Source organism: Bombyx mandarina, chromosome 07 (assembly GCF_030267445.1).
Source record: "Bombyx mandarina strain Sakado chromosome 07, ASM3026744v2".
NCBI classification, from domain to species: Eukaryota; Metazoa; Arthropoda; class Insecta; order Lepidoptera; family Bombycidae; genus Bombyx; species Bombyx mandarina.
The window spans coordinates 722073-784880 of NC_143214.1; the positions used below are offsets into that span (position 1 = coordinate 722073).

General features: G+C 38.1%; 5 protein-coding genes across 6 annotated transcripts; 2 read left to right on the plus strand and 3 right to left on the minus strand.

The window, feature by feature from the left end:
• The first annotated feature begins 299 nt into the window (after positions 1-299).
• Positions 300-9282, plus strand: LOC114250756 (hematopoietically-expressed homeobox protein HHEX homolog). The gene is made up of 3 exons (XM_028184751.2): positions 300-832; positions 7303-7478; positions 8501-9282. The coding sequence occupies exons 1-3, from the start codon at positions 397-399 to the stop codon at positions 8627-8629; spliced, it is 741 nt and encodes a 246-aa protein (XP_028040552.2). The 5' UTR covers positions 300-396; the 3' UTR covers positions 8630-9282.
• Positions 9283-9899: 617 nt separating this feature from the next.
• jagn (jagunal) lies at positions 9900-13760 on the minus strand. The gene is made up of 4 exons (XM_028184734.2): positions 13502-13760; positions 12918-13059; positions 11887-12117; positions 9900-11337 (listed from the first exon to the last, which is right to left on the minus strand). Exons 1-4 carry the CDS (start codon positions 13588-13590, stop codon positions 11206-11208), a joined length of 594 nt encoding a protein of 197 aa, XP_028040535.1. The 5' UTR covers positions 13591-13760; the 3' UTR covers positions 9900-11205.
• A 5562-nt stretch (positions 13761-19322) lies between these two features.
• LOC114250734 (uncharacterized) lies at positions 19323-26727 on the minus strand. The gene is made up of 8 exons (XM_028184721.2): positions 26031-26727; positions 25294-25419; positions 24666-24785; positions 23950-24113; positions 23222-23340; positions 22014-22131; positions 21137-21279; positions 19323-19453 (listed from the first exon to the last, which is right to left on the minus strand). Exons 1-8 carry the CDS (start codon positions 26141-26143, stop codon positions 19349-19351), a joined length of 1008 nt encoding a protein of 335 aa, XP_028040522.2. The 5' UTR covers positions 26144-26727; the 3' UTR covers positions 19323-19348.
• Positions 26728-29825: 3098 nt separating this feature from the next.
• Positions 29826-43081, minus strand: LOC114247042 (uncharacterized). 2 transcript variants are annotated; one of them, XM_028179846.2, is made up of 3 exons: positions 42937-43081; positions 31824-32009; positions 29826-31246 (listed from the first exon to the last, which is right to left on the minus strand). In XM_028179846.2, the coding sequence occupies exons 2-3, from the start codon at positions 31990-31992 to the stop codon at positions 31020-31022; spliced, it is 396 nt and encodes a 131-aa protein (XP_028035647.2). In that variant the 5' UTR covers positions 31993-32009; positions 42937-43081; the 3' UTR covers positions 29826-31019. The 2 variants fall into 2 exon arrangements, with proteins under 2 accessions (XP_028035647.2, XP_089584728.1); XM_089728602.1 differs by lacking the exon at positions 42937-43081 and adding an exon at positions 36778-36940.
• A 2317-nt stretch (positions 43082-45398) lies between these two features.
• LOC114247045 (beta-taxilin) lies at positions 45399-54238 on the plus strand. The gene is made up of 8 exons (XM_028179852.2): positions 45399-45883; positions 46629-46961; positions 47667-47864; positions 49428-49605; positions 50353-50459; positions 50777-50941; positions 51779-51910; positions 52989-54238. Exons 1-8 carry the CDS (start codon positions 45809-45811, stop codon positions 53517-53519), a joined length of 1719 nt encoding a protein of 572 aa, XP_028035653.2. The 5' UTR covers positions 45399-45808; the 3' UTR covers positions 53520-54238.
• The last annotated feature ends 8570 nt before the right edge of the window (positions 54239-62808 follow it).

The window sequence follows — 62808 nt, forward strand, 5'->3', positions numbered from 1 at the left end:
TGTGGAGAGTATTAAGCGGTAGGCAGCGGCTTGGCTCTGTCCCTGGCATTGCTGAAGTCTATGGGCGACGGTAATCACTCACCATCAGGTGGGCCATGTACTCGTCTGCCTACAAGGGCAATAAAAAAAATCGACTGACGAACACAGAAGAAAATCTACAGGTGAAAAGAATCTTATTTTCTCAACAACAACAAAAAAAAACTTGATGTTCGCCCTTCGCACGATCATAAACTCGCTTCGTCGCCAGTCAATCCTAAGTACACATCAGCAGCGTTTTAATCAGCACACAGATTATACATGTCCATTAAATAAGTAGCTATCAATTACCGAGCTTGTACTGATAATTTTTAACACATCGATAACGAACGATTCGGCAGTACACGTACGGCGGGCATCATGTGCGCTTGTAAGCAAAGGAAATCCTTTCTCATCGACGACATCCTTCAGGACGTGAGAACAAAGCCCTACGCGCCATTCAGAAACGAACCCACGAAGCCTTTGACGTGCACGAAGACGCAACCCAGCGAAAACAAAACTAAACCGAATCACGAAAACGCGGCCCGTCTCAACGCGGCTTGTGAGGTTCGAAATGAAATGGAAATCGACAGAATAGCCTTCGAGCAGAGGAGAAACTCGTATCCGTTACACCCTACGCCGATCAAACCGAACTTGACGTGGCCGCATCGGAAGGACCCGCTGTATTTGGAACCCCGTTTGGCATACTACAGTGACGCGGTGCTAAACAACAACCATTTAATAAGGAATCAATTGGCTGCGAATAGATTTTTTTCACACCCGTACACGTTACGACAAGCATACGGCTTCGACAGAGGTAATTATGGACGAATTTCATTTAGCTATGGAAACAAACGTTAAGAAAAAAATATGTAGTAGATACGTAAAGAACTTTCCAAAGATAAATCTCGCGAATTTTTTGTGTTCATATTTTAATTCATTTTATCTTTGTTTGTTTACACTAGTAATTTTGTCACTTCGTACTTAACAAAACTTTGATCTGATTGTCTTTGTATACTAAAATTGTATTGTTTAAATATAACTGCATTATGAGAAACTAAACGAACATCAAAACAATTGAAACAACTAACGCCATCTGGCGTCCTTCGTTAGAAGCAAATGAACGTTTATTTTTTTAAAGTAAAAAGAATGCATTCATATAAACTAGTATATTATTATATATACTTATTTATTGAAGGATTTATTAATCTATCTAACCCTATCATCTATCTAATAATCTATCTAACCCTGTGATCGTGGCCGCTGGTAACAACTACATTCCCGATCCTGCGGACCGAATGGAAAGCAGTCGACGTCACCCAAAACACGCCATATCGGAACCTCCCGATCCACTAACGGTGCTTTTAGGTACCCCAAGCACCGGTCATCGTTCTCGTCGAACCCGTCGCTTGCATCGAAGGGCTCGGCGAATAGGTTAACCTATAGACACTGCCCACTGTGATTTTCGCCGGATCTTCTCAGTGGGTCGCGTTTCCGATGCGGTGGTAGATTCTCTGAAGAACTGCTCTCGTTAGGGCCAGTGTTAGCAACGATATCAGGTTTGAGCCTTTTGAGCTCACCTACTAGTTAAGGCTACGCTGAAATGGTATAGGTAGGAAAAAAAATCAATGATCTAATAACTTTTTTCATAATCCCGTGAGCTTTGTATACCAAGTGAACCCAAGGACCTATGCGTTAACAACATAATGAGTTCTCTCTACATGGACGGTGAAGTCGAATGTTAAGTGCTTACCGAAGACATCAGATTGTCTTTTTTTTATTACTTAGATGGGTGGACGAGCTCACAGCCCACCTGGTGTTAATTGGTTACTGGAGCTCATAGAGAACGTAAATGCGCCACCCACCTTGACATACAAGTTCTAAGGTCTCAGTATAGTTACAACGGCTGCCCCACCCTTCAAACCGAAACGTCTTACTGCTTCACGGCAGAAATAGGCGGAGTGGTGGTACCTACCTGTGCGGACTCACAAGAAGTCCTAGTGTCGTTTTCAATTTCGCGGCCAAAAAAGTAACGATTTCATGAATTTAAAATTTCTCTAATTTTCCATTTTTTTATATTTAGGCGTGCTCAGAATAAAAAAATGCTTCATCACAAGCAAGCCAATCACTCATTTATTGATAATATTATATAATATTCATTTATATAATTTTCATTTTACGCATTTGATAACGCCAACACGGATGACAATTTCAATAGGAACTTGTTTAAAAAGCTTAGAAATCGTGCTTCTTTTGTTTTTAATAATGTTCTAATATCCAGCTAGTTTTCCTATATTATTGCATTATTGAAAATAGCAAACAAGTTAGAGTTTGAATTTTGAACCAGTGATACGAATGAGATTTGAGGTAGTTTTTAAAGTATAACTCCTAATTTAACAGTGTTCACGAATATATCGTTATAGGACCACGTGCCTGTTGTCATGACAACAAATTTACTGTACAATACAATTACGGTAACAGGCTATGAGAATTAAATCAAATAACTCACCTTTGGCCCCAAATTTGAAAACGAACCCCTACCACCAGTAATTCCGCACACACCGTTGCATCGCTAGATACGAATGCACCGGACGACTTATCCTTTAGGCCACGACGACTTTAATGCCCGCTCTGTTAGGCTGTATACAGGGTGGCCTTCGGAAGGGTCAGATCCTCCAATCGTATTTTCAGAGTACCGAGACTAATAGCTTCACTATCGGCTGCTGTCCAGTGTCAACTCTAAAATACAATAACGTCGAAATTGGAGGCTTTCCAACCGATGCCCATTTCGACTTTATTTTACTATAGAACGATAAGCATCATCCATTTACTCGAAAAACTAGAGTTATCAGAAAGTTGTGTCATTGATATCTTGAGTACACAGGATATCCGGTAACATGATTCGCGATACAATTTACAATTAGAGTAGATAGAGTAAGCTTTATAACACGTTAGGGCATTGTTCGGCGCATAAAAAGCAGACTGATTTCTGATTGAAAAAAAACCTATAATAATTCTCAGTATTTCCCTCAAAACCAATGTCTTCCAGAAAACTAAGAATTTTAGGATTTTCTCTAACCCAATTACATATTTACTTATCTCACTACAGCTATTTAGCTTGCGTATCGACTATTATCTAGTATCAAAACCTAATTTTTTTTATTGCTTAATTTGGTGGACGAACTCACAGCCCACCTAGTGTTAAGTGGTTACTGGAGCCCATAGACATCTACAGCGTAAATGCGCCACCCACCTTGAGATATAAGTTCTAAGGTCTCAAGTATAGTTACAACGGCTGCCCCACCCTTCAAACCGAAACGCATTACTGCTTTACGGCAGAAATAGGCAGGGTGGTTGTACCTACCCGGGCGGACTCACAAGAGGTATGACCAGTATGACAGTAAATCCGTTTTTCTTTCTAAAGTGAAAAATCAATGATGGTATCCCGCATTGTTTTGAATGATACTTCTTGAAATGTGTTATTGAGGTACACGGGTAGATGAAATCACAGCCATAATCTTACGTTATTAGAGCTGGACTATAATACAGCTGTTCCTGCCCACATCGAGAGACGAATTCAAAGTCCCAGGTCTGTTATACCAACGGCTATCTCACCTACAGACCAGAATGTGCACTCCAAATATAGATAAATGTCTTTTAATTGTGGACTTTATCGAACAAGCGTTAGTCCTTAGTCCTTCAGCCTAACCCATGCATCAGCTGAGTTTCTCGCCGGATCTTCTGAGCGGGTCGCGATTCCGATTCGGTAGTAGATTCATTCGCGAAGCAGCTGCTCTTGAGTTGTTAGGTCTCTTTCGAAGGCGCTCGGGCAGCTGTTACCAAATCCCACCCCTCCTGGCTGTGCCTTTGCTTGCTCACCTGACTTGACTGACCAGTAATATTTGAATCACAAAAAAAGTTTTTAGCGCGGCCTTTCTGCCACTTTCAGTTAATCTTCCCTCTTTAGCAAATACAAAGTCATCTAGTTCCGTAGCGAGTGATGCACTGTCTTTGTAGGTATTGGTATTGCCAGCTGTAGTTGTCAACATCGAGATAATAAATCACGTGGAAGTAAACTCATAAAGGATTATATAACATAATTGACTGGTGATTCGAAAATTTTATTTATGGTTCAGATTAAAACAATATTACTCATATACTAATAAAATAGGATAATACATATAATTGTGATCGCTAAACTAAAAATGTAAGTAATCGTATTTATCGTGAGTTGTAAATGCGTACAAGTATGACTTGTTTTTGACAATAAGTATTTCACAATAAAAACGGATGCGTGTGCCACTTAAATAATTGCACCCATTTTCATAAATTAAATTGCACATTGCTTAATTCAAACAAAACATTTTTCTAATTTTGAAAAAAATAAGCATAATATGTAAGTAAAAAAAAGGAAACTAAAATTTGATAAAAAACTTTGTTTTTTACTTAATCACGTAACACATAGTAAAATAAAAACCAGTGCGTTGTGGGTGGTTTTAGAACTTGATTAGTTTCCACAAATGTTATCTGCCCTCTAATTACCATCCATGTTGTCACGCGGCACTCCAATAACCCCTTTGCACCAGGCATGCCATGGCCTCGGTCTCATCGAAGAAATAAGAGTCTCAAGTGACAAATCTAAGTGACATCACACACACACGACGCTAGTTTAATTGTTGCAAAGTGAATTCGTGGTACTCCTCTTGTTTCCCATGGGTTATGACGTGTCTTTCTTCAAACGCGGCTTGAAAACATTCCTCACTCGTAGGCAGCTCGTTAACGGTACCTCTGGCATAAGTGATAACTAAGTATTTCATACCTTGGAGAGCTATAAAAAAGATTTTCAGGAGGTCTACGACCATTCTGACTCGGAATACTTTCTGCGAAGTACCAATGAAACTCTGATCTTTTAATGAGTGAAAATTAACCGAAACTAAATGCGGAATTACATAATTCCGCTCAATGATTCTAAATAAATCAAAGAAGAAATATCTTCAAAATCGCGTGTTAATGAAAAATATTCTTGCGTTTTGTTACATATTTTGTTCAAAAAAAGTTAAATCTCAATGTTACTTTTTTTTTAAATCGTGTAACTATTTTTTATAAGCTCCGTAAGAATCTAATCCATGAACAGATAATATTTTATCATTTTAAATACACATACAATATAGAAACGAATACATATCAATTATTGCTATCGATTGGTGCGATAATTTTTTTTGAAATATGTAACGATTTTTATGCTGTCAACTATGTTATTACGATAACGAAAAATTTCGTGTACTCAATTGCTTTTATATAATAAGTACATCTAAATCACACGTTAGGTAATTTTCGGGTGATTATAAATCACTTCATTAAATCCGATCCGGTGTTTTCCGAGCGCTATGACATGTCCTTCTTCAAACGAGGCTTGCGGAGAGTACTTTATGGTAGGCAGCGGCTTGGCTCTGCCCCTGGCATTGCTGATGACCATGAGCGACGGCGACCACTTACCATCAGGTGGGCCGTATGCTCGTCTGACAACAAAGGCAATAAAAAAAAATTGTTCCGCGCTTCTCGTGCATCTGAAGTATTAGAACTATAAAAATATTATAATCTATGGCATTATTATAGATCTTTAAGTCATCCGTAGAATTAGGTACACTTAGGGGTGATGTGTCAACTAAAGGGAAACTTTAATTAAACGTAATTAGGTATATTTTTTACGTTTTATTTTTATTTACGATATCAGTACTAAGCATCTGATGACCCACCCAGTGTTTACTGATTATTTATATAATACTATTATTTAACGGAATCTAAGTATACTTTTCACCAACTTCGAGATTTATAGTTAACTTGAATATTTGCACACATTTAAATGGAAATAATAATATGTATTATTACTTTGAACCAAAGTCGTTATAAAGGGATCAAGATAAAAAAGAAATGACTATTTTAATTTTTAGTTCGTCTTGCTATAAGAGCTAGCATTTTTAGTTTAAAAAAAATTAACTTGGAGATTACTTTTTTCCTGACTATTCGCTGGTAATCTTAAGGGCTATTCCAATTTCCAGCTAATTACTTAAAACTAGCTATTCAAATATCTCCGCTGCCGAGTTTTTTCAAACGTAGCGTAGTTTGAAGAGAACTTTGATTCAGGTTCCAACTTTTTCTACAAAATTTAATGTAATGTAGATTGCTTATATAGCTTAGCTACGATATCGATTGATATATTTTAGGACTCGGAGCAAAATAATCGGTTGCCAATGGCAGCTTCTGAAAATTTAAAATACAAAGAAAATTTAAAAAAAAAGTTCTTTTTCGTTTACATAAGAACGGCACGATAACTTTTTAGGCCAAAAACTCACAGATAATGTAAAAATATAACGAAAACAAGCCATATTGTTTGTATTGTCGATAAGATTAATTGATACGAAAAAAACACAGTTTTTTAATAAAGATTTCCTTTTATCGATCGTTGTCTTCCGTTACCACAATTTCTTTGTACGTAATGAGTAATGTAATTTATATCAGGCTTCTTACTGTTGCTGTACACACATGTGTTGTATCGCATATCTATTTTATTTCATCTATGCCATAGTAATAAAACTCTGAAAAATATTGTCTATGGATATTCGTTAAGAAAATACCAATTACTTCATAATCCTTGCAAACATAATTCTCTGACGTAGATAGACCTCATAATAACCTAATACTAATTAGGTATAACTTGATGTCTGTAACCATCCCTGAGCAAAACAGTCGTAAGCTTCGAACAGACAAATAAACAGATAACAAAACGAACTCACATGAGCTTAGTTTTTTTTCTTTGGATTCCAAACTTTTTTTATTGCTTATATCGCGGACGATCGCACTGCCCACCTGGTGTTAACTGGTTACTGGAGTCCATAGACATCTAGAACGTAAATGTCGGCACACAACTTGAGATATGAGTTCTAAGGCCTCCGTTTTTACAGTGCAAAGGCTGCTTCGAACCGAAAAGTAACCTGCTTTAACAGCAGAAATAGGCAGGGTGGTGGTACCTACCCGCGCGGACTCACAAGAGGTCCTACCACCAGTAATTACGCAAATTATAATTTTGCGAGTTTGATTTTTATTACACGATGTTATTCCTTCATCGTGGAAGTCTTTCGTGAACATTTCATTGAAAAAATTGGTAGCTGCTGCGGGATTCGAACATCGGTATTGTCACATCGCTCTATACGAATGCACCAAACGTCTTGTGCTTTAGGCCACGACGAATTCGTAGGGAAACTTTAATAAATTCCATTTGTATTCCAGTGCCCTCGAATTGCTGTAATCCGTGGTGGGGTTTGGGGGGGCGGAGGAAAGGTGGCCAAGTTCGGTTCACGGCCGCTCAGACAGGCGCCTTGGAGCGTCGCTTCAACGCCAGCAAGTATCTCAGTCCAGACGAGAGACGAGCTCTGGCCACAACCTTGCGGCTTAGTGACAGACAGGTGAATGTTGCGATCATTATCGAGATGAGACGGTGTGAAAAAACACAGGCAGACATTTTGAGTTCTTTGTAGTTCGTTATATGTTGGTTTACTCAACCCTGGTTGGTTACTATGAAGTCGTCGTGGCCTAAAGGATAAGACGCCAGGCGCATTCGTACGTAGCGATGCACCGGTGTTCGAATCCCGCAGGCGGATACCCATTTTTCTAATGCAATACTTGCTCAACGAATGTTCACGATTGACTTCCACGGTGAAGGAATAACATAGTGTAATAAAAATCAAAGTCGCAAAATTATAATTTGCGTAATCATTGGTCGTAGGACCTCTTGTGAGTCCACACGGGTAGGTACGCACGGGTAGGTATCACCACCCCACCTATTTATACCGTGAAGCAGTAATGCGTTTCTGTTTGAAGGGCAAGGCAGTCTTTGTACTATAAAAACTGAGACTTAGAACTCATATCTCAAGGCGGGTGGCGGCAATTATGTTGATGATGTCGGGTTAAGGTAACCACTTAACCCCGGGCGGGCCGGGAGCTCCTCCATCTACCTAAACAACAAAAAAAACCGTTATCATAAATCATGAATAAAATCAATATTTGGTGCACAACTTGATAACTTACTATATCGATTGATTACAATCGAAACAAAATCATTCGCAATACCTATCGAAAACAATCATATTAATATGTTTTGAAATTGGTTATGTTCTTTTTAAGATTAGTTCGTCCGTCTTCGAACAAGCTTATCTTAGCTTTTTACTAATGGTAGGACCTCTTATGAGTCCGCAAGGGTAGGTACCACCACCCTTTACCAAATTATTACTAATGCGTTTCGGTTTGAAGGGTGGGGCAGCCGTTGTAACTGTACTGAGACCTTAGAACTCATATCTCAAGGTGGGCGGCGGCATTTACGTTGTAGATGTCTGGGCTCCTGCAATGCTCCGGCTATGCAATAAATAAATAGATATAGATACATTTTAAAAATGCCTGTAAAATTTCAATAGCAAAATTTATTTTTCAGGTAAAGACGTGGTTTCAAAACAGGCGCGCCAAGTGGCGTCGCACCACGCCGGACGCGGCTGACGCCGGCAGCCCGCCCACCGCAGACGAGGGTTCCGATGACGAGGTCCACATCGCTGATGACGAATGACTACGAATGACAGACCGACGGGATACCCCCCTCGGGACCGGGCACGTAGACACGTGACGTCACAAAGGGTGCAGTCGTTCCCGGCATGGCAATCAACATCGCTACTGTAACCCAAGCCGAATACAACATTACCTGTCGCGATTCCGATCCGGTGGTAGATTCATTCGCGAAGCAGTTGCTCTTGAGTTGTCAGGTCTCCTTCTGGCTGAGCCTTTGCTCGCCCACTTGTCCTGGTGAAACTGGAAAGGCCTCTGAGCCACCAGTAATCACTCATCCATAAAAAAAAAATACTTGACAAAGCCACGTATAAAATAGTGGTTGAAGGATACTGTATAGGGAGTAATGTGACGCGAAACTACCCTGGGGACGTCCCTGACGTTTCCTTGACACCGTGGGGCAGATGCTGTATCAAATAACTTTTATTAGAAGGGCGGGCGGCAGGCTTACGATACAAACGAGACTGCGACCTCATGTTTAATGATGGGCGCTGACATCCACGTCGGGAGTCTGCGGATTCCTGTGGACCACGTGGACCGTTAGCCTATTCACCCAATGTAAAAAACACACCCTGTATGTATGCAGTGAGATTGCCCGAGTGAAGCCGCCTTCTCGCTTGTGCCCCCTCGGGTAGTTAAACATGTTAAGTATTTAGAAGTAAGAATTAATTATAATAAAATATTATAATAGATTTTGGTTTATTTTTTTAATGAATTTGATTAATGATTGACGTCGTGACGGTCACATTGTGTCAACATGTGATACGTTGGCCTAACATTCTGAGGGTACCACTAAAAAAAAGATGTCAATTGCATTTCGGCTAACCCATTATGCGTTTTTTTTTTTATTATAAAACATTTGAACGCGCTAATCTCAGGAACTACTGGTCCGATTTGAATTATTTCAGTGTTAGATATCCCATTTATCGAGAAAGGCTATAACATCACGCTAAGACCAATACAAGCGGAGCACCAATAAAGAATGTTTCAAAATCGGGGCTTTTTTTCCCTTTTGAGAGCCTCCGCTGCGTGCGCTGTGTAAACGGTTAAAGTTTCGTTAAAATAATGTATGACAGAATTGTTCCCCTTTAAAAGATCTAAAGAAAAGTCCGCGACAGCATATGTCTATATGTTAAGGTTGGCTCACTATAACGTTTTTTATGCTACCCAAATTTGTTCTAAAATAAATCATTATTTGTGAACTATTGCACGCGGACGAAGTCAAAAGCTAGTAAATAAATATATTTAAATTATTTGAAATTAAAACGCATCACTACAAACAGTACACAATATATTAATTACAGTATTTATAAACTCGTTTCGGGTCACGTTTTTACAAAAGAAAACTTAACAAATAAAAATCATCTTTTATATTATATGAAATCTTTTCACTCGGAGTTCTACAGGACGGCGAACGCGCTGCGAGAGATTTGAATCATTGTTTGTGTCGAGTTCTTTAACTGAAGACATGAGTGGATGGAGGGGATATGATACAATTACTTAATTTGGAGAAAACGGACAACAAACTATTGTTACTTTTACTTTTTCTTCATATCGACGCTTGAAAGGCAAACGTATCTAAGCGACAATGCGTGAACTTTACAGTAGACAATTTAAAGTTGAAACACCTGAAAACAAATAATATTTTAACGAATTTAGCTGTAGGATTGAAATGACTTTAATAAATAGACCTAGAAATATTTTTTTTGTTTTTGCGCATCGAATATGGTTATTGCCTATCATCTATGTACAAAGCTGTTATTGTCGCTTAGTCACGTTTGCCTTTCAAGCGTCGATATATAGCTTTCTAAAAGTAGCCTTTACGCCCGGAGTTTTAAGGTCTAATATTGTTTATAGGCACATAACACCTTCATTCAACGTAAAAACTCAAAAATCTTAAATATGGTACTTAACCACTTCATCCGCTCATGCCTTCAAATGATAATCACTTCCTATTCCTACGATTCAAACAGGAACGATTTATAACAAATGTGTAGGAAAGCTGAGTCAACTTTATCTATCTCTAATTAATAACACTATCAATATGTATAACAGTCAGATCATATAATTACCTGGCTTAAAATGATAATACGTGTAATCAGATAAAACATTACGTTGAATGTTACCAAACATTGGATACATATCATAAAATACATTTTTGTTGTAATTTTATATATATCATTCTTAACTTGATATATATTTTATTTTACATATATTGTACAAAACAAATACAGATTGCTTCTACTACTTCATCACTAGTCAAGCCTTAACTAGTTTCTTTAATAAAATTCAAATTTAGGCCTTTTACCAATTCTTATTCAATCTATCTAAGTCACATTGATGTGAGATAGGCAAGTGGCTCTACAACCGGGTAAACTTATTTTTATTTCTCTGTTAGTATAATCCGACCGCCCACATCGAGACATAAAGTTCGAAGTCTCAATTAATTTTTATAACAATTGTTGAATGGTGAATATTATATAAGTTCTATCACAAACAATAATTCAATCCCCACATAAGAACACTTTTACACTGGCAGTGTGCTAGACACAAACAATATTGCTTTAACCAGATACAGTTCTAATCTGATTTCCTGAGGGCTCCTCGAGCTCGCCAAGCTTTTAGTAAATTAAACGAGAAGTACAGTTGGAAAAAATGTACTTGTGATGCTAATAGCACGAAGGCATACCATAATAGGCCATAGGGGTAACCCTGAAAAATAAAAAAAGGTTATTGTAGTCTTACTGAGTGAGTTATCCAACAAAAACAAGCTTGATGTCAAATTGTTTGTTTATTTTTATAAGTTAAAAAAGTCGTCACGGCCTAAAGGATAAGACGTCTGATGCATTAATATTTGGTAATGCAGCGTTAGTGTTCAAATCCTGCAGTACCAAATTTTGTAATGAAATACATACTTAAGAAATGTTCACCATTGACTTCCATAGTGAAGGAATAACATAGTGTAATAAAAATCCGTAAAATAATAATTTACGTAATAACTAGAGGTAGGACATCTCGTGAGTCTGCACGCGTAGGTACCTCCACCCTGCCTATGGGTTTCGGTTTGAAGGGTGAGGCAGCTGTTGTACTTAGAACTCATATTTCAAGGTGGATGGCGACATTTACATTGTAGATGTCTATGGACTCTAGTAACTACTTAACACCAGATGAGCCATCAGCTCATCCACTCTAAGCAATAAAAAATAATAATATAGGTACTATTTTTTAATTTCATCATGCGGTTGTGTATTCAGAACTCACCTGCCACAGTTCTATATCCACCTCAGAACTATCATCTTCATCATCATGTGACAAATATCTCCAAACATCCCCACAGTAGTACAATACGCAGTACAATAACGGACAGAATCCCAGTGCCACTATGCCATAAACATACTGCCGGAGGTGACGTATGTTGTTACGTTTGATTGCTGATAGACCAAGAAACGAGAGTAGCAATGACAAGCACCAGATGTATTCCCACCAGAGGGGCTGAAATAATTAAATTTAACAAATGTGTTTTGTGATACCACTATGTTGTTGTTGCATACCGTTTGCATAATGAAGGAATAATATGTGAAACAAATGCACAAAACCTTATAGAGTTGCTTAATTACTGGTGGTAGGTTCACCATTCTGTTTATTTCACTGCAAAGCAGTCTATCATTGCAGTTTGAAGGGTAAGACAACTCTTATACAATAGAATTGAAGCTTCAACTAAATTAATTTTGAAGTCGTCGTGGCCTAAGGGATAAGACGTCCGGTGCATTCGAATCTAGTGATGCACCGGTGTTCGAATCCCGCAGGCGGGTACCAATTTTTCTAATGAAATACGTACTTAACAAATGTTCACGATTGACTTCCACTGTGAAGGAATAACATCGTGTAATAGAAATGAAACCCGCAAAATTATAATTTGCGTAATTACTGGTGGTAGGACCTCTATGAGTCTGCACGGGTAGGTACCACCGCCCTGCCTATTTCTGCCGTGAAGCAATAATGCGTTTCGATTTGAAGGGTAGGGCAGCCGTTGTAACTATACTGAGATCTTAGAACTTATATCTCAAGGTGGGTGGCGCATTTACGTTGTAAATGTCTATGGGCTCCAGTAACCACTTAACACCAGGTGGGCTGTGAGCTCGTCCACCCATCTAAGCAATAAAAAAATAAAAAAATTATTACTAAAGGTTGGTAAAGACATTCACCTTCTGAAGTCTATGGACTTCTGTAGCCACTAAGCACAAGGTGAGCCATAGAAAGCATCTACCTGTTTAAAGCATAAATCAACATACCGGTGGAATTTGCAACTCTTCAACTTCAAGTATAAATATGTCAAGTTTGTCAAGTACATCTGCAGAGAGCTTTGCCATCATCCCGAGGAACAGTATGTGGTGGAAGAACACACAGTACTTGAGGCGAGATTTGTTAAGTGCACTGAAAATATTTTTATACAAATTATCAATAATCATTTATTGCTTCAACAACAATATTTGTTGAAATTGACCTTTAGTACATGTGACAATTTTTTAAAAATTTATATTACTGAATCTGCTATGGGTACAATAAGTGAAGAGCAGAAATTGCAGAATTTTTGGAGAACTATAATCTTTAGTGACAGTGGACAGTAGAACACAATTTAAAAAAGTACAACGTATTTAGATTTATTTATCAACACATTGTAACCTCGACCATGAATTCCATATTCAAATAATTGGCGCGCAACCATAATTCGCTATCGACTGCTTTCAGCTAAAAATAAGTTGACAAGAACTGCTTACCAACTAAAAGTAACAATTACCATTATATTTTAATTTAAGTAATGGTTTAGTTAAGATTTCAGCTCTAATTTGAGTCATGAATATTATGTTATTCTCACCTTATGTGATACTGTATGGCTACTTTTTCACGATGTTCAAAATCAGCCCCATTTGTCCCCGTCACCATAACACCACCGCGGGAAGCCATTTTCTGACTAAAAATAAGTACAAAACAACAAAAAACTATCCCGTTGTATAGTGCAGCCACACACTGCGTCTCATTCAAGTAATCCTGGCTAGGGTTCTTTAATTTCGCTTTTATTTTCGGATTTTTCTACCCATCTTGTTCAAATCTGTCAACTAGAAAGGAAATGTCAAAACGTGTGCCAAGTTGTCATTTCTCAATATTATCAAAACGTTCCATAAGACGCAAAATCTCTAGAAAAAATTAACTTTATACTCTAAATCATAATAATTTTAAGAAAAGCTTACACACTTAGAGTGTTACTTACTCTAAGTAAGTATACTTAGAATATTGCTATTTATATCATCGAATGTTAGTTTAAAAAATTATTTACGGTGTTTGGCATCTTTATTTCGATATCGTTCATAAAAACAAAGATAATATGTATTATTTGCTTTTAGGTAATTGGTGTTACGCTAACTCAAAAGTGTAGCGTGTTTTTTAATCTAAAGCATTTATGCCGGAAATGATAAAAATCACTAGATGCGTGAAGACTCGTGTGTCATAAAGCAGGCTCGGCCTAAAGCGCGAGTTCACAAAATTTGTCCTATATATATAGCTTATGAAATAAAGTGATGAGTATCTTTTCACCGTATCCCTTTGGGAAATTCTTCCCTAACAGGGTGCTACACTTGAACGGATGTGAATGCGTTGCACCCAGTCTGTGAGTAGTTGGAATAGCCCCTTAAGTTATAGAGGGGGAAATGCACAAACCTGCAAAATAAGATTTCCTAATTTATGCATAGTAAAAACCGTGGTGGATGATAAATTTGGTCCTCTAAATTCAGATATTATGTATTAAAATACACCATAGAAATAGTACATTACTTACTTTTATTATTACACATTAGAGAAAGATCAATGCCAACACACAATATTCAATATGTATCTACGAACGACTTCAGCACTATTTTCTGAAAATGTAGATATACCTACCTACTAAATTGCAAGTTACTCATCTATTAAGTGGTTGGTGTTAAGTGGTTACTGGAACCCATAGACATCTACAACGTAAATGCGCCACACACCTTGAGATATAAGTTCTAAGGTCTCAGTATATGTAGTTACAACGGCTGCCCCATCTTTCAAACCGAAACGCATTACTGCTTCACGGCAGAAATAGGCGGGGCGGTGGTAACTACCCGTGCGGACTCACATGAGGTCCTACTACCAGTAATTACGCAAATTATAATTTTGCGGGTTTGATTTTTATTACACGATGTTATTCCTTCACCGTGGAAGTCAATCGTGAACAATAAAATTGTTAAGTACGTATTTCATTAAAAAAATTGGTACCCGCCTGCGGGATTCGAACACCATTGCATCGCTATATACGAATGCACCGGCCGTCTTATCCTTTAGGCTTTAGGCCTTAGCCTTTAGGTCTTAGCCTTTAGGCTTAACGCTGAATTCATCCATAATTACTAGTGGGAAGACGACTTATAATTCCGCACTACATCAAAACTTGAAATGCCGCCACCCAACTCGAGACATTTTTTTATATACTGAGAACAAATCACGCACGGTAAACCGGCCCCAATTTAGAATTCCGTGTTATGGGCACTAGAGACCGACAAACATACTCATATACGTTTATATATACATATATAGAAAATAAGCATCCAGGCAAAGAAACCTGTTCATCACATGAATGTTTGCTCAATGTGGGAACGAATCCACGACCCTCGGCTCAACTAAAGACTTTGTGACCGAAGGAAAGTCAATGTACCTTGACAGTTTTATACATATACATGTTTCATTAGTTTATTCATGTTGTTTTTTTTTTTTTGAATGAGTGATTACTGCTGGCCTAGAGGCCTTTCCAGTTTCACCAGGACAGGTAGGCGAGTAAAGGCTCAGCCAGGAGGGGTGGAATTTGCTAACAGCTGCCCGAGCGCCTCCGAAGGAGAACTAACAACTCAAGAGCAGCTGCTTCATGAATTCATCTTCTACCGGATCAGAATCGCGACCCGCTGGGAGATTCCGACGAGAAACTCTGCGAAAATTAGGTTGCACGTCGAACTCTTTGCCGAGTTCGACCAGTACGATTATCAGAATCCCTAAGCCTGCTCCTAGTGTTAGAGCTGCAGGCGTCTAATGCAGGAGTTATTGGATCTGATGGATCCGTAAGGACGCGTCTAGAGTATAATAATACCCCCAACAATCACTCATTATAAGTAGTATGTAGATAATGGAACGGCATTTTTCACGACACCCTAAAGTTCGACAACGATTTCATCTAAACAGGGCCACTACACGAAATTCAAGGGTTCCTTCTATAAATAATCCAGCTGTACAACTCAAAAAGAGAGTATATAATTATGTTACGCTACACGCCAAGAGTCATTTTTTTATTGCCCTTGTAGGCAGACAAGCATATGGCCCACCTGATGGTGAGTGGTTACCGTCGCCCATTGACTTCAGCAATGCCAGGGGCAGAGCCAAGCCGCTGCCTACCGCTTAATACTCTCCACAAGCCTCTTTTAAAGAAGGACATGTCATAGCGCTCGGGAAACACCGTTATTAATACACGTGATATTAATTATAAATTGAAATGTGCCTACTCTCATAAAGTATCGTTGATTTCCGTCAATTCGCAACGCATAACCAATTAGTCATCGTCATATCGATAATTTCAAAACAATCAACATAAAAGAAAAAAGATTTTTTAATTGTTCGTGCTGTGTTTTATAAACACTAATTAAAAGAACCAATTTTATTTTGCTTCCGCCATCACGAACGTTAGGGCGATTATAAATAAGACGAGTGATCCGTGAAATTTTTTAATCTGTCTCGAAAGTACTTAAAAATGAAACTGTTGATTTTTTTCGGTGTTCTAGCTTTCGTGGCTATTGAGGTAATAACTTTAAACTTCAATTTTAAGTAAATAATGCTAAAACTAAATAAGTAAATAATACTAAGACTGAATTAATTAATTTTTGTGGTAAGCATTGATTTGAAACGTGCATGAGATCCGTTCTTTAAGCCGAGAAGTTACTATTATTTAATTTCCCGCCTGCGATCTCAGGGAAGGGCAAAAATCTCCAGCACTAGATTTTGCAAACGACTCTTACATCCAAATTATAAAACAAAAGTTAGATAGGCCGCTAAGTTTCGTCTTTATGTTGCTAATCTCGTGTTTATTTAATACTCTCTATGCTTTGATCAAATAATAATTAGATAGAATAATAATTAGACCTGCTTACAATTAGAAACCTCTGTAGCTGTTGGATAAATTTAATACATTAATTTGACTATTTAGCTAATCCATTCCAAACCCGTTGCCGAAGAAACTAAGAAGGATGAAACAACACCACCTGTGACAGCTACAGAGGGGGCCGCAAGAGCTGCCGGAGTAGCATCCGTAAGTATACTTAAGACCTTAGAAATTATATCTCAAGGTGGGTGGCGCATTTACGTTGTGGATGTCTATGGGCTCCAGTAACCACTTAACACCAGGTGGGCTGTAAGCTCGTCCACCCAACTAAGCAATAAAACAAAAATAAAAAAAGTGTAGCTTACATTGTAAACTCCGTTGTATAGATATGAAAAAAATACTGGTAACATCGATCATATTTCCATATTTTTTTACCACAGTTAAAATCAAAACAGGTTAAGAGACTTTTTGGCGGGAACGCGAGAGGTAAAGTTGTTTGATTTGTTTTATTTTGTATAATTGAGTCGTCTATTATCAAAGGTGGCAATCTGTGCATTTGGACAAAAAAATGTTAATGATATGTCAATACAGATTGATTTGAATATAATCGTCTCCTTCAAAGAATACGGTTCAAAACCTGCATTAAATAAAGGTTAATAGTTAACCTGTTATTATCTAAGATGTCGTTCTGAAGAGTTTTGTGACTGCCAATGGAATACAAAGTCAATAATTCGTTTTTCTGATTTACCAATAATTGTCCAAAAGTCAGATTGCCGGCTTTGATAATAGTCGACTCAATTAGTGTTTCTTTAGGTTTAAATGCGTAATAACGGTGGTTTATTAACTGTTTAATAACTGTGAAATTGCACAAATGTGGGAAAATGAAACAAAGCCACTCGACGTAACTTCTCAGGATCCTCCAAAAAGTCCACTGAAAGAATCTCAGTAGATGTCCACCATTATACTGAGATTATGTTTCATCCCATATCATCTCATTTCATTTCATTTCACTTCATATTATCATTTTTCATAAAAATAAGAATATAAATTAAAGTAAGACTTGACCTAAAGGTGTTAGTTACCAGGTCATAAAATCCCTTAAAAAAACAGGTTATGGCGGGAATCGTGTAAAATAGCGTACCGTAATATCAAAGCAAACGTTCAGTCGACATTAATAAATTCAAAAATAATTACACATTGTACATGATTTCAGGATAAAGCTACTTCAGCGAGTACGAGCGCGTCTCAAACGGTTGCCACGGTGAAGGACGCCGCTGTCAAATCTGCAGCTAAATAATTTTAAGCAGAAACTAATTAGGGTAAAATGAACTGGTTTTAAATTTGTCAAATTGCATAGTAAAATTCAATAAATAAAATAAAATGGGACCCATATGATAAATAGTTTTCTTTCTATAAATGATTTTTTTTTTGGCGGACCTAAGAATTGATTTAATACATTTTGTTATAATACTTAAAAAAAATTGGGTGTTAAATCAGGTCTACATGCTATATGTACATAATTCCTTTTATTTTTTTAACCTTTTATTACCCAGTAACGACATTTTTAAAGTAAGAATAAAATGAAATGTCTGCTTCGATCAATATTGTTGATCGAAGTATGTTTGTGACGACAAATTAATTAGTCGTTACGATCGATGACATTAAATTCACGGTAGCTTATTAGGTTCACATCATTATTTTAAAATTTATTTATAATTTATAAGATAACTTGCACATTCCTTTTTCTAACACTAGGAGTAGGCTTAGGGACCCCGGCAACCGTACACGTCGAACTCGACTAAGAGTTCGTCATGTAACTGAATCCAAACATCAGTCCGCTGAGTTTCTCGCCGGATCTTCTCAGCGGGTCGCGATTCCGATCCGGTAGTAGAGTCATTCGCGAAGCAGCTGCTCTTGAGCTATTAGGTCTCCTTCGGAGGCGCTCGGGCAGCTGTTAGCAAATCCCACTCCTTCCAGCTGAGCCTTTGCTCGCCCACCTGTCCTGGTGAAACTGAAAAGGACTCAAGGCAAATTGTAATCCTTTCTTAAAAAAAAAACATAAATAAACGGACGAAACATGAATAAAACTGTCAAGGTATATTAACTTCCCTTTGATCACAAAGTCTTTAGTTTTGTAATGGACTATAGTTAACGTCGGCTCACCGACGTTGCAGTGTAGGACGCGTGTCAAAATCATATGATCATAATACGCGCGGGTATTTTTTTTAGTAGGTACGACCACCTTGCCTATTTCTGCCGTGAAGCAGTAATGCGTTTCGGTTTGAGGGGTGGGGCAGCCGTTGTAACTATACTTGAGACCTTAGAACTTACATCTCAAGGTGGGTAGCGCATTTACGTTATAGATGTGTATGGTATCCAGTAACCACTTTAGACTAGGTGTGCTGTGAAATCGTCCACCCAAAAAAAAACCTTGTTCTGGCTGTTAACAAAAAAGTTTTACTATAATATACCTACTCTAAGAAATTTTATGTTTACTAAATTACGCTTTCAGAGTTATCAAACTACAAAGTAATAAAAGTTTAATGCATGACTCGTTTATTTTAACTATGTCGTTGTGAAGAACAGTATATCCCTAACGCTCCCGGCTGTCGACAGCTCGGCGGCGGCGCGACCTGCCGAGCTCTCCGCGCCCTGAATCAACAGCGTCACCTGCCAAACAGACCTCAAACCTCAATGTGAAACTTAGTTTCTGGTGACATATTTTTTTCCTACCTAAGCTGAGAGCCTTGAGAGGCTATTTCAGCGTAACATTAGCTAGTAGGTGATATAGATGCCTGCTAAGATCTCAACATTAGTACTATGGTAGGTATAATTATATCGAGTGACCACATAACGAGTGCACACGAAAGGCCGCGGTATGCTAGGAATGGTGACGTCTTGTGAAGAGCACCACAACTCGGACTGATGACCACGACCACTTTGCCAAGAGAGCAAATGACAGAGAAGAAGAATCTTTAACTAGGCCGCTTCAGCAGTCCACTACGAGACTGCGACGAAACTGATCGACGCATCTGCCAGGTTAGGGGAAAGGGGAAGAACTAAATCACGATTTTTCTTTCCTACCTAAGCTTGAGAGGCTATTTTAGCGTAAACTTAACTAGTAAGTGAGCTCACGGGGCTCAAACCGGAGTGATACTAACACTGACCCTAGCAAGAGCAGTGCTTCGCAGATTCTGCCACTGGCTAGAAACTCAGTGGGCTGTGTCTGAGGGTTAATTTACTCGTGGAGCCCTTCGTCGCAAGCGACGGGTTCGACGAGGACGGTGACCGGTGCTTGTGGTTTTTAAAAACACCGTTAATGGATCGGGAGGATCCGTAATGACGTGTTTTGGGCGACGTCGATTGTTTACCATTCGGTCTACAGGATCGGGTATGTAGTTTCCAGCGGCCACGACAAGAGGGTTCTCATGTCTTGCCGCCTTCTCAAAGTGGCGCAATGATGGCGATTGTAGATACTTACTGACTGTTCTTACGATAACATTATTAACCTATCTGTGGAACTCAAATTTTTTTATTGTTGATCCAATTTGTTGTAGATTTTAAATATGTAATAGCAAGTACATACATTCTATAACCATTTTTCGAAAGTCTATCTATCACTGCTGCCATGATGGACCTTCGTTTTCTCGGTCGAATTTTTACTGTTTATTAATACGCTTTTATTAGCTTCAGACGTACCTATGTCTGTTAGTACCTATGTTAGTATATAACGGAATCTTTGAACATGATTTTGACCCCCTTCAAAAAGTTGGATTAACTCGAAATTTGGTATACTTATTAAGGACCGATGACAATTCAATATTTCAGAAAAAAATGGAAAATATTTTTTTTTAAAAATTGAAATTCAACTGAAAAATTAAAAATAAATAATAGTTTAAAAAAAACTAACAAAATACGCTTTTATAGAAAATCCAACTAAAAAATAGAAAATAAATTTTAATAAATTTGAATTAATAATAGTGTAAGAAAAATGATTTTATTGTAAAAAAAAGCGTGGGGTACATGGTATCAGTAGATATGAGTAGAAGGGTTATTTTGATAATATCCTGAAAAGCACCCCACGCTTTTTTACAATAAAATCGTTTTTTCTTACACTACTTTTAATTCAAATTTATTTTCAATTTTTTAGTTGGATTTTCTATAAAAGCGTATTTTGTTAGTTTTTTTAAACTATCATTTATATTATTACGAAAACCATAGCAGAGGGAGTGGCTCCCGCAATGAGGACGGTCCGTGGTCTGTTCCCTATTGTTGATAATATCCGGTTTGAGCCCCGTGGCTATCAGCATAGGTAGGAAAAAAAAAGTTTATATAGGCATATCTATGTCTCACCTGAGGCATAGGTCCATGCCGACTTGTTTCGCTAGACAGTGGAACGGATCGCGGTTCTCTGTTATTCTCCTTTCTCCTTCTCTTGTAGTTCGATTTTCTAGTGCCGCTGTCGTGGCGCTTGCGACCGTATGTTGTGCACGAATCTGTTCATATAGATCGCATCTATTGTTTTTAAATACTAATTTGAATTACAATAAGTCAATAGAAACAAACGTCAATGTCGTCGCAGTTCAAACCTTTGTATTGGTGGTAGCAGAAGTTTGCAATAGAAGACATAGTGGTAGGAGTTTGTAATCAAGGATCACTTAGCCGGGTAGGTACCACCACCCCAGGCTTAATGGGCGGGGCAGCCGTTGTTCTGTTACAACTGAGACCTTAGAACTCATGTCTCAAGGTGGGTAGCGGCATTTACGTTGTAGATGTCTATGGGCTCCGGTAACCACTCAAAACCAGTTGGGCCGTGAGTTCGTCCACCCATATAAGCAAAAAGAGAAAGTAATTGAGAGTTTACTACTAGAACGGATAAGTTAAGGGAGTGTTGTCAGAACCCCTAAAGGCAGGTCGTGTACCTGCAGCCCTTGATAAGCTGCTGGATATACCAAAATCAATATTCCTATCCGACCGAATTATTAGTTAGTACCAAAGCAACATATAATATTAAGCTGAAATAATATTAAAACTAAATCTTTAATCTCGATCGACATATTGTAATTTAAGTTGCTTAGTCTTGAATATATGACTTAGAAATTGATCTTGAACATATGAAAATATCGAATTCAAATTGGGTTAACACAACTGAAGTGCAGGTAGACCCTGAGATCGTTTATCCCTCTACAGCAATTACAACAAAAAAGAGCCATTTTACGTATACGTTTACCGTCATTGTCACGAGGTTCAAGCGGTGGTAGGGAGTGCAACGGTATGGGAATCCTGGCGAGCTTCGAACGACGAGACTCAATCAAACGCACAAGACAGTCGAGCGCGGTCTGCCTGTTCTGTGTGCAAAGAATAAACAACAACCACTAAAAATTATACTGGTATCATGCTGGTAGTCATAATACTGGGCGTATTATGAACCCGCACGCGTAAATACCTCACGTTATTACGGATCCTCCGATCCATTAACGGTGCTTTTAGGTACCTCTATATCACTGGTGGTAGAACCTCTTGTGAGTCCGCACGGGTAGGTACCACCACCCTGCCTATTTCTGCCGTGAAGCAGTAATGCGTTTCGGTTTGAAGGCTGGGGCAGCCGTTGTAACTATACTGAGACCTTAGAACTTATATCTCAAGGTGGGTGGCGCATTTACATTGTAGATGTCTATGGGCTCCAGTAACCACTTAACACCAGGTGGGCTGTGATCTCGTCCACCCATCTAAGCAATAAATAAAAAAAAAAACCTCAAGCACCGGTCACCGTCCTCGTCGAACCCGTCGCTTGCGACGAAGGGCTCCGCGAGTAAATTAACCCATAGACACAGCCCATTGAGTTTCTCGCCGGATCTTCTCAGTGGGTCGCGTTTCCGATCCGGTGGTAGATTCTGCGAAGCACTGCTCTTGCTTGAGCAATAGCCTCTCAAGGCTATCAGCATAGGTAGGAAAAAAAACACCACCATCTAATCAATATCTGGCGCGAAGCAGTCATGCGTTAAAAATGGTGCGTGTTGTAAACTCGCGGCGTTTCTACCTATAGATAAACGTCCTAAATGTATGTTATGATAAAATGAATACATGTTCTATTACTGGTGGTAGGACCTCTTATGAGTCCGCGCGGGTAGGTACCACCACCCTGCCTATTTCTGCCGTGAAGCAGTAATGCGTTTCGGTTTGAAGGGTGGGGCAGCCGTCGTTACTATACTTGAGACCTTAGAACTTGTAGCTTAAGGTGGGTGGCGCATTTACGTTGTGGATGTCTATGGGCTCCAATAACCACTTAACACCAGGTGGGCTGTGAGCTCGTACACCCATCTAATCAATAAAAAAAAAAAAAATGTTCACAAGTGCTGTTGATCTCTAAGCATTACGAGTACTGTCAAATTACGAGTACCGACCACTTGTCGTAAATATTTGTATGGTTTACCCTACCTTGATTTCCTCAAGCAATGGTTCGAAGACAGTAGGATCTGTGGAGTCTTTGAGCGCCTCCCAACTCTTGTACAGCTTTCGGTCCGAAAGTCGAACGGTGCTTTCTAGTTCACGAACCTCTTTGGAAATAATATAATCCTTTAAATCAACGCTGTTTCGTGAGATCATGCTCGTGGAACACACAGACACAGGTGAGAAAATCTCCGTTTTCGATTTTAAGACCTAAAGTCGATCGCTGTGTCTGAAGAGTTCTAAAATTGATCAGGACATGCTTTATTTTGAAAAGGAAAACAAACCAGTTCCCTTTACATCAACAAATGATGACAATCTATAAAACAGTGACGGGATTTACAAAGTTTGGATCAGTCTATTTGTTCTCGGTCCACGAAATACTGCAGAATGCGGCGCCATATTAACAATATGGAGTTTTCCGTACAAAAGGCAAGACGGAATAAAGCTACTGCATATTCTAACTCTACACGAGTCGTATCCTCAAGTGCCATATTCTGAAGCGAAGTAGGCGGGACAGTCGAAATCAATTGCAATTGGGACGTTGATCTTATGTCTGAAGGTAGATTGCAGAATTCAGGCTCTAATGCATCTACATGGGTAATTTCATAAATCAGTCGAGTCAGTTCTCGTCTGCCGATCTTCGCTAATCCACAACAGGTAAATTTGCGGTGGCCGTCGCAAAAGAATACGATAAAAGGAAAACAAGAGCAGCACACCTGTCTCCCGCAAGTTATTGAGTTGAGCAAGAACTTGCTTCTTCTGTGCGCGCACAGCTTTCCTTTGTGTCCGTGTGCGCGATACGACGTCCCGTGCGTTCCGTGCTTCCGCGGCCAGTGATGCCACTTCTCGGGCCTCTTGCTCTAACCGACGTTCTAGTTCGCTACGAGTTTATTTAACTATTTACTGGTGGTAGGACCTCTTGTGAGTCCGCGCGGGTAGGTACCACCACCCTGCCTATTTCTGCCGCGAAGCAGTAATGCGTTTCGGTTTGAAGGGTGGGGCAGCCGTTGTAACTATACTGAGATCTTAGAACTTACATCTCAAGGTGGGTGGCGCATTTACGTTGTAGATGTCCATGGGCTCCAGTAACCTCTTAACACCAGGTGGGCTGTGAGCTCGTCCACCCATCTAAGCAATAAAAAAATATATAAAAACCTATAGCCCCAAAATATAATAGCAATCGGCTGTTCTTAATGGGATGTTTTTTTAATTTTAATCCACAATTTCGGTAAGTAGCATAGCTAATTGAAGATATTTGTTGACGCCAAACAGGAAATAGGTGGTATGCCAAGACATAATAATTATCAAAAAAAAAACTAACTGATGTATGTTTAAAATTTTTTTGGTTCAAAAAATAAACTTCATGCTGGTTTTTTAACTCTCCAATACCAGAAAGCACCAATCGTATTTTCAAGCAAAATTAGCATTTCACCTGGGGTATTCTCCAGTGACCTTCGCATAAGACTGGATATTCCTGATTACTTCCACTAAATGATGAAGCTGAGCGCAGAATTCCGGCAGCTGATCTGGAGTAAGGTATTGTCCGCCATACCTTCAGGGCGGGAATAATTTTCATAATAGGATTTTAGCAAAATATGCTACATCATTAAGTAACTTACAACCTAAAGGATATAGGTGATTGGCCTAAAACACCTATTAATTTAAGTTAAAATGTAAACGTGCATTTACGTTCTGATCTAGAGACAGCGAAGGGTTCCATAAAGGTTCCGCTCCTACTTTTATTATCAGGTGGAAAATTTCCCAAAGAACATTCATCTATTCAATTAATTAGAACAACTGGTTAGATTTTTACAAATATGTAACAACATTATAGGTACTTTAACAAGTTAACATTTTCTTGTTTTAAAAAGATAGGTAGGTGCCTAACTCAGACTGCGCGTAGACATAACTATTATCATAGTTATAATTTCGGTTCATCAAATTGAAGAATAATCATAGTAAGTAGAAGAAAACAAACAATTACTCAAAGATTTACATATACATAATCACTCCGTTCTTGTAAATATCGAATATTTATTTAGGTTAAAAACTATTATTACCTTTGATCGATTTTAGTGGCGAATTGTCCTGGATCAACAGAATTGACGTTAGAAGTAGCATTGCCTACAGGATCTATTTCTTCTTCATCGGTAGTCATACTACCGCAGCCGATATTTTCACTCACACTAAAAATTGACATTTAAGTTATCGCAACAGTACCTACTGGTACCTTTGAAGCCATTCAGACGGACGCCGACGTGATCATTATAATTTGATCGTCACGTTAGTTTTTTTGTGAAGAAAGGATTACTGGTGGCCCGGAGGCCTTTCCAGTTTCACCAGGACAGATGGGCGAGCAAGGGCTCAGCTAGGAGGGGTTAGATTTGCTAACAGCTACCCGAGCGCCTGCGGAGGAGACCCAAAAACTCAAGGGCAGCTACTTCGCGAAAGAATCTGCCACGTTAGTCTGTTAGTATTCGAGAAAAATGACTGTAATGCAGGGTTCCACCCGGCGACAGTTTCTTTTTTGGTAGTCAAGGTTCGCATGTGAAACATAGTTTGGTGACATATTCTCGACTGGCTTTCTACCCTCAGCTAAAACCACATGGCGCAGCAGAGCACCAAGCTCAACTGTCGTATGAAACGGTAGCTCATATTGTTTATCAGGATTTCACAAATTATTAACACGGATACAGAATGTTGTCAAAATTGGTTCAGTCGTTTTGGACGTTAAAATGTAACAGAGATACGTTATAATTACGTAATATCCATTAGTATGTATTTCTAGTATACTTACCCTGAAGATGTAACTGAAAAAGGTTTATCGAGCAAGTTGTACTTGTGATGGTCACCTCGGAGTCTACCGAGAAGCCTGCTGAGGAGACGGGACTGCCTCCCACCGCCCTCCATTATTCCACCCCAATTTTTATAAGCTAAACTAAATAATATTGCCGGAATGGTTACATTTTTTTTGTTAAATTTATTTATATTGTTTTAAAGTTTTTTTTTCTTTAACTTTATTGAAATCACAATGACGGAACGTCAATTACTGGCTATTCAACCTCCGTGGTATTTTTAAAGAGAACGTTTGAGTGTAATAGGTCACTGCGCATTTTTTATTTATTTCTTATTGCTTAGATGGGTGAACGAGCTCACAGCCCACGTGGTGTTAAGTGGTTACTGGAGCCCATAGACATCTACAACGTAAATGCGCCATCCACCTTGAGATATAAGTTCTAAGGTTTCAATATAGTTACAACGGCTGCCCCACCCTTCAAACCGAAACGCATTACTGCTTCACGGCAGAAACAGGCAGGGTGGTGCTACCTATCCGCGCGGCCTCGCAAGATGTCCTACCACCAGAATAAACGCATGCAAGCCGTGCAGAATTAAACTTTCAGTTCATTGGTATTGAAATACGTAGTTCTCAAACACGTGTCACTAATAACTTATATTATCATCATCATAGCAGTCCACTTGGCCCAAGAGCCCACGACAGTCAGAACTTCGTTATTTTATAAAATCTAAAAGTTTTCTTGTGTATGTCTCCAACACAGGTAAGAACGACCCGCGATTATAGAGTTCCGATTGTGGTTCCTTGGGCAGGTAACAGGCAGTAAAGGCATATAAAATAGTACCTTAAATTCGTTAAAGTATAAAGTTTTTTTTTTTTATTAATTACTCCAGAATATCTTTAGAAATCACGATATCCATTGCCGGACACTTTTTACAGTTCCTACCCCCTGCCGGACACCCCTAAACTTTAATTATACTTTCGTTATACTATAAAAGCTGAATTTTATATATGTTACTTAGGGACTTATAAAAATATGTTACCCCAATAGCCGGACAGTTTTAATGGTTCTTACATCTTGCCAGACACATTGAGAGCCCGCTGTAGGTGCGAGCGCGAAGTAGCAACTGTTCAAGCGGGTGAGATAGAGTGTTTAGTCTATTGCGATATTTTACTGCACATCAGCTGTCATTTATGGGATTTATCGTATTGCGTACCTACGTATTGCGGACTGATGGGTCGGACGTCATGATAATCGCCTTATCGTTGCCGCCGCTGACTACTCCCCGAATCCTGATCATGCAGGAGCCAGTCACCATCGACGCCCTAGACAGGTCCTTAAGGATCCCTCAGACCTTTTGCCTTAGACGCCTTCAGCTCTAACACTAGGAGCAGGCTCAGGGACCTCGGTAACCGTACCTACTCGTCGAAATCGACAAAAAGTTCGACGTGCAACCTAACCCATGCATCAGCTCGCTGAGCTTCTCGCCAGATCTTCTCAGCGGGTCGCGATTCCGATCCGGTAGTAGATTCATTCGCGAAGCAGTTACTCTTGAGTTGTTCGGTCTCCTTCGGAGGCGGTCGGGCAGCTGTTAGCAAATCCCACCCCTTTTGGCTGAGCCTTTGCTCGCCCACCTGTCGTGGTGAAACTGGAAAGGCCTCCGGGCCATAAATAATTCTTCAACCCTAAAAAAAAACCCAGACGGATAGGTAGAGCGATCCTGTCCAGTTCTACCATGAAGCGGTTATGCTTTGAGGCTTTAAGGGAACATCTATTATACAATCGCACTGAGGCGTCGAGCTTCTGTTCCTGTTACCAAGATACCAGGTAGACGCTCCTGGGTGACAGTGGACAGGCGGCTCCTGACCCTCGGGCAGATGTCGCTCTTCGTATTCAGTAGCAGTACCCTCACCATCTTTCAAGTTTTGACGTAGATACTATATAATATGATTAGGTAGTGTATTTAAGCCCGACAATATAATAATGTTATCGTTTCAAAAATTATGGACACACCTTCAACTCGTGTGCAGTTTAGTTTCAAAATATATTGAGAAATCACTCACCGTAAACTACATTAATTAATTTAAAAAAACCAATACCCCGAACATACATTAATATTATACACACGCAAAGTGCACTTACATATTTTATAAGATAACGCTACTCATATGGTTTCTCAACTCAGCTTGTGACATCCATAGATAATGGGCCGAGTCACACCGGAATGGCAGTAATGCGTTTCGGTTTGAAGGGTGGGACAGCCGTTGTAACTATACTTGAGACCTTAGAACTTATATCTCAAGGTGGGTGGCGCATTTACGTTGTGGATGTCTATGGGCTCCAGTAACCACTTAATACCAGGTGGGCTGTGAGCTCGTCCACCCATCTAAGCAATAAAAATAAAAAACCTGCCCACCCTTCAAACCGAAACGCATTACTGCTTCACGGCAGAAATAGGCAGGCCGGTGGTACCTACCCGCGCGGACTCACAAGAGGTCCTACAACCAGTAATTACACAAATTATAATTTTGCGGGTTTCATTTTTATTACACGATCATTGCCAAATGAAGAAACTAAATTAGTCAAGAGGAGACTAGGCGCGTGCAGTCTGGAGGCCGCGCGAGGCCGCCAGCGGCGACGCCGGGGGCGGCTGGCATCGCCGCTGGCCGCTGCCATTCCGGTTTGACTCGGCCCTAAGGGGACTGGTGACATCGCTCATAACGTAAGCGCTGACCGAAGCTTGGAGATTTGTAAGACAGGTCTTTGAACCTAGTACAGACATTCACGTTAACATCTATGGTAGAATTTTCAAAGCAATGATTCTAATCAAAAAATTTCGTTCTATTCATCATCATCATCATAATCATTCTCCTGCCATTTTCCCAGTCACCTGGGGTCGGCGCAACATATTTTCTCCTTCCATACTCCTCTATTACATACCATTTGTTCGCTCACTCCCCTCTTACACATATAATCTTTCACGCAATCCATCCATTTCTTCTTAGGTCTACCTCTTCTTCTGAAGCCTTCCACATTTATAGTTAAAACCCTCTCACAAACCTCATTGGCATTTCGTCCCATCATTCGCCATACGATCCCAAACGCGCACTTCTCAACTTCTCTGTCACAGGTGCCACTTCCTCTAACACATCCATTCCGTATTCTATCCATTCTCGTTACTCCACACATCCATCGCAACATTCGCATCTCTGCTGCATGCAATCGCCTTCCATCCACCGCTTTAGCAGTCCAACAACTGATCCATACTAGACGGGAGGCCTGATTTAAGGCATATATCTTCCCTTTCAGGGGAAGCGAAATGCAAGTCACACGTGGTGCCCGTGACCTGCCGCCATTTCATCCATCCTGCAAATTGTGCCTCACAGTATGATCCAGTTTGCTGTTGCTTTGATATCAGACCCTATCGGAAGTCTTGACGTACTGGCAAAAGTGCTCCGTCGAGAGCAATGGGTGTAAAATTGGAGACCGCCAAAATCACACAACAGGTGTTCAGTTTTGAATCTGCTGATTTTTAGGCGAACACTCCTGCAACCTGCGTCGTCATTTCTCCAGTATGTTTTAGAACACAAGCCAGTTTTCCTTAAAAAAAATGATTACCTTCAAATGTTTACTCTAAATTGACACAATTTTGTAATTTTATCATTGCATTGTATCGTTTTCTAAACCTTTGAAATAAAATGTCATGTCAAAAAGAGTGCTTTATGTCATATTAAGTCCTAAACATAAGTCAGTGTAATGTTGTTCTAAAAGAATGATTTATTAAATAAAACATCACATTCGAATTGTATTGTAATTCATATAAAAATACAATCATTATTGTTTTATTCATTATACATAAAATCGCTTTTGCCGGAGTAGGCAGAAACACCAAGTATGCAAAACATCAAATGCTTCAAATTTAAGTACAACACAGTTTTTGAAACAGGCACATACATTTCAGTCTGTTTTACAAAAGCTACAATTTACATTATGATAAAAAACAAAAATCTCAAAATGAAGAATTGAAAAAAAAATTACAAACTTGGGATTTAAAATTGTAATATTAAAATGTTTGCTATCAGTTAAATTTGGCCGAAATAGTCTTTAGTTGAAAATATTGTGACATAGACAAAAAAAAAACCTAAAAATTAAACACAAGTGAGCGAAGATAATAAAAAAGCTAAAATATAATGCAATTTTAAATAATCTCCTATTTAATGACAAAAATACTAATTAAAAGTGTTCCCAGTAAATAATAAGAACATAAGAGTATGCGAGCGACGCCACACCATCACACAACATCTTCAAATCCATTCAATTACTCTCAGTTTTGAATCAACTCTGACCCTAAGTAGTGACCGCTATCAACAAACAGTAATCAAACACGTGTATTGCGTACTTTATAAAAAGTTTCATGTAAAACTTGGTACACATATCGAGATTGTGGGTAAAATACTGCATCAAGCAAGCAAGGTCGAGTAGCTCCACGTCCTATCAGCAACAGAGCCCAAGGACCAGTCAAAACCTTCAGTAACCAAAATCATTTAAACAAAGGCACATTTCATAACATGTTCCAAACCCAGCACTGGTCCCGGCGAGGCTTAGAGCGAAACGTTACAAAAATCTAGTCACAATCACAACCTTACCCTCCTAGCTTTAAAATTTAAAACGAATTGCTTTAGGCGAAAGTAAAATAGGAAGACGGGCAGCTCGGGTGACTGAGATTTTTAAACTTAGTTGGTTAAACTATGAGCGAATACAACCAATTCTAGCATCACTAGCAGACAATACAACATTGATCATTTCAAAAGGCAAAGTAGGAAACACACATTGTTTTGAGCATCTTTGATCACAATTGCAGAATTTTAAGGGCAACCGGAAGCGTACCTCAAGAAAAACTTAGCCTCGATACATATTTGTGACATAATGTGAGTTAAATGAAAATCGAAGATTTGATTGTACAGACTCACAGCCAACGGGTGCGGTTCGGTTTACCACAAGCCCGAGGAGAACCCGCCGGGGGGGACCCTGACGCGCTTGGGGGCTTCGGCCCGGGGCTGCTCCGGGGCCGCTCGGACTGGACTGTCGGCTTTGGGAGCGCGCTCTGCTGCAGCAGGGGCCTCCTGCTGGATCTGTGGCTCCGGACTCTCCTTAGGAGTGGACTGACCGTTGGTCGCTACTGAAGTGCCGTTGGTCGCTTTCGGCTCATCTCCTTGTCCTGAAAGAGTCAGTTAGGCATTTAGTCAGATTTTTTCATAGCAAAATGACGATTAAATAAATTTAGTTTTTTTATCAAATATTTTCATCAGTGTTGCATAATGTTATTTAATAGTGTTGATTTAATTACATATTTTTATTTCATACATCCACAATCCCAAATCTATAAATCTACAGTGGTTTTTATAGATGTGTTTTTACGGATAAATACAGAACCATGCATCCGATTGACTTGAAACTTGGTATCCATGTAGAAAATACATGTACTTAATGGATAGGCTAATATTTATATGAGTGTTGGACTCCCTAATAATACTGACAATTAATAATTATGTTAATTTTAAATGCCCAGCGAAGGGGGCGAGGACTGCTGGTCTAAAAATTAAATAAAGATAAGTTTTGAAACTGTTCTGATAGACTTTTGGAATGACACATAATTAAATATTATAATGGCGACACATCATGACGTGCAGAGTTGCAGTCATCGCTTGAGTATTACGTGATAGGAAAACAATATTTGACCTTTATAATCAACTCCGGTTCAGGAAATGAATATTGCTATAACAACAACAATTTACCGTGGCTGAAAGTGCTCGTTGCGCTTGGTGGAACGGCACGGCGTCCGGTCCTCTGTGGCTCCGGTTCGGAGTCGAAGATGTTAGTGTGACCACCACCGGGGGGGCGGAGCACCCTGCTTGATAGACGAGCTCCGTCATTGAGGCCAACGTTGAATGGTGTTGAAGTCATTTTGTTTTTTTATTTATCTGTGGAAATAAGAAAAAAAACCCTTGTAGGTTACTTACTAATGTGAGACATGGTTTTGGGGAGATAAGAGTTTCTGTCGGACTTAGATGGGAATTTAAGAACCAGATGGATGAAGGAAAAGTAATTAGTAATATTGCAGTAGTCATGGCCCAAAAACTGTCCTCATTAGTGGTGGTCTCCCACAGCCTGTATAATATCCCAGCGGACCACACTCAATTATATTAGATCCACAAGTTTTTTAAGTACAAGACGAACGGCAAAGACTTATTCATAATAAGTAGAGATTAAGCTATCTATTTTTTAGTGTTGTAAAATGTATTAACGTTGGGATAACATAAAATCTAGTCAGATCTGATTTTAAAACAAGAAAATGATTAATAATGCATGTAATAAAATCTCGGGACAAACTTTACTTACACTCCGTATTCTACAGTTTAATTATTATAATTTTATAATTTAATTTCATATTATAATTTTAAATGACAATTGAAAAAAAAAGTCTAAGCGTAAACTTGATACAGATTTGCAGGGATTTCACATAAGGCAATTTCTTTAGCATTAGGAACAAAACTCTCACAAAAATAAATGCTTTAGTTTTCATGTATTTACTGTTTCCATTCAAATAAATTGCAAATTCGTATTAAGACGTGTCATCTTTATGTGTGACATTGCACGCTTTCGAAATCTACCTGAATAATCGGGTCTTAAATAGCAGCAGAGTTCTTTGAATCGAAAGCCTGAAGACAAACACACCGTTAACTTAGCTGACTAGCTACGCTAATTCAAACGCTAATGTCCGTTTCTATAACGGATAGTGGTACGTGTAACGTTTTATTCTTGTATTTCTTTTCCTTAATTGAGGTTCGGCTTAGTGCGACTATTGTCGACGTCGCCCAAAACACGTCATTACGGATCCTCCCGATCCACTAACGGTGCTTTTAGGTACCACAAGCACCGGTCACCGTCCTCGTCGAACCCGTCGCTTGCGACGAAGGTCTCGACGAGCGAATTAACCCATAGGCACAGCCCACTGAGTTTCTCGCCGGATCTTCTCAGTGGATCGCGTTTCCGATCCGGCGGTAGATTCTGCGATGCACTGCTTTTGCTAGGGCCAATGTTAGCAACACCTCCGGTTTGAACCCCGAAAGCTCACCTACACGCTAGGACAGGGTAGCACTGATATAGCCTCTCAAAGCTATCAGCATAGGTAGGCAAAAAAAAACGAGTAAGTCGCAAGCTGAAGCTTGTCCCGTTCCAATGCCCATGCCAATGCAATGTTACAAAGAGAATTGCAAGTATTCACGGTCGACGGCATATTAGTTATGCACTTACTGTTGTATTCAACGATGTTAATGGCACGGACTTGAGTGTCTGTGAAGCCGCTTGTTCGTATTCAATTGCAAAAAATAAAAACAGCGCAAAATAGCGATTACGTTACTTTCGAAAATATAAAGAATCATCACATCTTCTTATAACAGACGTTCTCAATTGTGAAAATCATCATAGAAACGCGTGACACGAAAATAACTGTAATTGTTGCCATATTGTATCCGCGCTAGGAACTCAAAAAATGTTAGCTTATGTTTACGGTATAAATTGGTAATTAATGATAAAATATATTACGAAAAAAAAACATAAATGTATGTATCAGTTACGTGAGGGATACAAATCTAGTCGTATCATCCTATGATGGAGAATAAATAAAATTACATTGAAATCAGATTAGGTCTGCGACTTGACACATGTCCGGTGGTTTTTTGTTATTATGTATCATCCTATTATTTTCATCTGCCCTCATATGTATTAAAAATAAGTTCAGTCACACACGAGGGTTTTTGTTTCTAATATGACTGAATAATTAATGAAACTTATATTTTTTTTCCTTTACAAAAAGAGTTCAAAAAGAGGACATTAAAACTTATGCTATTAATTATAATTTATTTTCTTAGAGCTCTGTAAAATACTACTTCAATTCATAAAGACACCATTTTAGTTTGGTTTGCCTTTTTTTTATTGCTTTAGCTGGGTGGACGAGCTCACAGCCCACCTGATGTTAAGCGGTTACTGGAGCCCATAGACATCCACAACGTAAATGCGCCACCGACCCTGAGATATAAGTTCTAAGATCCCAAGTTTAGTTACAACGGCTGCCCCACCCTTCAAACCGAAACGCATTACTGCTTCACGGCAGAAATAGGAAGGGTGGTGGTACCCACCCGTGCGGACTCACAAGAGGTCCTACCACCAATTGTCTTTCTGGGTAATGAAATTTTTTATTTATAAATTTATTATTAACTAATATTCAGCGTTTATGGACATAATTTAAAACAGGACATCATTAAAACGTGTTCATTTCCTACGTCCTCACATAAATCCATACAAAACAATCTTAATGGTTTATTATATGAAAGGAGAACGGTTATTAATTACACCGTGGGCGGCATGAAACAATTCAACAATCAACGGTTCGTATTCTGTAGACTGACAGTTCAATTCGCTAACTAAACAATGTATGGCTTACCTACTTTTAAGGAGATGCTTATCTATTGTCCAAATTTTATCGTTCATAGGCTCAACGTGCTATTTTTTTTATGATTGAAGGATTACTGGTGGCCCGGAGGCCTTTCCAGCTTCACCAGGACAAGTGGGCGAGCAAAGGCTCAGCCAGGAGGGGTGGAATTTGCTAACAGCTGCCCGAGCGTCTTCGAAGGAGACCCCTAACAACTCAAGAGCAACTACTTCGCGAATGAATCTACTACCGGATCGGAATCGCGACCCGCTGAGAAGATCCGCCGAGAAACTCAGCGGGACTGGCTCAACGTGCTACATAGTAACATTAACTGACTGACCGACCGACGACTCAGTGATTTGCACAACGGGCAACACACACTGTGTGATGAATAGGTTTTATTTGCTCTTTGCCTGTGTATATTTTCTACATATGTATATCTATTTAACCGCGGTAGGTACAGCCCACTGAGTTTCTCGCTGGATCTTCTCAGTGGGTCGCGTTTCCGAGCTGGTAGTAGATTCTGCGAAGCACTGCTCTTGCTAGGGTCAGTGTCAGCAACACTCCCGGTTTGAGCCCCGTGAGCTCACCTACACGTCAAGGAGAAGTTGAAATAGCCTCTCAAGGCTATCAGGATAGGTAGGGAAAAATGGTAGGTGTTTTTTTTTTTTTTTTTTTTTTTTTTTTATTGCCTTTGTAGGCAGACGAGCATACGGCCCACCTGATGGTAAGTGGTCACCGTCGCTCATGGACGTCAGCAATGCCAGGGGCAGAGCCAAGCCGCTGCCTACCATAAAGAACTCTCCGCAAGCCTCGTTTGAAGAAGGACATGTCATAGCGCTCGGAAAACACCGTGGAGGGGAGTTCATTCCAAAGCCGGATGGTACGTGGCAAAAAAGATCTTTGGAAACGCACTGTCGATGAACGCAGCGGTTCCAGATAATATGGATGAACTCTGCTCCGATGGCGGGAGGTGCGATGATAAAAAGGAGATGAGGGAATCATCTCGAATAATTCCTCAGAGCATTCCCCATGGACCATGCGGTATAAAACACAGAGAGAACCGAAGTCCCTCCGTAGACCCAGAGGTTCCAAGCGATCCGCGAGAGCAGGACTATCGACCATCCGAACAGCCCGTTTCTGTATGGAGTCAAATGGAAGTAGCTGGTATTTGGGAGCCCCGGCCCAGAGGTGAGAGCAGTACTCCACGCGAGGTCGGACCTGCGCTTTATAAAGCGCAAGTCTCTGTCCAGGCGTGAAATACCGCTTCGCTCTGTTGAGAACTCCCAACATTTTAGAGGCCAATTTGGCTTTACCTTCCAAATGACTCCGAAACTGGACATCGCTCGAAATATCGACCCCCAGAATCCCGATACTCGCGGAAAGCTGCAGGGATACTCCTTGAAATTCCGGCGCCATGACAAAAGGGTCCTTCTTCGCAGTGAACGCGCAAACCTGTGTCTTCAATGGGTTGAACTGAACTGAATTCAGTTCACCCCACTTGGAGACCCGCCCCAAAGAGTTCTCCACTTCAGACACAAGTTTTAATCGCCTCTCGTGTACAACGCTTCGAGAGAGACTCTGATGGCCGACTTTACACTATTACACTATTTTTGATAGTTGAAAATTCGTTATAAAGAAGTTGTTCGCAAGAAATCTGCGCAATGTACTGATATATTTTGATAATGTAATAAGGATAATGAAGAATTTGTTAAATCGGGGATGTCGTTATGTTAAGGTTGCACTGTAATAAGACTCAACAATCCTCTTTCGAGTTATAGTCTCTGGTTAGGTATTCGTATACAGAGAAAGTGCAAAGTTCCTCAACTAATTGTTATCATGAATCAATATTGACGTATTTTATTATGTTTATAAAATTATAAATTTAAAATCCTCCTCAACAAACTGGATGGCGATATAGATGGCCAGTCTCCATTGGGCTCAGTATTTCGTAGCCTCGTTATTTTGGTTCGATATTATTTTAGTAACCAACAACATAGAATATTATCAAGAAGATAACACGTTCGATAAAACATGGTCCAGTGTCTAATTAGTTTCAGTTAGTTCACTCCCACACAAACCAGATTCGGCAGTAACGATAAACCCACTGAAAAACATGAAAAGGCAATGGCGTTCACTGTATTTGGTTAAAACAGTGAATCAGAAACGGTGGGTGTAGTTTTAAAATGTAATAAAATGCGACTCCCTATTCATGGTACCTAGTACGTGTACATTGTTCTGTGTATTGATATTCTTACCTTTAACAGTAATATGTACACACGTAGAATTCGACACAGCCAAACGACAGAATATTGTTTACTTTTAAATGTTATACTGCAACACTTATTACGCACATCGCATGATCTCTGTCCTACTAAGCAAGCAACCAACCAACCGTGTACAATGTGGAAATTTTATTACTGAACTGTTTGCAATAGTACACAGGTATAAAAGGGTGACGAATATTCTAATCTAAGTACGAAAAGGTACACAATTTCGTCAATTGTCTTATGACACGTCATCCGATAAGCAATTCTTGGTACGATTAAATCTTGACTTTCTGTATGAAATCATTGCACTGTGTGACAAATTGTAATTTTTCCCGGTATTGTTTACGTCGTGTTTTTGTACCGAGAATAAAAACGCAATTAAAATGTGATAGGTAATTAAAAGAACGATTCATTTTCGGCGCAGTCATGACTAGAAAAAAGAAAGTTTTATTCTATTTTGTCTTGGTAAAGTTATTGATGAATTAGGTACAGATATAATGCGACAATGCCTTCGATGAATGTTACGCTTTTTATCTGACGCTGATGAGCAATAAGCGCAAGATTGTGTATTTCTCGAACATTATTGTATTTCTTAATAGTGGAGAGGAACACTATTAAGAAACGTACTTTTTTTTAAGCCGTGTATTTGGTAGAAATTCGTAGAAAATACAAGGTATAATCTTGTCCTCAGCAGAAACCGTGCACGCGATAAAAAGCAATGGGGTTTTTACTATTAGCCATCCGTCATTTCAATTAATCTGATCCTGCATATCCGAAATGTCCGCAATTATTGTAACAAACGGACCTTTCAACTGTTGTCAAATTACTGCCCGCAAAGCATCTTGAAAACACTAGTTTTCTGAACGAAAAACTTAACAGATTTATAGTAGTTGTTTTTAACTTCTATTAACTGTAAAATTAACATCGCAATGTAATAAAACAAGCAAAATCAGAGCCTATAAGTCGTAAAATCGTTTGCATATCTTTACCGGAATTTATGATATCGGATATGGCGGTCGGCCAACTCAATTGGCGATACGAAACGAGAGGTCAATATACGAAATCGCGAACAATATCTACAATTACATAGACGTGACGAAAACTTGATTTATTAACTAAACTGAAAACTTTATAAAATTGTTTATTATGTTAAAAGTGAATGTTCTCTATTACGTCTAATGGCTGTATAAAATTTTTGTAATTTAATTCAACAGAACAAGATAAGAAATTGAGCCGTTGCGTAGGTTAAAGATCATCTTTCATGAAGTTGATGACATGAATGATAGTTAGGTTTTTGATGAAATGGAGCGAAACACCAATGAGATATTTAAAAAATAGCTATTTTCTTTTTTTGCCGGCGTTTTTTGGCCCACCTGGTGTTAAGTGGTTACTGGAGCCCATATACAGCTACAATACAACGTAAATGCGTCACCCACCTTGAGATATAAGTTCTAAGGTATAGTTACAACGGCTGCCCCACCCTTCAAACTGAAACGCATTACTGATTCACGATAGACTATCTATCAGACTTCACTATTATAATGTATAAAAAAACAATTGAAGACTGCTAAATACACGGTGTAACGTTCAGGATGAAAAGAACGGTTAGTTAAATAAATTACTCGTAATAAAAAAAACTCAGTTATAATAATTTTTAAAAATCATCGCAATTAGCTTCACAAAAACTCTAAAAAGTAAACCTATTCGCAATTTTCGGCAACTTAGAAACAGCGTTCATATTAAGCCGTGAACGGGTCTTTAACAAAATAGGGTTTCTCTACCACGAAATCCAATTATGTTTTAGGAATAGAACAATGGCAAATTTTAACTTAAGGCAATGCGAAATGTTTAATATTTTCCCCATCCACGAGGATAATGTCCAATATTTCGCTAACAATATATGGACGGAGTGCGGACCTGATTAATGACATGTTACTGTTCACCGGAAGCTAATAAATAATTAATGGCTTCAATTGCCCTAAGTGTATCAACCCTTTCTTTTATCATTAACACATTAATATATATCGGGCATGTCACGAGCATTGCATTGCTAAATAAAGGATCGGTGAAAGACGAGTTATTAAACATTAACCTACACTTGTCTTATTTATTCACAAGTAATATAGGTATATGAAGTCTTATGTTACTTTTTGTAAATTACATTATCGAGAAAACTTATCCTAGCAAACCTGTGGTATGGTATGCGCAATACCCACAAATGACGTTATGATGCGCGCTGGAGGACAGAAGAAAAATATCTATTGTGTTTTATTTTGTGATTCCATACCTTTGACATTAATCTTAATCTATTCATTTAAATTTTATATGAAAGATTAAAACGTTCTCTCTGCCTTATGTGCAGGTCATTACTGTGAGATGACACAAATGCCGCTGTTCTCGAAAGGTAGTATTGTATGTGATATATAGAGGATTTAGAAATCGCTCCTGAAGCTATAACGGGAATAAGCTAAGTTACAACAGAATAAGAAAACAAAGGAATTGACTAAGCATTAATAGCTTTAGTGAGCTTTCATAAACACGGACGTAATATGAAGTTAGACCGTGGGATCAGCGCGACAGTTGATTTTAAATTACTATCTATAACGAAAAACATTAAGCAAACTTAAAAATTATTTTCAAAAGTTCTACCGCTTTATATTAAAAGCTTTCGAAGCTTCTACGTGGTAACAGAATGTTCGCAGTACGACAATGAAATTAAGGGTTAGGTTACACCCCTTTCACCAATAAACCCTGCAATTGGATCAGACTGGTCAGACCCCTTTCAGGATATACTAAATTATAGACTACGTATTGATTTCCACAATTTCCCGGCATACAAACAAAAGCGGCACGTCATTAAGGTTACTATTGGACATGTTGGAGCATCGCGTGTTGGGTGGTCGCCGCAATATGTTTGTCGTATGAACAAATAACGATCTGATCTAATCAATTATACCTCTAGGTACGCTAGGATTTTCTAGGAAATTGATCCTCCGTTTCACTGTATTGGCTATGGCTCATTACTGCGCATCACAAATTTGATGCAACATAAATTTTTTAACTCAACAAACAAAATCATGAAAGTCAATGTTTTTTATGATCATTGCATTCAATTCAAACAACCATTCAACTAAGATCCATATTAAAATAGATTCTATTAAGTTAAAGAAGTTTCTAGTAGCTTGTCGATGTTTACAATTACGTAGGCCCAAAAAGGTTGGAGTTTCCAGAATTAAAGTCGACGGCAATCGGGGCCAAAGCTTGTTTAAATAAATTGCACAAAATATTGGAGAAAATCTGGTAGGCGTTGACTTGGTTAATATTAAATACGCCATAATACAAATACATTTTTTGTATTGAATGATTTGAGACTAACTGAAATATTGGGCATACTTAAAACTTGTATCTTCGTTAAGTCCCAAAATAGATTATTTAAGCGAGGTACTGCGCCTAGAAAATATTCGAGTGAGCCAGACACCACCACACCTACGATTTAAAAACACGCATTACACAAAAGCATGCAACATTGCATGTCCCATCCTTAACACACTATGTATGGTCAAGGAATTTATACATTTGCTTTGTAATCAGAGGAAGTGCATTAGTGACCATAATGAAGGGTTCAATGTTTTCATATATGGCACCGTGGTTTATTGTTTGCTTAGTGATTGTATGCATGTTGTACAGCATTTTCCTTAATGATTAATTTTAGTTTTTGAATAGCCACATTTTTTCTCTATTTCAGATGATGCTTTGTAGGCAGATGAGAATATGGCTCTCCTGATAGTAAGTATTCACAGACGCTCATAAACTTCAGTACCTAATGCTAGGAACCAGTAACCCAGAATCGACCCAGTAAACTGATAATGAAGTAGATTCCTCAATCACTACCTCGTGTATTTGAGGATCCAAATTTCTTCACTTTTGCAAGTTATATTGTAGGGTAATTATTTGTTTCTGATACCTGAACCCTGTCTGAAATCTGTCCTCTTATTATGCACTAAAGAATAAGGCAGACAAGAAAAAAAATTCTATAGTTTAATTTTTTGTAACAAGACTTTTTTAAAGACCATTCCTCTAAATAAGGAGCATAATTAGAATATTTTCTTACTATTCTATACTTGCTTATCAATCAAGGTTGTTAAAGATAAAATGCAAAACTAGTTTTTATTGGAAATGATATTTTTTATTATTGATAATTAATTATCAAATCAACCGAAACACTTTCAAGAAATTGTGTACATGGGGGATTGCTTTCCAATCCGTACAAATTGAATACAAGCAATGTGTGGTAAATTGTTTTTTTTTTTTATATTTGAGAGATTACTGGTGGCCCGGAGGCCTAGGGCAGGTGGGCGAGCAGGGGCTCAGCCAGGAGGGAGAATTTAATGAATATGCCTTTTTTTTTTAAGAATTTGGCTCCAACACCTTTGGCATTGATTTTGCCAATGTCAAAGTATGTACAAAAATGACAGGTGCTTAGAGGAAAAAAATTACTAAATCTAAATCTGTGATTTTAAGAGCAGGACAAACAACTATATGTTAGACTAACTACTTTAAAGATAAATATTAGCAGCAGATAAAAATTTACACAGAATATTTATCTGTTTAGAATAGACTAAAGGTAATAAAGAATTAATATTAATAGGCCGGGGAATGTCATTTGGAAGGATATCATAAAGAGGGGATACCATATTGGGGCAGTCGAAGAAAATGTGATCCAGGGTACCCTCATCTAATCCACACTCACCAAGAGAATGGTCACGGAGAATATGTCTATTAAAAACTTAGATGCTTAGTGTGAGTGTTTGTTGGACTCCAAATAATTCCCGATGCAAAATGACCAAAGTGGAACCAGTAGAGGTACATCATTGCACTACATCCACATAACACTAAAGTTATTTAATTTAAATTGAAACAGGAAAGCTGCAGTTTATTTAAATACAAATTTTAATGATTTAAAAGTGATGTATGTGGACAATTTTATTTGTGTTTTTTTTTTATTTCAAATATAACACTAATTTATGGAAAAATTCAATAAATCATTTGAATAAATTAATCATTTTTAATTATCTCAATGTTTGATATCATATACCGTTGAACCTATACATTTCCCATTGTTCTTTGAAGTAGATAGATTCTATACTTGTGTTCCTATTACAGAACATTATGTAAACTTTTGGATACATTTTCCAAATGTCCAAATGTACCAATGATATGGTGTTTATGTACACATACCACTAGCACATACTATTGAGTGGTGTTGGATTTGTGTTTATAAATTTGACATTAAGATGCATTCCAATTTTATCATAATAATTTTTCCCAATAATGATTGGTGTTGCTTTACTTTATCACAAAAATATTTCATTTAGTAATCATAGCCTAAGTACATTATATACAGTTATTTATTTGCATCACTATATCGTAGTGATTGCAACATGCAATACTTGAATCACAGCCCACTTAAGGCAAGTTTGTAAATCTCGATTCAAACTTGTCTGTAATTTGTACACAATAGCCAATTCTAGATAATTTACATTTAAGCCATAAAAGGTATAAAAAAATCAGCTACGTACAACGCAGTGGATCTAGGGTATAATCAAAAACGATGAAGCTTGAAAATAAGAGAAAAAAAACGATGAAATGTAGGTCAAGCGAAAACTGCAAAAAAAAAAACTATAAGACCATTTGTAAAGCTGCAATTATAAGTCATTTTGATCGTTAACTGTAAAATTGTACAGTAAACAGACATCGTCGAGTTCACTTCGTCTATTTCATGTGATAGGCACCATTGCGGTGATTTTTTCTATTCTCAGAGAACCGCATTTTCAAATCCGGAAAAATCCGATTATAACGTATTTCTTATGCAAAAATGTGGTTCTTATTTGCGCATCGGAAACCTTGTCCTATGCCACCGAGGCACAATGACCTTTAGTAAAATCTTGAAAAATAACGGCTTGAACAGTACGACCGGCATCACAGATTCTAACAAAGAAACGCTGTATTCGCCTGATTAATTTTCTAAAAGCAATATGGAAAACTCATATTGGCAATTAATAAATAGTATAGTCTTCAAATTTAAGGGAAGGATGAATAGTGTTTTAATAAAATGAAATTAAAAAGAAATATTCAAAGATTACTCACCACTTCACACAAGTCTTCTTTTTGACGGAATGCGAAAAACGAGACAAAAGATCGAAAGTTATCTATTGCCATGTGATAAACAGTAATACTACCAATTTTAGCGTATGTAGTAGCTTTCAACTAATTTCATTAGAGCCTCCACGAAAATCCATTCGGTAGCTCACTTTCTATCTTTGGGCATGAGTATTTTTCAAGGTGAAAGATATCTTTCGTTCTTTTTGTAATCCTGGCCACTTCCGACGTGCACGAAAATCTTCATGACGATTTTATAAGTGAATATTATGTTTTTTATTTATTGCTTAAATGGGTGGACCAGCTCACAACCCACCTGGTGTTAAGTGGTTACTGGAGCCCATAGACCTTGAGATATAGGTTCTAAGGTATAGTTACAACGGTTGCCCCACCCTTCAAACCGAAACGCATTACTGCTTCACGGCAGAAATAGGCAGGGTGGTGGTACCTACCCGTGCGAACCTACAAGAGGTCCTACCACCAGTAACACTGGTCAACACCAAATTTGACTTTGATTGCAAAGCATAACATTTCGATATTTTAGATCTTAATTAGACGAAAAAAAAAATACATGGCATGAAACAGTTTGCTTTTGAACTTTAATAAATTGACCACATATAAAACAAAATGCATCAGCATCGCATTTGCACTTTCGTGACATTTTAAGTTTTTCTAGGCTTGTACAAACACCTGATCGTTGTTTATGACTCGAGTGCCATCTAGTGGCACTGTGTAAACGTAAACACCCCACTCTCATAGCGCGGTTTTTTGAAAGTATTAAAATAAATTAAAATTTATAAAAAAAAAGAAAAATGAATATTATTACTTTAACTATCACAAAAGCAAACTTTATACCAAAAAATATATTTTATTTTCATTTTTGTGAATAATTAACCGGAAAAGCATAGTATAAACATTAGGACAAAGAACGATTTTTTTTTTTGTAAAGTTGAGTAATTTATCAATTGTACATTTTCCTTACACTTTTGTAGGTTGTTTTAATAATAGTAATCATTTAAGATTAAATGTGCTTTAAATTGGTTCCCTTCCAGAGACAGTGAAAAAACCTTAGTAATTAGACGCTAAAATGCGAATACTGATGCCCACTTATTTGTTTCAAGCTCAATTTGCATTGAAATAACAACAGTCTTTCTTTTTGAAACCTTTGAAACAGCAAAAAATAATTTTTTCAAAGTTCAATGCTGCTTTCTTGTACTAATTTAGTAGAAAACTTTGTTGATGACAACTGTAAAATTTACCGGAAAAAGCCAGTTACTGTACATCTTAGATTGGTCGTTCAAAAACCTATTCGAAATGATTGACACTTCAACTTAAATAACATTAATTTAATTTTTTTAATAAGCTAAATAAATTATAAATATATTAATTAAATCGTTGTCAGTTGCTTGGTCAACGGCGGATCCAGGGGGGGGGGTCATGGGGTCATAACCCCCCCCTGAGCTGGTTCCAGGATTTGGGTGAACCACTAATTGAACCTAATGATTTTATTTATATATTTTGTCACTATACAGATTTTATGTAACTACATACCTTCAATATTTAATTAATTTAATATAATATAATAACTTTGTATGATGGCAAGCGTTTGGGAACGAGCGCATCGAAAATTTGACTATGTGACCCCCTCCTGGCGCCAAAGCTGGATCCGCCCTTGTGCTTGGTAACGTTTATAGTGGTATACATTAAACTTTCTTGAGGGCAAAAAATTAGGGCTTATTTGTGTAAAAGTTTCCGTAAATAAAATTATTTGAAGCATCGTTACTATAAAAAAATTTATTAGATTTGAAAGGAACCACCAAAATATTGTAAATAGTTGTTACTGTTTTTAAGATAATCCTTATTGTGGTGTACGGTACTTGGAATTACAGATTGGGGTGTAATTTTTATTACGTAAGTAGGTATCAACTTATGCTTCAAATATTAAGTGTATAATCTATATACGCGATAAAAGCTGCATGCGCCACTTTAATACATTGCTTTGTAAAGCTCATTTAACAAAATATAATTGTACAAAATATAAAATAAACTGAACATATAAAAAAAATTTTTTTTACGTTAATGTTAATAATTATATGAGGAAAATCGTTATTAATTAATAAATAAAACTGTGTATGGTGTACATATTATTATATTCGTACGTAAGATGTACTACTTCTTTGGCAATATTGAATTATTTACCAACTGAACAGTAAAAAAATATTTTTATATTTTTTTCAACAACTTCATCCAACTTCAAAAATACCGTGTAGTGCAACCAAATACACAGTTATAATTTCACTACATTTGTGCGTTAGTAAACCACTCAATGGCGTCTGAGAAGTATAATTTCTTACGTGCGAACTTAAGTACAGACGCGTTTGATTTATGTATATTTCTTATTTTAATTTTTTTTGTTAATAAAAAGAAATGTTGTACTAATAATTAATAACTACGTAAATATGTACCTTGAATTACACACAGTTTTATAAATAAGTACAATTCTACTTCTAAACATTTTGTATTGTGATCTTAGTCAATGAATAGGATATTAGTTAATTTGTTGCCCTAAGAGATTGATTCTCGTAAATAATTAACTAATAAATATTTTTATAAAAAATGAAATGCAAGCATCTTTATGAGTAAAAATAAGGCTGAAGAATCAAATAGATACTTTGAAATAGTAAACCAAAACTGAAACTTAGTGGGCGAGTTCATTATTGCAATGGTTTTAAAGTGTTGCAAGTATTTTGAAGCAAATACCTGATCGCGTAAATACGCACCTTTCATTGTACCACAACACTATTTCTCTACTAAACATTCTTGGTAGATGGATTAGTTCAAAACGAATCAAAAATAATTAATGAAAATGGAAGCAACCGCTGAAGATACACCAAAAGACAGTGCCGAAAATGTTCTACCTGAGAATAATATCGCTGTAAGTGAAATCAGAGTCGTAATTGCTGGAAGTTTATAAATAGATGATAGCATATCATGTGTCGGCTAACTTGTTTCATTTTAATATAGAAATATATAGATATTTTATTATTTCAAGCTTTATTGTTCATACTCATCACTTGTTGAATACAATATACTTTAATTTTGCTTGGTTTTCTGTTAAAATCTTGTTAAAATCGAGTAAAATCTTTAACCTAAACAAAACTGGCATAATGCCAGGATTAGATGTTTTTATGATATTTTTGTTCTGTAAACGTTTCACGTGCTTTCTTCTTTTATGGTATAAGATATCAATATATAGACCCGTTAGATTTAAACCTAGATTTCGTCATCAGTATGCAATAATGATGTCGTAAATGTTGTAATTTAGCTTGTATACTTTAAACGCCCAATTATCCTCACCATTCCTTCAGGAAAGCTTATGGATTATTTAGATAAATGTTGGATCCTCCGATTATTTTGACTTTCGTTAGCCCATATACTTAATATACAAATTTATGAAATAATTTATTAGATCTAATTGAGATGAAATTTTGCTACAGACCTACAATATTGTATTGTGAACATGCTAAGATACATAGCAGCAAACGAACGGTAGATTCAAAAATTTTTAATTGGTAAATTAATATTATTCATTAAGATTTAAATCAAACAAATTACTATTTAATTAATTAAGTAATTATTGTATTAATTGACATCGTCTTCTTGTTAATGACAATCTAAAGGAAAAGCCGACAGCAGCTGTGCCGGAAACCTCAAGACGACCAAAACGTGATGACCGTAACAAAAAAGATGAAAAAACTGTTGAACAATTCATTAAATCTTTAAACTCAATTCCCACAATGGAAGAAAAATTATCAGTAGTCAGCAAAAAATATGTACAAGCTTCCGAAGATAATAAAAAAATGCAGTTTTACATTAAACAATCAGACAAACGCTATGCTTTATTGCTGAAAGAGAAGGAACAGTTGCAGTTGGAATTCAACAAGACAATATTATTGAAATCTAAACTGGAAAACCTTTGTAGAGAATTGCAGAAACAGAATAAGGCGATAAAGGTTTGATTTCAAAACTTATATTTGTACTGGTAATTTTATGCATCTTTTATATGGGCCTACAAATTAATTTGTATGTCTATATTCTTAGTATTAATGGTGGTTATTACCAGAATTATAAAATATATGTAAAGTGACTTTAAGTAATTTTAATGGTTAAAAAGTTAATGTAAATATAATATAATAGATGATAAATCCTACCAACATTTGAAATTCAGTTATTACTGCGATCAATTAAAATTACAACTTTATGTCGCTGCAAATTGAACTCGTCAAACTATGAAAATTTTAATGAATTAAAATAGGATAATAGTAGATCAACAGTACCTGCCATCGACTTTACTAGGACCTGACAATGGTCTCGAACCTAATATGTCATGAAATATTCATCCCTTAATACTTTTAAATGTCACAAAAAAGGAGACAACAAAATAATGTAATCCATAATATGATAAAATAAATTCTTTTTTTTCTTTGTTGTTCCATCATTATTGAGGATCCTAACCACATGTATGTAATAATTCTCATGAAGATTAAAATTTATTTCCTAGAAAAAATCCTTATAAATTCCTAGTGTATGTTTAATACTGAATTGGATTTCTCAGTTGATTCATACCAATAACAACAAGTCTTACATGTGATACATCCTCAGATATACATAGTTACACATAGAAATATACAAAAAAATATTTATTTGTATTTTTTCAGGAAGAGTCTCTTCTTAAAATTAGAGAGGAAGAAGAACGCTGTAAAGAGACTCAGAGTAAATTTCAGAACACTTTGACAGAATTTACAACTCTGCTCCAACAGAACAACGAGAAGAATGCGAAACTTCGCGATGACAATATCAGTATGACCGAGAAATTCAAGAGTGTTGTGACTCAGTACCAGTTGAGGGAACAACAGGTAAAGTGTGCATCAATCTATTCCATACTAGCTTTCCATCCAGAGCTGGATTGGTCGCTTGGATTAAACTTGATATTGACTATGTTACGCCAGGGTTTTCACACATAAGATCTATTACAATGAAAATACAATACAATTACATGTATAAAACATTAACATTACTTGTTTATAACAAAAAGCTATGTCTTAGTTTTTACACAATTAACCATTTTGTGATGGTTATAGCAACTACAACTTCTTTTATACAAACAAATGTAGTTACTGCGAAACAATTCACAAAATATAGCTTAATATTCACAATATATATTTTAGTGATTTTTACATGACTGACATTAATTTATTTTACATGAATTACTTTTAACTAATCTAAACTAACATTGTTATTATCCAGCTAATAATAGATGGCGCCAACATTATTTAATAACAATTACAATACCTAATTAATTTATTACTGTCTATTATAATATAAATTATTATTAATATTTATGCTTTATTAATATTTAATTATTTATAGACTCATCTGTGTTTTCAAACAATAATATAAACAATAATCATATTCTGAACATTTTCACACCAAAACAGTGTCTGCTAAATACTAAATATGGTAGAATAAGTTTCATCTTGCTAATAATAAATAAATATTAACATACAACTATTTTAGTATCGATGTTCAAAACTTATTTCACCTATTTTTTTTTTTTTTTTTATTACTTAGATGTGTGGACGAGCTCACAGCCCACCTGGTGTTAAGTGGTTACTGGAGCCCATAGACATCTACAACGTAAATGCGCCACACACCTTGAGATATAGTTCTAAGGTCTCAGTATAGTCACAACGGCTGCCCCACCCTTCAAACCGAAACGCATTACTGCTTCACGGCAGAAATAGGCGGGGCGGTGGTACCTACCCGTGCGGACTCACAAGAGGTCCTACCACGAGTAATTACGCAAATTATAATTTTGCGGGTTTGATTTTTACTGCACGATGTTATTCCTTCACCGTGGAAGTCAATCGTGAACATTTGTTGAGTACGTATTTCATTAGAAAAATTGGTAACCGGCAGCGAGATTCCAACACCGGTGCATCGCTCGATACGAATGCACCGGACGTCTTATCCTTTAGGCCACGACGACTACTAAAATACTACTATATAAATAAAGCTATCTGTAATTTTTATTAAAATGTATGTTCCTAATAAACTAATGAAGTTTTATCTTCTTGTCAATCTTAACTTATTTAATGAAGTTTTTAAATAAGTATATTTAATTTAATGAATCGATAAAGTAATGAATTTTTAGTCGAAATACAAATTAATATTTTCTTCAGAGTTCTGTGTTGTTAGATTGTGTTACATTATTTTATTATAACTCAGTATTGCAACATTACTACTACCATACTTTCTAATCATAGACAGTCGCATTAGGATGAAACTGAAGATATTCATATGTCTCAAAATAGGCAGTTATGTTTAATTTAAAGTTACAAATTGAGTTCATTACTATTGTTCCACTTATTTAAAAAGATTATGCCATGAAATCTACCAATTTTTCAAATATTTTTCAGGTTGACAAAATGGCAAAACAAATGGCATTAGAATCTCAATTAGCGGATGCCAAGCTTCAGAAGGCAAGCCTCGAGCACCAAGCCGACAGAGAGAGGCTCATGGCCGAGATGGAACAGATGAAGGTGAACCTAGCCCAGTACAGAGCTAAAATTGCAGAGCTTCAGGGCACTGAAACTAGTGAGTGTTCATACAAACACCGCTGCCGGCACATACACACACATACTATTGCACCTGGAAACTATAGAAGGCATTGACTCAAATCCTTGCAAATTCACAATCAAACCACATTGAACAGCTGCTGGTCCGGACTGTTCTGTATCAATAAGACCACCGCCGCAGCCTAATTATAATTCAAACTACTTGAACGGTTTCTTTTCACGGTTACTATTTCCATGTTATACATGTCGTTTTGAATACTTTTTTAGGTTTAGGTACCACCACCCTGTCTATTTCTGCCGTTACTGGTGGTAGGACCTCTTGTGAGTCCGCGCGGATAGGTACCACCGCCCTGCTTATTTCTGCCGTGAAGCAGTAATGCGTTTCGGTTTGAAGGGTGGGGTAGCCATTGTAACTATACTGAGATTTTAGAACTTGTATCTCAAGGAGGGTGGCGCGTCTACGTTGTAGATGTCTATGGGCTCCAGTAACCACTTAACATCAGGTGGGCTGTGAGCTCGTCCACCCATCTACGCAATAAAAAAAATAAAAAAAAACATATAACACCAGGTGAGCTGTGAGCTGTCCACCTACCTAAGCAATAAAAAAAACCTCACATTTCGAATACTTGATTTTTTTAACTATGTTCGATAATAAAGAATCTAATTAGTGATAATAATGTCTACGAGTTGCATAATCCGCAGAGAATATTGAACCCTAGAGTCTGTAGGGAGATTTCACAGTTGATTGCTGAGTCGTGTATTGCAGGTCTGCGGTCCCAGCTGGCCGTCTACACCGACAAGTATGACGAGTTCCAGAACGCGTTGGTCAAAAGTAACCAGGTCTTTGGGGGGTTCAAGGAGCAGATGGAAAAGGTACACTAGCTCACCACAACAGTCATCATCATCATCATTATCCTGCCCTTCTCCCAGTCACCTGGGGTCGGCGCAACATGCTTTCTCCTGCCATACTCCCCTATCATATACCATTTCTTCACTCACTCCCCTCTTGCACATATCGTCTTTCACGCAATCCATCCATTTCCATCATTCCTGCTCACCACAATAGTACGGGTTAGAAATTCATTTATCTACTCCCAGCTGTAACGATACATTGTCTTAAACAATTCAAAGGATATCCTTACTGATTGTAACGATCCGTGCTCACCATGCATGTCTGTCTCTTCGAACAGATGTCAAAGAAAATCAAGAAGTTGGAAAAAGAGTCTCTCACGTGGAAGCAGCGGTGGGAGACATCTAAGACGGCCCTCATCGACATGTGCGCGGAGAAGCAGGCCGGCGAGGAGCGGTCCGCCAGGCAACTGCACCACATGCAGGGCCTCTGTCGGACGCTGCAGGTTTTTAAAATTTTTTTATTGCTTAGATGGGTGGGCGAGCTCACAGCCCACCTGGAGCTAAGTTACTAGAGCCCATAGACATCTACAACGTAAATGTGCCATCCACTTTGAGATATTATTTCTAAGGTCTCAGTATAGTTACAACGATGATCCCGCCTTTCAAACCGAAACGCATTACTGCTTCACGGCAGAAATAGGCGGGGCGGTGGTACCTACCCATGCGGACTCACAAGAGCTCCTACCACCAGCAAATTATAATTTTGCAGGTTTGATTTTTTATTATACGACGTTATTTCTTCACCGTGGAAGTCAATCGTGAACGTTTGTTAAATATGTATTTCATTAGAAAAATTGGTACCCGCCTGAGATTAGAACAGCGGTGCATCGCTCAACACGAATGCACCGGACGTCTTATCCTAGGCCACGACGACTATTACTACTGCTACCGTACTACACTAATGTTGTGTTTCATATCTAGTGTTAGAGCCAACGGGACCCCAGATTTATTTATTTTAGTCTTCTTACAAATTACACAGTATAACCAAAACATTTGTAAGGCATTAAAAATATTAGCTTAAGTAATTTCTAGCGACAGCTATAAATCGCTGCAAACCATCATGGAATGTGTACTCCAGTGTCCTTAGTCCGAGTTTTGTAACGTTCTCCATAGCGTAAAAGTTAGCTGATATTTGTATGGAATGGGATCGTTTGCGTACGTTTGCCGCTAGGGGCGCTGTTCCAATTGCATACAAAGTTAGATTAACTTTTACGCTATCGAGAACGTTAAAAAACTTGCACTAAGCACACAGATGTAATCGACACGTCTGTTGTCGGCAGGCGGAGCGCGCGGTGCTGCTGAGCGCGCTGAAGGAGCACGGCATCGAGCGCCCGCCCCTCCCCGCCGCGCCCCCCGCCCCCGCCGAGCCGCCCGCCGCACCCCCCGCCCCCGCCGAGCCGTCCGGGGAGAAGGTAATGGCAGCCACGTCCTTCTGAACGTGTCCCTCACACTATAGTAGAATTCTTTTGTCCGCGCAGTTTGGGTCATAACTAATCGGAGCGGTGAAGCGAGCATTTCGCTCTCTCTTCCACTCACGAGCCTTATGAACGGGTATAGTGATGCGCATTATTGTTTTCGATAAGCGCTATCGATAGTGTATTTAGTTTTGTCATTTTGTGGGTTAGTGATAAAAATGAAAGTAAAAATCACTAATCGAACACTAACAGCACATTTCGCCGCAGCAAGTTAACGAGAACGGCAGAAATTAACACTTTGTAACTTTTCGGGATCTATTTTCATTTCAGTGAAATTTTTTAACACATTTTTGATAACAACACGTGCAAATATTATTTTGAATAAATTCTACCGTAAAAATAATTCTAATATAGTCTAGCCGCGCACTGGCACGCACGATCCCTAAGCTCAGCCGCTGGTAGAGACACGGAAATAGTCAAGTCGGTGAGAATGTTGAGAGACGATACATAACGAATCGTCTTGTTAACGGTCACATTACCAGTGTTGCTTGTAGGGCTGCCTCGATCAACTACAAGTATTTCATTTTAATCAGTTACCGTAAAATGGGAAGAATTGGGACGCTTTTTAAGCTCGACATCGATTTTTATTGTTTTTTTTTTGTAGATATAGTAATAAAACGGAGATAATGCGTACTATATAGTTTATTAAAGAATAAGCATAAAAAGTTACACAAAACTCACTTATCCCTATTCACCCAGGCGTTGGGTGAATCGGGTCGCTTAAGGGGACTATAGAGTTCTTCGATAGGGCTGGCACTATTTAGTTGTTAGGTATCTAACTTTAGGTAATCAACTTTTTAATATCTTTAATGAGTTACAAAACTTTTATGAGTAAATTAAACTATTTAATATTCTTGAACACTAAATAAAAGTCATTTTCAGTTCAACAAAGTAAAATCTAACAACTCAACAAAAGTATTGTGACATCTCAGATTTGTCTCTATTCTAACTCTAGTCCCTATTCTCCCCAATCTTCTATACAAAATAAAATATAATTTTTCAATTAAATCCATAGGTTGAAGCGTTAAAACACAGGCTTTCTCAGATACAAGATCAACTTAAAATATTGAGAGAGACTCCGCCCCCGGCACAAGAGGAACCCCCGAAGGCAGAAAAATCAAAAAAATCCAAATCAAAGAAGAATAAAGAGAAGAAATCGCAGGGCTCACAGAAGAAGGACGCCGTCAAGCCTGAAGACAGCGCGGAGACCGAACTGCAACATGATGATGAGACCGACGGGAAACTTGCAGACGTAGGGGGGGAGCCGGACGCCGCCCCCCACTGTCCCGGACGAGCTGACAGTCCTGTCAATAACAACTCTTGCGATCTAGAAGCTGCCAAATCGGACGACAGTCTAAACGTCAGTCCACTGCACGAAGCCAACAGTCCGCTACCGGAGCTATCACTGAGCGACCTGAAAATAGCAGCCAGCCCCCCGGGCGAAGCACCCGCAGCCCCGGGCGCCGCCACCAACGGCCTCCCGGACGCGCAGCCCGCGAGCCCCGCCGGAGACCAGCGGAGCGGCGAGGAAGTCACCACTATCTAATCTCCAACCTATCAACTGTATAGTTTTTTGTACTTTTATAAATATATAAGATTTTGTGATTATCATTTTCAAAGTACAAAACGTGTGCCGCTATTCGTTTAGCGTTTGTGCGAACCTCTCGCGAAACCTGCACACAGCCTCTCTTCAGCGGAGACCGTCTGACGTGTGTGTTATAGGGAAAAAGATTTTTTGAAATTTCACTTGTTTGTTTTAACAGTGGCGGTAGTAAATTGTGACGCAGACAAGTAACTAAATACAGGGTGAATGTGTCAACTGTCAAGTGTCAGTGGATGACAGATTAACATAAACGTCAAAATGTAATGTTGCCATGTTTATACGGCACTTGTACCTGCTAATTCTGAAACACCCTGTAGCCGACACATAGTGTTGCCTTGTTCTTACAAAAAGTAATTGCAATATTACAGTATTACTTTTTTGGCGACCAACAACAAACAACTCTCTCAATTCGAGCTGGTAAATGTTGTACCTATATGGACGTCAAGCTGTGTCTTCATGAAGCTTACCCTTTATATTTTGTTTATGAAATAATTATTTACTCTAGTTCATGAATATTGAGAATTACAACTACATTATTAGATATAGGTACATTAAAGAATTACAGACAGTATTTTGATTCACAATTTTTGTAATTTTCCTTGTTTTTTTTTGTGACAATTCTAATGTTCGAGCCAGTAATAAAGATGAATGTTTAGAAAAAATGTGTTTCTCTAATTTACTTAGGCAAAGAAATAATTTATTTAGGTTTGTGTTTGAACTAAAAAAGTCTTTGTGACATCTCTGATAAATTGAGATTATTTTTTTGTAAATTTTTTATTGCCCTTGTAGGCAGACTAGCATACGGACCTCCTAATGGTGAGTGCTTACCGTCGCCCATGGACTTCAGCAATTCCAGGGGCAAAGCCAAGCCGCTGCCTATCGTTAGACACCTATAGACCAAGGAAATTGGTGAAATGCATTATTGTCGTCATTTCGTGCTCAGTTTAGTCCCCGACAATGAACGTTCCGGTGACTTCCGTTAATGTGACCACGGACGAGCAGAACGACCGCCGGTAAACGACGATTCATTCTGAAATATGAATATTTGTGAAAGCACTTTCAAAATTGTTTTAAAATTATTTAATGTTACAAAAATGGGACTGTAGATGAAATAACTCGCTCTCTCCCGCACGCCCGTATTTTGGTCGCAAGGACGTCACGAATCGCTACGCGCGTCCCATATCTATAACGGTTATGGATGGATTTTCATTCCCGATCCTACGAACAGAATGGAAAGCAGTCGACGTCGCCCCAAACATGTCATTTCAGATCCTCCCGATCCACTAATGGTGCTTTTAGAATGTATGTACAAACACAGCCCACTGAGTTACTCGCCGGATCTTCTCAGTGGGTCGCGTTTCCGATCCGGTGGTAGATTCTGCGAAGCACGACTCTTGCTAGGGTTCGTGTTAGTAACGTCGTCAGGTTTGAGCCCCGTGAGCTCATCTACTAGTTAAGGTTACGCTGAAATAGCCTCTCAAGGCTATCAGCTTAGATAGAAAAAATATATATTTTTGATTTAGGATAAATAACTTTTTAAGATAACTTTTTAAAATAACTTTTTAATATAAAATAAAAAGCGAGCGATACTGAAAATAAGGTAAAATGTGCATCAGAAGTTGCAGTAAAAGTGTGGCCATGTTTAGAAACACCGCGGGTCGACTGTTATGAAATAGGCTAAAATGCAAAATTCACGAAAACTGCACAAAGTTATTCAATCAATTATTGTACAATCATGGATCTTTGTGAATGTAAAATGTAATATTACTAAATGAAACGTTATCGTGACCCGAAGCCTGAACTAGAAGGAAATTGGATCTAACTGAAAATAATAATGCATTTTACGTAAGTTAAAAAGATTGAGATACAAGTTGGAAGTAAGTTCAGGCCTTGAAAAGAGCGAATAAAATTTTGGTTTTTTATTTTATGAGCGTTAATTGGTAGAGATCATACCTTACCTTGCATTAGTAACTAGACTTCATAGACATTTACAATCTTAAAAACATGAGTTCCTATTTACAAACAGCGGATGTCCAACTCTTCAAGTAGGCACTGCTCGCACTGACTAATGGGGTCAACGCCCCACCTTTCGCACTTGCAATACCAAAAATCTTAGGGAAGAATTTGAAAATAGCGGGGTAATCTGCCTTGTTTTGGTGCGGAACAGTCATGAGTTTTGATTTGAAAATTTGTCCGAATGTTCCACTTCCTCGTGTACTCAAACGACAAACTGATTTTGCCATACCTTCAATATTGCACCACCCACCACCGTAGAAGTATTAACCTCTTCTATTTGGTACCTTTACATTAAGAGTGCGTTTTCATGGATATTGCTTTGCTATTGTTTCTCCAAGGTTTTTTTGAGGGAAATTATACGGTTCTTCAAATGTTGTTGGAAAAGAGTACTACATGCAACGTATTGTAAAATGAAAGTACTAAATATTACATAGCGTAATGTTTATGGATATATTTTATTAAATACTTAGTCATTACAGAAATATATCAGAACAAATAGAGCAATCCTTTGAAATAGTATGTGCCAAAGGCGAAATTCAATTCACAGTTGAATTTTCTCCCAGCAAACCCGAAAAGGTAACACAGTTAATATAAGGTGGAAAAGCGTTTGTTAAAATTAGAATTAGAGTGCATCAAAATTTTGTGTATTGTAAGTAATAAAGATCGGTTAGTACTTTTGTCGTCTGTTTTATGCACATATGAGAACGGTCAATACGTTCCTTGTCGTTTGGTTCGTGTCCGTCTTTTAGGAAGTCAAAAAAGTACTGCCTGCCGCTAGTCGCGTCCGCCCTCGCGACTTTTCTCTCTTTATTTTTGAATTTTTGTCAAGTGTCTGTCTTAATCTGTGTCTACACAGACTAAGACAGACAGACACTTGACAACTTGTCGTTGTAGGTCTTATGTCAAAGAGGTTGCACGAACGACAAGAAGGCATAGACCACTGAAGTAGGAAACCTATGGAAATGAAACGTCAACAAAAAATTCGTGCCACTGTGACGTCATCTGGCCACAAAACATGGCGGTTTTAGTGCTGCCCAGAAGATTTTAATGTTAGTAGGTTTTATCGATAAACGTTCTTGGGTCATTTTATTTTAAATATTGTTGAGTATAAATGTATTTGTAGAATTTATACTTTAATAGGAATTAAGTATATTGTTATGTGCAAAGATGATGTGATTCAGATATTATGTGAAATCTAAGACGAGTTCGTGCTTCAAATTTTCCAAGTAAACGATATGACGACTTTTAAAATTTGCTACACTGATTTTATAAAGTTGTCGTTTGCCGCAAAACATAAAGATATGGAATAGTACAGTGCCATCAGCCCATTTCTAGCATGCTGAATGTTATCGTATTTTGAGTACGTGTTTTTCTTAGACTATTACAATCTATTTTAATTGTTTTGCTGACTCTAAAGTCCGTAATAGACTACCGCAGTGCACCTCAAGGAAGGTGCACCGCACCATTTGAATCACTCTCACTTGAGAGTGATTCAAATTTTAAACTTATCAAGGGACCGCCTGATAAAAAAAAACACCTACAGAACATTTATTCGTTAATGAAATTACAAACGTCATTCCTTGTGACTTCCTCTCTAAAATCACTTAATTAATAAATATTTAAAGAATTTACAATAGTGTTTTACTCACTGCGGAATAAAACTATTTTATTTAAATAGTTCCGAAGAGATTTTGTCGGTAGCCTTTTTCCCGAAATATCTAAGCAGAATGTCTAAATATGTTTTGATGACATATTTTAAAGAGGTATTTATGATTAGTGTCATGATCAATAGATACCGACCGAAAAATGGTGTCCGATTTTTCGAATGAGGGCTCCATAATGAATTTAAATATATATAGATAATAGTTTTGGGGCATCGACTTTCTTGAGATCCTACAAAATATGTTTTAATTATTATTTTTGTATGTTTTAAGCATGATAAAATTAGAAATTTTATATAAGCAATCATATTAAATCGATATCAAAGTCAATAAATAATGTACAACCCAAAACAGACGGCCGAACTGACGTGACAATGACATTTGGTGCGCTAAACATGGCGGATTTTCGGCCTCATTAGACGGAGACGGAGACATTTACGTATATTCATGTTTCATTTTATGTACGCACTGAAATACTGTGTGTTACTAACTTTAGAGTCAGTAAAACAATTAAAATAGATTGTAATAGTCTAAGAAAAACACGTACTCAAAATACGATAACATTCAGTATGCTAGAAATGGGCAGATGGCACTGTACTACGCCATATCTTTATGTTTTGCGGCAAACGACAACTTTATAAAATCAGTGTAGCAAATTTTAAAAATCGTCATATCGTTTACTTGGCAAATTTGAAGCACGAACTCGTCTTAGATTTCACATAATATCTAAATCACATCATCTTTGCACATAACAATATACTTACTTCCTATTAAAGTATAAATTCTACAAATACATTCATACTCAACAATATTTAAAATAAAATGAGCCGAGAATGTTTATCGATAAAATCTACTAACATTATAATCTTCTGGGTAGCACTAAAACCGCCATGTTTTGTGGCCAGATGACGTCACAGTGGCACGAATTTTTTGTTGACGTTTCAATTCCATAGGTTTCCTACTTCAGTGCAAGAAGGTTAAGGTACAAGTTTGGTTCAAGGTCCATTCAATCTCTCCTCGCTTCTACGCTCACTCCGCGCTTCCCGCTTGTTTTCTGGCCACACATTCATCCATTGCGCAGGTTATCTAACGACTTTGTTCTTTATTTGTAAGACAACAGTCACCGTTGTATTGTACGGTTTACCTGAAAAAATTCTCAAAAAATTGACAAACGGCCGTGATTTTATTAAATCTTATTGCACGGTTATACTCTGATAATTTTAAACGATTTTTCTTACGTTTTAATTCGATCGGAATTTACTTTCAATGATAATTAAATAAAGCGTCTAGATTTGAATAGTTTTTGTTTTAATTACATAGCGTGTGGCATTTTATTAACGAAGTGTGGCAGAAATAGGCAAGGTGGTGGTACCTACCCGTGCGGACTCACAAGAGGTCCTACCACCAGTAAAAATTAGTAGTTATTATTCAGTATTATAGATTGCCACCTCAATCTTTCTTGCAATTTGAATGCAACATATTTGAAAGGCTTAGAGAATACTTTGAAATATCAATATTTGTATTGTCTAACTGCTGTTTCATCGTTCAAACGGCGGCAAATAGTTAAATAGTTAATAGGTTCAAATAGGCAGGGCTGTGGAACCTATCCGTGCGGACTAGCAACACGCAACTACCAAGTTACTGCCGGGTCACGAGCGGGTCTACGTCTACCGGCGCCCGATGTCCACTAAGGTCATGCTCACGGGGAGTTTACATCAGATTTTCACAAAGCGTTGGCCAACGGCGCCCAAGACGTGATTGCACAGTTGGACACTGCACTATTACAAAACTTATCGAGCAACAGTCTTCCTGCTTAGGCATAAGAGCTATTTTAGGTCAATTTTCTTAAAATTACAGCTAATCACGTGTTTTAACCGACTCGCAAGAGTCAATTCATTTGGCAAATGTATTGCAGTGTGAATATCTCAGTAGTCGGACGAATACAAAACTTGAGAACATTATGCTGAACAAATTTTTCTACAAATTTTAATGAAATTTGCGTAAAATCTAGGTTGACAATGAAATCACAGTTAGCTATAACCTCAATCTGATTATACTTAGTGTATTACAGTCGAGAGTAGAAATCATAAAATACCACAGATCATCGTTTAAATTTTAGTCTAAGCAATTATATCTAAGTACTTCAAGCCTTTTTCTTACATGTTCAATTAGCTGTTGAAATTTTACTGCAATTAATTACGTATTTCAAAAAGTACCTAATCAATATCTAAAAAGTACCAACCTTATCAATCAACCTTAAGTTATTGTTATTTGGTACCGAACTTCCTAATACCTTAATATATTGGGTGTTGATCACTACAAGACTGTACAGCCATCATTTTCAAGTATATATCTGAAGTCGACCGCTGTGATACTGACAAAATTGTGCCATCATGCTACATCTCATGGTGGACAGCGTTATTCAAGTAGTAAGTAGTCTATGAATTTTGGTGGCCGCTAGCACCAGACCGCCTGTGCGTTCAACTGGCCGACTTTGTAATAAAAAACTCCTTTTCTTATTGCCTATATGGGTGGACGAGCTCACAGCCCACCTGGTGTTTAATGGGTTACTGGAGCCCATAGACATCTACGACGTAAATGCGCCACCCAAATTGAGATATAAGTTCTAAGGTCTCAAGTATAGTTACAACGGCTGCCCCACTCTTCGAACCGAAACGCATTACTGCTTCACGCTAGAAATAGGTGGGGTGGTGGTACCTACCCGCGCGGACTCACAAGAAGTCCTACCCATCCAATACACCCATCCAATACTGTGTCAAATGATTCCATAGCACGAAGCGTTAAAATATTCAACTCTATTGAATTATTTCTATAATAATCGATCAGTTCAGCGTTCGTTCGGTGTCTTCGTGCTTCGTGGGCACGTTTCCGAAAGCAATCGCATTTATTTGTCACCAAATCTAGGCATAAAATTCGAAGAAAAGAACATAACTGTTGCGTCGGTGAAAGGTTTTGAGCGATATGAAATAACTTGAGCGACTCGTTTTCCAATAGTTTCAAATGGGATTTCAACAATCGTTATGAATTGGGATCGTACTTCTATTGTAACGGGTTTTTTTCTTTTTTATTGCTTACTAGCTGACCCGGCAGACTTCGTAGTGCCTCAATCGATAAAACAAACAAAAGGAATCCGTCCGACGGGGGGGGGGGGGGGGGACATCAAAGGAAAAACAAAATTGTTATTTTTATTTAATTCCGAGCATTTTCATATTTATCTACCTTTCAAACCTTCTCTGGTCCCGTCATGACTTACGCGAGTGTGGTGTTCGCTCACGCGGCCCGTACACGAAGTCAGCGTCGGAACGGTACTTCGATAAGGCTATGCGTCATGACAATCGCCTTATCGTTGCCGCCGCTGACTACTCCCCGAATCCTGATCACGCAGGAGCCAGTCACCGTTGACGCCCTAGACACGTCCTTACGGATCCATCAGATACAATAACCTTTGCATTAGACGCCTTCAGCTCTAACACTAGGAGCAGGCTTAGGGACCCCGGTAACCGTACTCGTCGAACTCGACAAAGAGTTCGCCGTGCAACCTAACCCATGAATCAGCCCGCTGAGTTTCTCGCCGGATCTTCTCAGCGGGTCGCGATTCCGATCCGGTAGTAGATTCATTCGCGAAGCAGCTGCTCTTGAGCTCGGGTAGCTGTTAGCAAATCCCACCCCTCCTGGCTGAGCCTTTGCTCGCCCACCTGTCCTGGTGAAACTGGAAAGGCCTCCGGGCCACCAGTAATTCTTCAATCATAAAAAAAAAACCTCTCTGGACTTCCACAAATAATTCAAGACCAAAATTATCCGAATCGGCCCGGCCGTTCTCGAGTTTTAGCAAGACTAACGAACAGCAATTAATTTTTATATATATAGATATGGGTGGGCGAGCTCAAGGCCCACCTCGTGTTAAGTGGTTCCCAGAGCACAAAGACATCTACAATGTAAATACCGCTACCCACCTTAAGACATGAATTCTAAGGTCTCAGTTTTAACAGCCCTGTCCTGCCCTACAAATTGAAAGCGTGATGGGGCTGAAACAAGCACTGAATGGCACATAACGTGGAAGTAAAGCAGGCTCTACCACGAAATAGATAATAATGATAGAAATTATGAATGTTGAGGTATATTTAACCAAGATCGTCAAAGATAAGACGTCCGGTACATTCGTATCTAGCGATGCACCGGCGTTCGAATCCAATCCGGGTACCAATTTTTCTAATGAAATACGTACTTAACAAATGCTCTCGATTGATTTCCACGGTGAAGGAATAACATCCTGTAATAAAAATCCCACCCGAAAAATTATAATATGCGTAATTACTGGTGGTAGGACTCTTGTGGGTCCGCACGGGTAGGCACCACGACCATGCCTATTTATGCCGTGAAGCAGTAAATCGTTTCGGTTTGAAGGGTGGGACAGCCGTTGTAATTATACTGAGACCTCGGAACTGATATCTCAAGGTGGGTGGCGGTATTTACGATGTAGATGTCTATGGGCTCCGGTAATCACTTAACACCCGGTGGGCCGTGAGCCCGTCCACAAATCTAAGCAATAAAAAAAATAATGTCGGTAACTTTGGTTCTCCTGCGAATCTCGCCATTTTTGATTCGTTCCTGCAGGAGAACTCCATGTATACCCTACATATAAAGGCAATTAAAAAATAGTTGTGTGGTAGTGACTGAGCTACATATTCCATAAAAAAATGTATTCAGTGAAAGTCGCTCTTGTCTTGTGAGCCTTGTGCGTCACAAATGGACAATATTTTCATAACAATTACAAATAACTATGTTAAAATTGTATTATTGCAACACAAACAAAATATTGTAAGTTTAGCTTTTTCTGAGTTTTGCCTCGACCTGGACAATCAATAAAAAATATTCTGCACCTGACCACGTAAACTCTGAACTGTTTTTTTAATATACGAACGACTACTTAAACTATGCCATAAGCTCCTTTAATTTAAACTAGATGATGATTTTTTTTTATAACGCCATCTTGTTGTGTCTTTAAAGCGGTTAGTTGCCCTCAATTAACAAAAATAGTATTATTATTCGCCAATAGATGTCGGGAAGAGTTGATTATTGAAAACACGAATAAAACAACATTTTCTGAAAATAAATTGTAATTAGATCGATTTATCGCCCCCGAAATCCCCTGTAGGTATACAAAATTTTATGAAATCGTTAGAGCCGTTTCCGAGATTCAGATTATATACATATATATATAATAATATACAAGAATTGCTCATTTAAAAGTATAAGATAAGTAAGGATACCTACACTATAAAATAACGCGCAGAAATTGCGCTCGAAAAATTACTCGGGGCGCATTGGTATCGTCTCCAAAAACGAAGCCAGTTGTATTGATGGTGATTGCTATCACGATAGCACATTCACAAATGATTAAAGATAATCGCTTTTTTGTGTTTTAAGCTGTTTACTGATGTAATTAGCGTGTGGAGCTAGTATTCACGGTCCAACACGCCTGAACGTCGCGTCGGTGGCTTCAGCCAAGCCAGCTATTACTGGTGGTAGGACCT

Excerpts from the sequence above, each read along its gene's own strand:
- LOC114250756 (XM_028184751.2), top strand. The coding sequence starts at position 397 with ATGTGCGCTTGTAAGCAAAGGAAATCCTTTCTCATCGACGACATCCTT. Across the intron at positions 833-7,302 it reads AGCATACGGCTTCGACAGAG|TGCCCTCGAATTGCTGTAAT; the intron begins GTAATTATGGAC and ends TTTGTATTCCAG. Across the intron at positions 7,479-8,500 it reads TGCGGCTTAGTGACAGACAG|GTAAAGACGTGGTTTCAAAA; the intron begins GTGAATGTTGCG and ends TTTATTTTTCAG.
- jagn (XM_028184734.2), bottom strand. The coding sequence starts at position 13,590 with ATGGCTTCCCGCGGTGGTGTTATGGTGACGGGGACAAATGGGGCTGAT. Across the intron at positions 13,060-13,501 it reads GCCATACAGTATCACATAAG|TGCACTTAACAAATCTCGCC; the intron begins GTGAGAATAACA and ends AAATATTTTCAG. Across the intron at positions 12,118-12,917 it reads AAGAGTTGCAAATTCCACCG|CCCCTCTGGTGGGAATACAT; the intron begins GTATGTTGATTT and ends TAATTATTTCAG.
- LOC114250734 (XM_028184721.2), bottom strand. The coding sequence starts at position 26,143 with ATGGAGGGCGGTGGGAGGCAGTCCCGTCTCCTCAGCAGGCTTCTCGGT. Across the intron at positions 24,786-25,293 it reads GCCACTAAAATCGATCAAAG|GTATGGCGGACAATACCTTA; the intron begins GTAATAATAGTT and ends CCCGCCCTGAAG. Across the intron at positions 23,341-23,949 it reads CAATAACTTGCGGGAGACAG|AGGTTCGTGAACTAGAAAGC; the intron begins GTGTGCTGCTCT and ends TTATTTCCAAAG.
- LOC114247042 (XM_028179846.2), bottom strand. The coding sequence starts at position 31,992 with ATGACTTCAACACCATTCAACGTTGGCCTCAATGACGGAGCTCGTCTA. Across the intron at positions 31,247-31,823 it reads AACGAGCACTTTCAGCCACG|GACAAGGAGATGAGCCGAAA; the intron begins GTAAATTGTTGT and ends TGACTCTTTCAG.
- LOC114247045 (XM_028179852.2), top strand. The coding sequence starts at position 45,809 with ATGAAAATGGAAGCAACCGCTGAAGATACACCAAAAGACAGTGCCGAA. Across the intron at positions 45,884-46,628 it reads TACCTGAGAATAATATCGCT|GAAAAGCCGACAGCAGCTGT; the intron begins GTAAGTGAAATC and ends GACAATCTAAAG. Across the intron at positions 49,606-50,352 it reads GCTTCAGGGCACTGAAACTA|GTCTGCGGTCCCAGCTGGCC; the intron begins GTGAGTGTTCAT and ends CGTGTATTGCAG.